The sequence below is a fragment of the Zingiber officinale genome, chromosome 1B, assembly GCF_018446385.1.
Source record: "Zingiber officinale cultivar Zhangliang chromosome 1B, Zo_v1.1, whole genome shotgun sequence".
In the NCBI taxonomy this organism is placed as follows: domain Eukaryota; kingdom Viridiplantae; phylum Streptophyta; class Magnoliopsida; order Zingiberales; family Zingiberaceae; genus Zingiber; species Zingiber officinale.
The window spans coordinates 54,195,697-54,267,785 of NC_055986.1; the positions used below are offsets into that span (position 1 = coordinate 54,195,697).

At 39.3% G+C, this 72,089-nt stretch overlaps 1 long non-coding RNA gene across 1 annotated transcript; it reads right to left on the reverse strand.

The window, feature by feature from the left end:
* Positions 1–41,149: 41,149 nt before the first annotated feature.
* LOC121967301 lies at positions 41,150–42,756 on the reverse strand. Its single transcript, XR_006107703.1, has 3 exons — positions 42,214–42,756; positions 42,001–42,128; positions 41,150–41,209 (listed from the first exon to the last, which is right to left on the reverse strand). It is a non-coding gene; the product is annotated as an uncharacterized LOC121967301 (long non-coding RNA).
* Between the last annotated feature and the right edge of the window lie 29,333 nt (positions 42,757–72,089).

Consider the following 72,089-nt stretch of genomic DNA (forward strand, 5'->3'; position numbering starts at 1 on the left):
TACACTCTGAGTGTATTGAGCAAGACCATTTAAAGTAGTTTTCTTTTTATACTGACTGCATAAAAGAACAAGACCTTTGTTATTATGGAAGTGTGTGCTCTTAATCCTGATATAATAACAAGCGCATATATTTAGTATTTATTTCTTTAATTTATCAGTGGGTGAGATTTAGTTCGATAAATCAATAGGTTCGATAAGTTGGAAAATAATATTATTTATAGTGTGTGTTGTTGATTATAGAAGGAAACTGTGTCCTACAATCTAGGTTGATGATGTCCTCATGAGGAGCTCATAAGGATTGTTATGTAAATCCTACAGGTGGACTTAGTCTGACATGACAATGAAGTTGAGTGGTACTACTCTTGGAGCTAGATATTAATTGAGTTATCAGTAACTCATTTAATTAGTGGGCATTCTATATCTTAAACATAGGGAGACTAACACACTCATGATAAGAAGGAGCACATATAGTAATATGGGATTGGTGCGGTAGTGCAATAATAACTCTTTAGTGGAATGAGATATTATTGATGAACTCGAGTTGGGTGTTCAGGGCGAACACCGGAAGCTCAAGTTCATCAGGAGACCAAAACCAATTCCTCCTCTCGGTCCCTGTCATAGCCTCTTATTTATAAAGTTTTATACCAACCTAAACCCAACTTCTTACCCACCTTAAGGTGGCCGGCCAAGCCTAGCTTAGAGCCCAAGCTAGGGTCGGCCAAACTAAGGAGATATGGGTTCAAGTGGTGGCCGACTCTAGCTTGGAGCCCAAGCTTAGGTGGTCAGCCACAATAAAATAAAAGGGATTTTAATTTTAAAATCTTTCTTTATGTGGAATCCATGATTTAAAAGAAAGTTTTAAAATTAGATTTTACCTTTTATAGTTTCTACAAAGGATTAAGAGAAATGTTTGATATCTTTCCTTATTTATAGATTGAAAGGAAGATTTTAATTTTGGAGAAAACTTTCCTTATTGTAATCATCCACATGTTTTAATAGAGAGATTTTAATTTATAAAAGTTTCCTTTTATAACCAACCATGAAGGAAATTTTTAAAAGAAAATTTTTTATTTTAAAATTTCTGGAAACAAATTAGGAAGTTTTAATTTTGTGTTTAAAACTTTCCTTGTTTGGAGGACTTGTAGGGGCCGACCATTAAAAGAATAAAAGGAAATTTTTAATTAAAATTTTCTTTTATTGGTAAGGAAAATAAGGAAGTTTTAATTATGTTTAAACTTTCCTTATTTGCCAAGACCAAGGAATATAAAAGAGAGGGTAAAGGTGCCTCACCTCACAACAATACATCTATTATTCCTCTCTTCTAATTCCTTGGTGGCCGACCCTCTCCTCTCTTCTTTCTCTCTTCTCCTTTTGTTGAGGCCGGCAGCACTTGGAGGGTTTGTTTCATCTTGGTGGCCGGTTGCTTGTGGAGAAGAAGAAGAGAAAGAAAGCTTCCCTTGAAGAAGAGCTGGTGGCTGAAACTTGCAAGGAGAAGAAGGAGGCTTGGGTGGATTCTCGTCTCGATAGATCGTCGCCCACACGATGTCCGAGATAAGAAAAGGAATATGATAGAAGATCGTGAGGTCTATAAACTACAAAAGGTATAACTAGTTATTAGTTTCCACATCATAACTAGTTTATACTTTTGTTTAGATCTTGAAATACCAAACACAAGAGGCTAATGATTCTAGGCTATCGAATTTATGTTTCGATTTTGTGTTTCTTTTGTTTTTTGATCTCGTGATTCGATTGTTCTTAATGGTTAAACCTAGGGTTACTATAAGGAGATTAAATATTGAATTTTGTTGAAAGACTTTGTCTAGGAAGTGGTGGATGATCCCATACCCAAGAAGGCTTAGTGCCTCGCCATGTTTAACCTAGAAGCCGATCTCTGAAATAAATATTTAATCAAATTTGTAACATAGGTGGATTTGGATTAATAATGTTAAGCATCGTTTGCGATCCAAGTCTAAACCTCTAAGAACAGATAAGTTGAATTTGGAATCAATAATGTTAAGTTTTGTTTGCGATTCCAAATTTAATTTCTAAATAACACAATAAGTTGTTAGGAAAGGTTCAGGACTTGTACAAAATTTTTGTACAGGGGAACCGGTACGATATTCCGAGTAGCAACCAACAACTCCCGCTTGTTTCTTGTAAGAGAAACTCTTTCTCTAGGAATGTGGCATGTCTTGAAACAAATATTTTTTGTTCCAAGGGATTACAAAATTGGTAACTCTTTGTTTTCTTAGGGTAATCAACAAATAGATACTTATTAGACTTAGCATCTAGCTTGTCTAACACAGTCCTTTTCACATAAATAGGACAACACCATTTCTTCAAATAAGATAGATGAGGTTTCTTACTAGCCCATATTTCATATGGAGTAGCAGCGATTGTCTTAAATGAGACTCGATTGAATAAGTAAACAGTTGTCTCGAGTGCATAACCCCAAAATGATTTGGAAAGACTTGCATGATTCATCATTGACCTAATAATTTCCAACAAAGTTTAGTTTCACCTTTCAGATACAGTATTGTGTTATGGGGTATAAAGCAGAGTCCATTGAGACACTATTCCATTATCCCTTAGTTAATCTAGAAACTATTGGCTTAAGTATTCACCACCTGGATCGAATTAAAGTATCTTAATGCTTTTACCAAGTTATTTCTCTAATTCATTTTATGAATTCTTTGAACTTGTCAAAGGCTTCAGACTTGTGTTTCATAAGATACACATAACCAAATCGTGAATGATCATCGATAAAGATGTTGGTTAGTCCTAGGAAAACGTACCGGTTCCACTGTACAAAATTTTTTTTTACAAGTGTCGAACCTTTCCTTAAATAACCTATTGTGTTCTTTAGAAGTTAAATTAGGAATCGCAGACGGAACTTAACATCATTGATTCCAAATTTAACTTATCTGTTCTTAATGGTTTAGATTTGAATCGCAAGCGGAACTTAACACTATTGATTCAAATCCACCTATATTATTAATTCCATTAAATATTAATTTCCAAAATTGGCTTCCAGGACTGCATGGCGAGGCACATGGCCTTCTTGGATATGGGAGTAACCACCACCACCTAGACAAAGCCTTTTAAGGAAAGCTAATATTTAATTTCTTAAATAACTCTAGGTTAACCAAAAAGAACAATCGAATCACAAATTCGAAAACAAAGAAAACATAAATTTAAAAAACTAATTTGAAATACTAGATCTAATGCCTCTTGTGTTTGAAATTCTTACAAAAAGAAATAACTAGCATGATGCGGAAAACAATCGCTAATTATACCTTCTCTTTGTAAACTAATGACCTCGAGATCTTCTGCCGTATTCCTCGCCTCGCCTTGGACGTCGTGTGGGCGATGATCCTCCAAGATAAACACCACCCAGAGAGCTTTGTTCTTCCTCCTCTAAAATCCGGCCACCACCACCAATTTAGGAACCAAAGAGATCAAGGGAAAGGGAAAGGGAGAGATCCGGCCATCATGAGAGAGCACAAGCAAGAGACTAGAATTAGATGCCTTCTTCTTCTTCTTCTTCTTCTCCTTCTCCTCCTTCTTGTATTCGGCCACTTAAAAGAACCACAAGCAACATGTGGCCGACCCTAGCATGATAAAGAGCTAGGGGCTGACCCTAAGGAGGAGACTAGAGAGAAGTGAGAAAAAGAATTCATTAACCCATGAAGCCTCTCCTCCCCTTCTTTTATAATACTTGCCCAAGGCAAATAAGGAAAAACTTTTTACAAAAATTAAAATCTTCCTCATGTTTTTTCCTTTTTCCTTTTCTTTCCTCTTGATTGAATCAATCACCAATCATAGATTAGTTTTAATTTGATTGGATGATGATTTAATCCTGTTGGCCGGCCCCTTGCTTGGGCACCAAGCAAGGGTGGCCGACCCCTACAAGGAAGGAAATATAATTTTTTTTTATAAAATTTTACAAGAAGAAATCCTCTTATAAAATTTTATAAGCTCTCTTTCAATTTCGTAAAGTAGATGTTAAAAAAGGAAAGTTTTAAAAATTAAAACCATGTTTTAAAATTTAAAACTTCTCTTCTAAAAATTTCCTTTTTTAACATGGTGATAGAAAATTTAAATTTTAAAACTTCTCTTCCTTTTTTTCCTAAACCATGAGGATGGTTAAAAAAGGAAAGTTTTAAAACTTTTAAACTTTCTTTTAAAACATGTGGCCTAATTTAAATAAGAAAAGTTTTTAAATTTTAAAACTCACTTTTAAAACTAGTAGTTTTATACAAAGAGAAGATTTTAAAAATTCAAAACACCCCTCCTTGTTTGAATTAATGTGGCCGGTCCCCTCTTGCTTGGGCACCAAGCAAGGGGCTGACCCCTTAAGAGGATAATGTGGCCGGCCCTTGCTTGGTCACCAAGCATTGGACCGGCCCCCTTCTTGGACACCAAGATGACTTATATTTGGATGGACTTGAGGCTTTAATGAGGCTACGACAGGGACCTAGAGGAAAAATTGGTTTTGGCCTTCCGATGAGCTTGAGTATCCCGTGTTCGCCCCGAACACACAACTCAAGTTCATCGATAATAACTCATTCCGCTAGAGAGTTATTATCGCACTACCGCACCAATCCTAAATTACATTATGGGCTCCTTCTTATCATGAGTGTGTTAGTCTCCCTGTGTTTAAGATAATGAATGTCCACTAATTAAGTAAGTTACTGACAACTCACTTAATTAATATCTAACTCCAAGAGTAGTACCACTCAACTTTATTGTCATGTCGGACTAAGTCCACCTGTAGGGTTTAACATGACAATCCTTATGAGCTCCTCTTGGGGACAATCTCAACCTAGATAACTAGGACACAGATTCCTTCTATAATCAATAACACACACTATAAGTAATATCATTTCCCAACTTATCGGGCTTATTGACTTATCGAGTTAAATCTCACCCATTGATAAATCAAAGAAATAAATACTAAATATATGTGTTTGTTACTATATTAGGATTAAGAGCACATACTTCCATAATAACTAAGGTCTAATTATTTTATAAAGTCAGTACAAAAAGAACTTACCTAAAATGGTCCTACTTAATACACTTGGAGTGTATCAGTGTAATTTATTAGTTAAGATAAACTAATACTTAATTACACTACGACTACTTCAACAGTTTGTTCCTTTCCATCTTAGTCACGAGCAACTGTTTATAATTTATAAAGAACCGACAACATGATCTTCTGTGTGTGACACCACACACCATGTTGTCTACTATATAAATTAATTGAACAAATTACATTTAACAAATAAATGTATATATTGACCACTGTGATTCTTTATTTCTAAATAAATGTTTATACAAAAGCTAAACTTTTAGTATACACTCTAACAAAAGATAATAAAGTACCTATAACCTCCTAGTGCTTGAGTTGACATTGGTCCACATACATCGGTATGTATGTGTCCAAGTAACTCTTTGACTAGTTCACCCTTTCTAGTAAAAGGTAACTTTGTCATATTGCCTTTTAAACATAAATCACATCTATCAAATGAATCTAATTTAAATGATGTTTTTAGAATTGTAAGTTTGTGCAATTCTAACATGTGTTTCTTGTTTAAATGACGAAGGCGACAATGCCACAAGTAGGAGGTTATTTGATCATCTTTTTGAGCATGTTTTTTGCTCATTTCGAAATTGAATATGTCACCAGATATATCTAACATATAGATGTCATTGCATAAAATTTCTATACCGTAAAGAATACTATTCAAAGTTATATAACAACAATTGTTACTAAAAGTCAAATGAAAACATTTTCTATTTAAATAAGAAATAGAAACAATGTTCTTTATTAATGCTAGAATGAAATAATAATTATTCAATTCTAAGACAAGTTCACTAGGAAACTTCAACAAATATATTTAGATGGAGATAGCTACAACCTTTGCTCCATTGCCAACTCACAGGTTTGTTTCTCCCTTAACGAGTCTTCGCTTATTGGTTAGCCCCTGTATTACATATATGTGTGCCACACCTGGTATTCAATATCCAAGTGTCCGAGAAAATAGCATGATAATCAATAATAAAAATATTTGAAGCAGATGGTGTTGGGATGTATACTATAAGCCTAGCTTTTGTATGAACATCTGTTTTGAAATGAGAATCACTTTGGTCAAATGTTTATATATATATATATATATATTTGTCCATTTAATTTATATTGTAGATAACATGATGTGTGGTGCCACACAGAAGATCATGTTATCGGTTCCTTATAAATTATAAATAGTAGCTCACAACCAAGATAGATTGGGACAAATCATTGGAACGGTTGTAGTGTAATTTGGTATTAGTCTATCTTGACTATAAAATTACACTAGTACACTATGTGTGTATTGAGCAGGACCACTAGTGTAACTTAGTTATTTAAGATGAAGATTTTATCATGCACACACACACATCACAGCAAATAAAAGCAATAAATATGAAAAAATAATTTTCCAACTATTATGACTTTTTTCCATCACTGTCCTCCGTGTGCTGCCAACCCTAGCTGCTACCATCTTTAGCCACCACCATGGGGTCTAGTTGTCGCATCTATCCTGCTTCTTTTTCTGCTGCACCTCTGGTCGTCAAATAGTACAACGCCTCACAAGGATACTATCCGCAACAAAAAATAAAATTTTACATATATCGATCCTATATTCCACAAAGGAATGTACATAGAGTCTAGATCGAACAATAATGTAAAATCCTAAAACTAATACAGCTCTTGCTGTATTTAATACATATAATCATGCACACACATAAAATGCCCTCGACATGTCCGAGGGTCCAATCACACACAATCACAATAGGCCATAATAGTTAGAGCCTACAACCACAGAGTTAATCTATTTGCACATCCTACTATTATCCTGCCTAATTATGTATAACATGTGCATAATTAAACTAAAACCAAATACACAGAGGTTAAAATCTATCTCTGATACCAATTATTGGTTGCTACTAGGAATACCATCCTAGTTCCCTTGTACAAAAATTTGTATAAGCATAGAACTATCCTAGCTACCTATGTGCTCTACTAAAGTTAAATTTGGATTGCAAACGATGCTTAACATTATTAATCCAAATTTCACCTTTAGAAGTTAAACTTGGATTGAGAACGAAACTTAACATTCTTACTCCAAGTTCAACCGATGAGATCTTCCTAAGTTAAACCATATTTCAGAAGTTATCAAATATCTATTTCTAAGATCGTCTTCCAGGTTAAACATGGCGAGGCACTAGGCCTTCTTGGGTATGGGATCATCCACCACTTCCTAGACAAAGCCTCACAGAGAAATTAGATATTTAACTTCTTACAGTAAACTAGGTTTAACTATAGAGACCTCAATAGAAGCACAATATCGAAACATGAAATTGAAACGAAAATCAATAACAAAAACGATAACTAAAACCAATAACCTCTTGTGTTTAGTTTTACAAGATCTATACAAAAATGATGCACTAGTTATGATGCGGAAACTTATAACTAGTTATACCTTTCATAGCTTATAGACCTCTTGATCTTCTATTGTATTCCTCTACTTCTCTTAGATGTCGTGTAGGCGACGATCTTCCAAGAGGAAATCCACCCTAGCCTTCTCCTTCCTTCCAAGTTTCGGCCACCAACTTTCTCCAAGAGATGATGAAGTTCGGCCACCAACCAAGCTCCAAGGGATGCTAGGAAAAATGCCACCTTCTTCTCCAAGCATGAACCGACCACCAATCCAACCTTCAAGTCTTGATGTCGCCAGCCACAAAGATGAAGAGAAGAGGAAGAGCAAAGGGCCAACCACCACCAAGGAAGAGAGGAGAGGAATAGAAGATGTGTTATTGGGTGAGGCACTCCCTCCTCCTTTTTTATATTCCTTGGTCTTGTCAAAAAAAAAAGGAAAGTTCTGTAATAAAAGTAAAACTTCCTTTTTCTCCTATGACATGGCCGGCCATATGCTTATTCTCCAAGCAAGGAAAGATTTTAAACAAAATTAAAATCTCTCTTTTAAAAATCCCTTTTGTGGATAGTTATAAAAGGAGTGTTTTATAAATTAAAATCTCTCTCTTTTAAATCCTTTTATGGATATATATAAAAGATAAGATTTAAAATAAAACATGGTTACAAAAGGAAAGTTTTATCAAAAATTAAAATCTTTCTTTCACATTATAGATAACTACAAATAAGGAAAGATTTCAAATCTCTCTTTTATTCCTTTGTAGATATTTATAAAAGGAAAGATTTTAAAATTTAAAACTCTCTTTTAAAACCAACATAAAAGGAAAGTTTTTAACAAAATAAAAACTCCCTTTTATTTCCTTTTATGACTGATATGGGTTAGGTTTCATGGGTCCTCGATAAGGAAGGGAAAAGGAGATAACCAAACGGAGAAGATAGGTCAATATCGGCCGGGATATACTTCCGAGTAAGAAGGCCAATACCGGCCGAGATATGCCTCCAAGGAGGAAGACCTATATCGATCAGCATAGGCCTCAAAGGAAGCAGGCCAATATCGGCTGGGATATACTTCCGAGTGATTAGATCGGTGTCGACCGAGATATACCTCAAAGGAAGCAGGCCAATATCGGTCGAGATATACTACCAAGCGGGTAGACTAATATCAATCGAAACATACCTTTAAGAAGGAAGGTAAATACCGACCGGTTTGCCTAATATCTTGAAATAATATTTGATAAAACATGGCCCAGGGCTAGCTAGAATAATAAACATAAAGGAGCCCGGACAAGCATTACACCAGAAGCCTCATGAGAGGTAATAATAATTGATTAAACCTAGCTAGGCCCAGTTTCGACTGATACGAGGAACATTGGTACATTAAGTCATTTATGATATAGCAAAGACAGGAGGGGCAAGTAGGAACGATAGAAACACTTTAAAGGACCTGTGAAACAGGATAGAAGTAAGTATTTTAAATAAAATAGTTAATGAAGATATTGGCAGTATATGATTGTATAACAGGTGTTATATATACTTTGGTAGGAAATGTGTTTTCAGACTATTTTACAAGTACTAGACGACAAAGAAGGTACATCTGGGGTACAAAAAAGATTCCTTAAAAGTCATTTACCACAAGTACACAACTTACGTCATCTCATAACAAACGCTAACAAACCGGGGTCCACTTCATGACTACGGAGGTTATATGAAGAGGTATAAAAAGGGGAATCCTCTCCGTTGGCTATGTAAGTTTACATCATTGTGCACATTCATAACCCTAATTGCTTAACTACTGTTCATCTTCTTCCTCCTTCTTCCACATCAAGAGAGATCACTGACTTGAGCGTTGGAGGGCCTAGCCAGGGATTCCCACCCAGTCTTAGGTCACTGACGGTAGTGTTGGTTGGTCTCTTGTGCGCAGGAAGCCTTGGGAGTTCCGAATCCGGTGTTCTTCGATCGGATCTCTTCATCACCATTGGTATCTTGCATCGAGAGGATATTCTGGGGGCTTCATCTTCTTGGATCCGCTTTGGGTTTCTCGGATCGGCGTTCCATAGGCATTATTCTCCATCAGCAGTGGGTTTTTTTCTCCCGGATCTCCGTCTTGTCAAGCTTCTAAGACAGGATCAAATTTGGCGTCGTCTGTGGGAACTTCACCTGAATCTGAGACTACAAGATGGAAGAGGCCGGAAAATCAAACCTACTCACCATTAGTCGTGAGGATCTGGATTTCCTCATCAATTCTCACGTACAAAAAGCCTTACAACAACAACAACAACAACAACTTCAAGCTCACACTGGAGCTACTCTACCAACAGCTCATAATCCAGCGATTTCAACTACTGAGCATCGGAAAGGAAAAGAGCAGGAAGAGGAGGAACATGCGTATTTTCCGCCAGTTGTCGTTTCTCCGACAAGACGTCCACGAGCCTTTCTTCACACTCCCATGGAGCAGGGGGGTCGAAGGCCCGTGTTTCAGGAATCCTCTGGCGAAGCACCAGATAGATTAAAGCGTAAGATCAAAATGGTAACTAGTGATAGCTCACCAGAAAAAGTCATCTCTCCATTCTCTCAGAGTGTACTGGATGATCCGCTTCCTAAGCGATATCAAAATCTTCAAATCGGCGAGTACACTGGAACAACAGATCCAGAAGATCATCTATTGAAATTTGAGAATGTAGCATTATTACAACAATTTTCTGATGGGGTGAAATGTCGAATGTTTCTTACTACCCTCGGAGGAGCTGCACAACGCTAGTTTAAAAGACTACCAGAGAAGTCTATTCGAAAATTCAAAGACTTTAAGAAAGTTTTTCTACACCATTTTTCCAGCAACAAGAGGTATTATAAGACTCCTTGGAGTCTATTTTCAATTAAGCAAGCATCCAAAGAGTCCATCCAAGCTTACATCAAAAGGTTCAATCAGGTAGCTATTGATGTACCTAATGCTACCATTGAAATATTAGTAAGCGCTTTCTCTCATGGTTTAAATGATAATGATTTCTTTAAATATTTAGTGAGAAATCCTCCTATTAATTTTGATTCCTTGATTGAGCGTGCTACTGAATTCATTAATGTGGAAGAAGCTCAAGCTGCCCGTTGGAAGGAGGGCGTTACCTCTTCTCATATCCAGGTTAAGGAGAAAGCTCCTGCCCCTATTCCTCCACCAAGAGGGCCTAGAGTGACTCATTCACCTCACCGTCAACCAGAATATCGTCCACAAGCAGTACAACATGTTGAGATACAACCAGAGGCACCAAGAAGATGGTGCACTTATCATAAAACTAGCAGTCATCATACTGAAGACTGTTTTGTTTTAATAAATAAACGGGCTAATAGGGAGCATTATCAGAGGAAAAATTATTATCAGTAGCAGTACCCCAGGCAACAAAGCCCACTCAAATTGGAATATCGCCCGGTCGAGCCTCGGCAGGATGCATTGCCGACCCCTGCCGGTACAAGCCAAGTGTCAGAAAAGGCTCCTTCTGAAGCTATGACGACTCGACAGGAAGAAAACAAGAGTAATGCCGCTCGGGGCAATATCAATATGATTGCAGGTGGACCCACTGATGGGGATTCTAATAGGGCCAGGAAAGCACATGCTCGAAGACTAGAAATTCATGCCGTGGGGTGTAGCATGGAACGAGAGGCCGGTCCCGAGATAAGTTTTGGGCCTAGAGATCTCGAGGGGGTAGAAATACCCCATGATGATGCCTTAATTATCAAAGTCGTGATAGCCAACTACACCATTTCTCATACCTTCATAGATACGGGCAGTTCTGTCAATATTATATTCAAGAAGGCTTTCGATCAACTACAGTTTGACCCGAGTGAACTTCAACAGATGGTCACTCCTCTATATGGATTCACAGGCAACGAAGTACAACCACTGGGTCAAATAAAGTTGGCCATATCTCTAGGAGAGGAGTCTCTGATGAGAACAAGGAGATCTTATTTCATGGTGGTAGTCACCCATCCTCTTATAATGTGATACTGGGTCGACCTGCCTTAAAACGAGTTTAGGGCGGTCGTTTCTACTTTTTCCCAGAAAATTAAATTTCCTATTGATGACCAAGTCGGGGAGGTGCGAGGTGATCAGAAGACAACCCGAAAATGTTATGTAGAAATAGTTCGGGCTGAAGCTAACACTGCCCGAAAGATTCAAAGAATGGAAGTCAATGCCATTCAGGAGAAGCAGCCTGTTCTGGTTTATGAAGAAAAGGAAGAAGTTCAGATCCAGACCGGTCGACCTGAAGCTACTACATATATTGCGGCTGATCTTGATCCCACTCTGAAAGCCGAACTGGTACAATGCCTGAAGAGGAATAATGATGTATTTGCCTGGACGCCCAAAGAAGTCTTGGGTGTTTCTCCTGCAGTCATGGAGCATTCCTTACATGTCTTCCCAGATGCTCGCCCGGTCATGCAAAGAAAGAGGAATTTTAGCAAGGAACAGAACCAAATCATTAAAGAAGAAATAACTAAACTTATGGAGGCTGGTTACATCAGGGAGGTACAATTCCCTAGCTGGTTAGCTAATGTGGTGTTAGTCTCTAAGCCTGGAAACAAATGATGAGTATGCATTGATTTTCGGGATCTCAACAAGGTTTGCCCAAAAGATTATTATCCATTACCCATGATCGATCAATTAGTAGATTCCATTGCTGGATGCGAGTACATCTCTATGTTAAACGCTTATCAAGGCTATCATCAGGTTCCCTTAGCTAAAGAAGATCAAGAAAAGGTCAGTTTTATAACATCTGAAGGTACTTATTGTTATAATGTTATGCCCTTCGGACTAAAAAACGCAGGAGCAACTTATCAAAGGCTTATGAATAAGGTCTTCCAGAAGAAGATTGGTAGAAATATGGAAGTATATGTTGATGATATCTTAATTAAGTCTCTTCAAGCTGCTGATCTGTGCAGAGATGCAGAGGAGACCTGCAAGACATTGAGACAATATGGGCTCAAGTTAAATCCGAGCAAATGTTTATTCGCAGCGAAAGGGGGAAAATTCCTGGGGTATATGGTGTCCGAGCGTGGAATAGAGGCCAACTCGAGCAAAGTCAAGGCACTTCAGAACATGGAGCCTTCGCGCAACATGAGAGAAGCTCAAAGACTGACTGGCCGGATTACAGTCCTGTCTAGGTTCATTTCCAGGTCGGCCGATCGTAGCTTCCATTTCTTTAAAATACTCAGGAAGGCAAACAAATTTCAATGGAACGAGGAATGTGATAAGGCTTTCCAAGAGTTAAAAGATTATTTGTCTACTCTTCCTGTATTAGCTAAGCCTATAGTAGGAGAGACCCTCTGGGTATATTTTTCGGCTAATGAAAACGTTGTAGGCTCTGTATTAGTTAGACAAGAAGGAAAGGAACAACAATCTATATATTTCTCTAGCCATTTATTAAAAGGAGCTGAGTGTAGATATATTACACTAGAAAAATTGGCTTATACACTAGTATTAACTGCTCGGAGGTTGCGCCCATATTTCTTAGCACATGAAATTATTGTATTAACCAACAGTACTCTCGGACGGGTGTTACTCAACCTAGAGACATCAGGTCGGCTGATCAAATGGACAACTGAACTTGGTGAATATGAGATACAATATCAACCTCGCTCAGCCATCAAGGCACAAGCTCTAGCAGATTTCATTATGGAAGTTCAAGGCCCTGAGGAAGAAAACATCTAGAAAGTTTATGTGGATGGCTCCTCAACTAGACAGGGCAGCGGAATTGGTGTTCTTCTTATATCTCCAAGGGAAGACAGACTTCAACTCTCTATCAGATTGAATTACAGAGCTACTAACAATGAAGCAGAATATGAAGCCTTAATAGCTGGATTGCAAGCCGCTCGGCATATAGGAGCAGCTCGAGTCCTCATTTATTCTGATTCTCAATTAGCAGCCCAACAACTATCAGGTAATTTTGAAATTAATAATGACAGGCTCAATTTATATGCTAAGGCATTCGATAAGTTGAAGTCCCAGTTTCAAGAAGTAAATATACAAAAAGTTCCTCGATCTGAGAATCAGGTAGCAGATGAATTGACTAAGCTGGCCTCTGCTATAGCACCATAGAGTCTAGATCGGCCAGTAGAACAAACTCTGTTAATATCTTATATCAAAAGACAAGCTGACGCAGAAATTCAAGGCGACTAGAGAGCTCAAATCATATTGTATCTACAGCAAGGTATTCTTCCAAGTAATACAGAACAAGCAAGGGTATTTAAGAAGAGAGCTGCTCAGTACACTATGGTAGGAGAACAGTTATATAAAAGAGCTTTTTCTAGACCTCTGCTCAAGTGTATTAGCATAGAAGATATACAATTTATTTTACAGGAAGTTCATCAAGGTTCATGTGGTAGTCATATAGGAGGGAGATCCTTGGCCCATAAAATCTTATTAGCAGGATATTTCTGGCCTACTCTACACGAGGATGCCAACAAGTTGGTAAGAACTTGTATGTCTTGCTAGAAACATTAAAATATTTCGCATCATCCTACACAGTTGTTGAAAACCTCTATAGTCTCATGTCCCTTCGATCAATGGGGCATGGACATAGTAGGCCCATTTCCTATGGCGACTGCACAAAGAAAGTTTTTATTGGTAGCAGTGGATTATTTTTCCGAATGGGTAGAAGCAGAACCACTTGCCCGGATTACTGAAGATGCAGTTATTAAATTTCTATGGAAAAATATCATATGCAGATTTGACATTCCTCATAAATTAGTCTCTGATAATATAAGGCAATTTCAAGGGGATAGAATTTTAGTTTGGTGCAAAAGTTATGGTATTATTCAGGCCTTCACCTCTGTAGCTTATCCGCAAAGTAATGGTCAAGCGAAAGTAACCAATAGAGAAATTATAAGGGGTTTAAAAACCAAACTGGATCATGTCGGAGGTAGCTGGGTAGATGAATTACCCAGCGTTCTTTGGGCATATCGTACTACACCTCGAGAAGCTACAGGAATCACTCCCTTTCAATTAGTTTATGGGGGAGAAGCAATAATTCCCATTGAGGTGGGGGTAGAATCTGACAGAAGGTAGTTATATGATGCAGACAATGAGGGTCGACGACTCATGGAGCTGGACTTGATAGAGGAAATTAGAGATAAAGCAGCTACTCATCTCGTATCATACCGACAAGGAATGAGACAAAATTATAACAAAAGGGTCATCCTCAGATTTTTTCAAGTAGGAGATTAAGTATGGAAGCGTATTAAATCTATCGGGGATGTGAGTAAGTTGGCACCACAATGGGGAGGACCCTACAAAGTGGTGGAAAAGCTCGCATCAGGTTCATATTATCTCCAAGATACTGAAGGAAGAATTCTGGAATGTCCCTGGAGTGAAAATCATTTACAACCTTACCGGACTTAACAGGATCACACCACTTAAGAATATGTCAAAAGGAACAAATCATAATTATCTGAAGTAAGTTCCCGATGAGAAGGAGACAAGTATTCTTATAGTTCATGTACTCCATTTCTTTCAATAAATGCAATGCAAGACAAATATCACCACAGAAATAAATGCGGTTCATACAGATTGACAAGTATAGCCAGAACTTTTATAATCTCTTGTCGAGCAATCAACAGTGGGGAATCCTAAAGACCTATTCAGCTCCCCTCAGAAAAATCCAGAAATTTTAAAACCATCATAAGGTCAGTACAATCATACTTCTGCGTAGAACATAGTCGATCGGGAAATCTTATGAAGTAATTCGGACGGGTCTTCATGGGAGGAAACGGAGACTTTAAACTATCACAGAACATAGTCGATCGGGAAATCTCATGAAGTAACTCAGACGGGTCTTCATGGGAGAAACTGGAGACTCTAAACTATCGCAGAACATAGTCGATCGGGAAATCTCATGAAGTAACTCGGACGTGTCTTCATGGGAGGAACTGGAGACTCTAAACTATCAGAGAACATAGTCGATCGGAAAATCTCATGAAGTAACTCAGACGGGTCTTCATGGGAGGAACCGGAGACTTTAAACTATCACAGAACATAGTCGATCGGGAAATCTCATGAAGTAACTCGGACGGGTCTTCATGGGAGGAACCGGAGACTCTAAACTATCGCAGAACATAGTCGATCGGGAAATCTCATAAAGTAACTCGAACGGGTCTTCATGGGAGGAACCGGAGACTCTAAACTATCAGAGAACATAGTCGATCGGGAAATCTCATGAAGTAACTCGGACGGGTCTTCATGGGAGGAACCGGAGACTCTAAACTATCACAGAACATAGTCGATCGGGAAATCTCATGATGTAACTCGGACGGGTCTTCATGGGAGGAATCGGAGACTTAAAACTATCAGAGAACATAGTCGATCGGGAATTCTCATGAAGTAGCTTGGACGGGTCTTCATGGGAGGAACCGGAGACTTTAAACTATCAGAGAACATAGTCGATCGGGAAATCTCATGAAATAACTCGGACGGGTCTTCATGGGAGGAACCGGAGATTTTAAACTATCAGAGAACATAGCCGATCGGGAATTCTCATGAAGTAGCTCGGACGGGTCTTCATGGGAGGAACCGAAGACTTTAAACTATCGCAGAACATAGTCGATCGGGAAATCTCATGAAGTAGCTCGGACGGGTCTTCATGGGAGGAACCGAAGACTCTAAACTATCGCAAAACATAGTCAATCAGGAAATCTCATGAAGTAACTCGGACGGATCTTCATGAGAGGAACCGAAGACTCTAAACTATCTTAGAACATAGTCGATCGGGAAATCTCATGAAGTAACTCGGACGGGTCTTCATGGGAGGAACCGAAGACTCTAAACTATCGCAGAATATAGTCGATCAGGAAATCTCATGAAGTAACTCGGACGGGTCTTCATGGGAGGAACCGAAGACTCTAAACTATCAGAGTACATAGTCGATCGTGAAATCTCATGAAGTAACTCGGACAGGTTTTCATGGGAGGAACCGGAGACTCTAGACTATCAGAGAACATAGTCGATCGGGAAATCTCATGAAGTAACTCGGACGGGTCTTCATTGGAGGAACCGGAGAATTTAAACTATCACAGAACATAGTCGATCGGGAAATCTCATGAAGTAGCTCGGACGGGTCTTCATGGGAGGAACCGGTGACTTTAAACTATCACAGAACATAGTCGATCGGGAAATCTCATGAAGTAACTTGGACGGGTCTTCATGGGAGGAACCGGAGACTTTAAACTATCAGAGAACATAGTCAATCGGGAAATCTCATGAAGTAACTCGGACGGGTCTTCATGGGAGGAACCGAAGACTTTAAATTATCGCAGAACATAGTCGATCTGGAAATCTCATGAAGTAGCTCGGACGGGTCTTCATGGGAGAACCGGAGACTCTAAACTATCGCAGAACATAGTCGATCGAGAAATCTCATGAAGTAACTCGGACGGGTCTTCATGAGAGGAACCGGAGACTTTTAACTATTAGAGAACATAGTCAATCGGGAATTCTCATGAAGTAGCTCGGACGGGTTTTCATGGGAGGAACCGGAGACTTTAAACTATCACAGAACATAATCGATCGGGAAATCTCATGAAGTAACTCGAACGGGTCTTCATGGGAGGAACCAGAGACTTTAAACTATCAAAAAACATAGTCGATCAGGAATTCTCATGAAGTAGCTCGGATGGGTCTTCATGGGAGGAACCGAAGACTCTAAACTATCGCAAAACATAGTCAATCAGGAAATCTCATGAAGTAACTCGGACGGATCTTCATGAGAGGAACCGAAGACTCTAAACTATCTTAGAACATAGTCGATCGGGAAATCTCATGAAGTAACTCGGACGGGTCTTCATGGGAGGAACCGAAGACTCTAAACTATCAGAGAACATAGTCGATCGGGAAATCTCAAGAAGTAACTCGGACGGGTCTTCATGGGAGGAACCGGAGACTTTAAACTATCACAGAACATAGTCGATCGGGAAATCTCATGAAGTAACTCGGACGGGTCTTCATGGGAGGAACCGGAGACTTTAACTATCACAGAACATACTCGATCGAGAAATCTCATGAAGTAACCTGGACGGGTCTTCATGGGAGGAATCAGAGACTTTAAACTATCAGAGAACATAGTCGATCGGGAATTCTCATGAAGTAGCTCGGACGGGTCTTCATGAGGGGAATCGGAGACTTTAAGCAATCGCAGGTCATAGTCGATTGGGGAATCTCATGAAGGAACTCGAACGGGTCTTCATGGGAGGAACCAAATACTTTAAACTATCACGGAACTTAGTCTTCATGGGCATAGTAAATGCGAAGTTACATGGATTTATTCACAAAATCAGTTGACATTTTACACTGGGTCAGAAGCCAGGGTTCAAGAAGGATTCTATGCATATGACACATTTTCTATCTGGAAGCCCATTCACATGGAAATATTTATTTAAAATCGCTTGGAGTATTATACTCAGCTCGGAACTCAGGAGTCTTATACAATTTATTATCTAAAATCACTCAGGATTATTCATTCTTTTGAAATATGGAGCACACTAGATATTATCTGCAAAAAGATTCATTAAGACAAGATTTAACTTCAAGAGGTAAGCAAGGAGTTCTTGAATAAAACTTCTACTCAATACTCGGAAGCATTCCAAAAGAGGCATTCTCAAACTAACACAAGGGAGAAACAGGTAAGTATCAAAAATTTCCTATATATCGCAATCCCTTAATTACCAAGCTTTTGGTAATAGTTCTTTTCATTACTAGTTTTTCCATTACAAGTCTTTTTATGGACAATCTTTTTAGATACATAGATATGATTAATTAAAAGGACTTTTTAAATCTGGGGGCAGTTCTTCATTAAGTCTGCGACGACTTATGAAAGAGGAGGGAGACTCCTTAAGTAGATAACCACCCTCTTTCAATTGTCGAAAAACTCTCGATACTGAATGATTTAAAGCACCCACTATCCGACGGACAAATTCTTGGGCAAACGCCGAAGACTTTAGATAAGCCAGACGCCACTCTTCCCATCGACTCTTCTCTTGCTCCTTATAGCTTTGAAAATCAGCTTGCAGTTTTGTGTTTTGATCTTTTAAAGCATCCTTTTCCAATTTAAGCTGTTCCAATTCCTTCTGGAGCAGTGACAACTCAACATCTTGAGCTTTCCTTTGCTCTCGTTCCTATAGGATAGTGAAATCATGAGAGGCTAGGTCTTGAGCTTGTTCAGAAAGACAGACATTATGAAGCTTTTCTACTTTTTCTAAAATAAGACTTTTATGAGAAGCATCTAAGAGAGCTTTCTCCTTTAAAGTAATTTCCAGTCGGAGACCAGAATGTAATCGATCCACCTGTAATTCCAGAGTTCTCCTTGCAAGCTCTTTGTCTTTCAGTAATTATTGTGATTCCTCTAATTCCTATCTCAATGCCCCTAATTGTTGATCTTGCAAAGTCACTTTCTCTTGTAACTGAGCCAGGTCATTATTAGAAGGACATAAAGTAGCCTTCAATGTCTCTAGTTGAGCTTTTAACTTATTGTTCTCCTGGTCCTGAGCCATAAGTAGCTGGTCGATGTGCAGACTCGAGGCAAGGAACTAAACAGAATGATGATACAGTTAAAGATAAGGATACGAAGTTGACAACATATAACCAAGAATACTTATAGCTACTGCTTGACGACTATGGTGGTCGGCTCGATGTGGAAGACTAAGGCCCCTTAGTTGTTCTTGGCCCTGTAGCCAAGATTCGGCCAATAGGCCTTGTAGTTGTAAAGAACCATAGATAAGTGGATCAGAGGACTATCCCAATTGAGAGGGCAGACCCATAGCCTGTTTAAATAAAGGTCGGGGAATGGAGGAAGAAGGAGGTAGGGAAGAAGAAGATGCAATGGAAGGAAAAGAAATAGTATAATCAAAAGAAGCAGAAGAAGAACTAGATGGAATAGAAGGTGGCAATGCAAGGGATGCTGACCCAGTCGTGGAAACGCGAATAGTTGAGGGCCTGGCGCTTGGAGAAGATCTCCGGCAAGGTGTCTGTTTTGCCCGGGGCCCAGAAGCCAAAGGAGGCAAGGCCAATGCAAGAGGCGCAGAAGACACAGAAGGGATAATGACCATCTCAGAAGCAGAAGCAGAAGCAAAAGGAGCTAAAATAATAGCACAAGAAGAGGAGATGAGCAGACCAGGTCTCATCATCCTAAGAGAAGGATTAGAGATAATGTGGGTAGGAGTTATCGGTGCCTTACCTCTCTCAAGAGAAATGGGTGCCGGGACAAGAGGAGCTTGCACAAAAGTACCAAAGAAATCACTAAAGGGGGCATCCTCGGTAAGCTTTGGCTTTTTGACTAAGGGAATAAAAGGCTCTTCTTCTTCCTCTTCCATGGCTGCGACAACCTCTGCCCATTGTTCTTCTTCGGATAGCAAGCCCAAGGTGGAGGAATTAGGATTAGCCCGGCAAGCTCGCAACCATTCTTCTCCAAGATTATTAACAAAGGACTTAGTCATAGCAGGATTCTTGTACATAAAAGCGGGAAGAAGAGCATCAGCTGAAACACAGGAATTAAACACCATTATAAAAGATATATACTAATCAGTAAATGCGGAGTGAAATGTTTATACATACCAAAAGAGCCATCCAAGGGAGTATCAATATTGTCTATCCCAAAAGGAAACATTAAACCCTCCACAATTAGATGCGGCAAGCTGAATTTTGCTCCCTTCAGTTTAGATAAGGCAAAGGCAACAGAGGGATCGTTAAGGAGATTATGGTTGCTAGGAAGCGGAGGTAGATTGTATATCCATTGAATGGAAAATGGAGGAGGAGAAGGGAGACACATATAGAAAAATTTGTGATACCATTCCCCCTGAGGAGGAATTTAGTTGAATAAAATGGCCTTGGGACGAGATTGGAATTTGAAAACACCAACATCTACTCGACGAGGAACAAAGAAGTGATGAAAAAGACGAGGAGATAAGGGAAAATCTAACAGTTTAGATATCCCGACAAAACCCATAAGGATAGAAAAGGATTGAGGGACAAACTGATTGAGTGGAATATTAAAATAAAGGCTAACGTTAGAGAAAAAAGGGTGAAGAGGAAATCGAAAACCTTGTAGGACTTGGTCTCAGAAGATAGATACCACACCCTAAAGGAGGAAGATGTGGACTATCCTGAGGAGCAGGACGGGCTATATAAACAGGAAAACCATAGGTCGCCTTTAAATCCACTTCTTCTATCTCTATAAGGTCGGAAACACATGAGAGAAACCACGCAGGAGGGGAAGTTGCCATAGTGAAACAGTAGAAGGAAGAGGAATCAAGGGAGATGAAGAGAGAAGTGGGAAAGCGGAAGAGAACTTCTTAAAACCCTTGTTTTCCTTTCGGTCCTGTGCTAAAACCCCCAAATAGAGATAGCAGAAGAAAACAAGAAAAGAAAAAGCACTCGGAATTCCAATCGTCATAAGTGGGTGATAACATTAAAGGATAAAATCAAACCCTAAAAGAGGGGAATGAATCCCAAGAAAGAGAAGTGAAGTTAAGTAATCTTCCTCGAAAAATGTGTAAAGTTTCCCTAGATACAATTCTTAAGAAAGTTTGACGGATATAAAGAAAAATTGGTCAAGTGTTATAAGTTCAGATTATTTGTTTAATAAAATCAGGCAAAAGTTGGGTACAAGGTATTAGTTAATAGACAGGACTTGGTTAAAGGATATCGGACGAGATTCATAAATATGAATCGGGCGGTCATAATAGATCGGCCGAGATAAATGCCATTCAAATATGTCGACCAAAGGCTTATCATGATTAGTCAAATGACATACACTATGATAAAATTTTATGAAATTTGGTTAATACATAAGATGACATACGTAGATACGAGCGTAAATCAATCAAGTAGAACAAATTGGTCGATATTGAGAATATCACAATAGGACTGTACTAGAGCGAACGAGACACAATTAATCTATAAAATATCATATGGTATTTGTCAGCATTGATATATACCGCCCGGTCATGATGAAACAGTCTAAATAGATAAACATAATAATATGTTGGGTGAGGTTTTATGATGACCAGCCAAGCGACATTTAACATATTTAAACAAAACAAGCGATCGTCATAAGGAGGAGTAAATTTAACAATAAAAAGGGATAATCAACTTTACATGAGTTCGCTAGATTGTCATCACAAAGTTTTGGTCCCCATTTACAAGGATTCGAATTTAAATAAGAAAAGAAAGTCATACTAAGGTCAGCTGAGGAAATAGATCAGGAGACTTGTCCTCAATAAGTTTGCAACGATTCAGGAAGTGAGGAGGAGGATCGCGAGATAAGTAGTTTTCCTCTCGCAATTGCTGAATCGCCCCTTTAGCTCCCGCAGTAAAGGCCACTAAGATTGACTTCACGATCGGCCTATTGAATTCAAGAGATTCAATCATGATGGTGGCCCGTTCCTTGTAACGAGTATCTTCGTTCGCCTTGTAGACCACCAGAGCCGTTTGGGAAGTCTTCAGTTCATTTTCTTTGACAGAAACTTCGGTTTTGACTGAATCAAGGAAGGTGTTCAAGGAAGTTATTTCATATTCCTTCACCTGCAGGACTTTGAGTTTTTCAGCCAATTCTGCTTCATAATCAGCCTTTAGTTCGTCAATTTGGGAAGTTAATTCCTGGTTAAGATCTGTAGCTGATTGGAATTGTGCTTGAAGATTTCAATCTGAGCTTCAAGTTGTTTCTTAGCAGTAGTGGAAAATGTTAGCTAGAGCCCTAGAGCCAATCATTTGATGATTGTATTTTGGACTTGTTGTATCATATTCTATATAAATAAAGGCATTTGGTTTTTGGTTATTATACTTACTTGTATTGGTGCCAAATAAACTAAGTATAATAACGTCCTTGAGTAGACGGTTCTCACCTATATCAATCGGTTAGTTGAACCGATAGTGAGATGATATAGGGGACACTACTCTTAATCATTCCTAGTCAAGTATTAACATTCAGGGACAATGTTAATGCAATAAGACTAGCATGTAGGTCAACTCGATGACTTGATCTCACAAGTCATAGATATAGAGATATCAAATTAGCACATGGGTATACATTGGAGAATGTATACTGAATGACATCAATATTCTTGATAGAGTGAGACCACGAAGTGCATGGCCATGCCCAAATGAGTCAATATGAGATATTGAGCTCATTTGATTTAGTGAGTCTACTTGGAGTTCAAGATTTAGATTGATTAGAGGATGACATGGTCTATGCCTCACATTGATCAATCTAGATGTCTAGGATAGAAGGACACTTGTCATATATTGTGAGGAGTTACAATTAGTAGTCACAAGGTGATGTTGGATCTCAACATTCTTGTAACTTGGGTAGTAATGATGTGTTGCTAGATACCGCTCATTGCTTATGCTTCTAAATGGGTTTAGGAGCATTGTCAACATTACAAGAACCTATAGGGTCACACACAAAGGGCAATTAGATGGAGATTAGGTTCATTTGATGAACCTAAAGGATTAGGTTCATTTGATGAACCAAATTGGATTAAGAGTAATCCAAGGTAGGCTAATTGAGTTGGACTCAATTTGGTTCATGTGTTAAGTGAGTCTAATTTGGACTTAGACTCATTTAATTAATTTAATTCAATGAATAGAGATTCATTAAATTAAAATTGACTTGAACCAATGGTTAGATTAGATCTACCAAGGGAGAGAAGTGGTCAAGTTTGACTTGACATAAGTAGGAAGATGAAGAGTCAAGTTTTGACTTGACTTTGACTTGACCAATGCCACATCATCAAGGCTTCTTCATTTGGTCAAGTTTGACTTGACCAAATGCCACCTCATGGGAGTTACCATGAGTGGTGACTCTTGATATTCCATGGGAGTTACAAGCCAAAAATGTGGCCAGCCACTTTTATTCATGAAAAGGAGTTCCATTTTTCATGTGTAACTCCATCTTCTTCTTCCTTGGTTCTCTTCTCTCCCTCTCCTCCTCCACTACTGATCTCTAAGGTTGCTAGCACATTCTTAGAGGTTTTTCTCCATCTCTTGCTTGTGTGGATACACATAGAGAAGTGTCTACTTTGACACTTTCGAGATCCGGCGAACCGAGGACGAGCGGGATACGCAAAGGGCTTCGCTTCAAAGGTATAACCCTTTTTCATGTAGATCTAGTAGTAGATCTCGGTAGAAACTCATATTCGTAGTTTTCAAAATTTTCTTTGCACGGATCCGTTGGCTTTGGGGCTTTCGGGGTTTCCGCGACGCGAAAACGTGATTTTCGCGGCCCGAAAAACCCAACAGTGGTATCAGAGCCACGTGCGAAGCTTGTACGAGTTTTGTTTTTGTTTTTACGACAAAAATTCAGTTCTGTAATATTCTGTAATTTTATGGTTTTTAGAGTTTTTATGGGTATTTTTCTCGTAGAAGCGAAGCACAAGTGTTTCGGCACTTGTAGGCTTCGACTACCGAGAAGAATTTTTCAAAACGGCAAAGTTTCGCTCCAAAAATTTTTGGGACAGCGGGCTAAGGCGCTCTTGGATCGCTTAGGAGCAACTCGCGATGGTTAGATCGCGGGTAGGGGTACTGCCCCTAACCCTGCAAGGGGATTTGCTCCGCGATTGCTCCCGAAATCGCTAATCGGGACCGCCGGGAAAAATTTACTCATAAAATCTGTAAAATTATAAAAAAAATTACAAAAAATTATAGAAATATATAATTTTGAATTATATATTAATTTTGTGATAGTCATGGCCCAAACGACCCAAATTGGATTTGGAAATGTGTTGTAATTCATAATACGGCCTGCGTGCCTTTATGTGATGTGCGTGCTGTATTTATTTTATTTTTATTTTATTTTCACGGCCTGCGCGTTGTGCCTTTCTCTTATATTCTGGTTGTAAATTAGATTTAGACTCTAATGTAACTCGAGTTTCAAAATTGTAATGTAAATTTTGAGGCGGTGGAAGGTCCACGCGAGACGGAGTTACGAGGAGGGCGCGAGCAACACGAGGTGGTCAAAGGAAGGAGCTTGAGAAGCTGTTAACCTTAGGTTGACCATCCGATCTTCTCATTGGCTTGAGAAGATCGTAGTAGGGCCATGACATAATCACAAAATTATTTAATTAATTGCTTATATGTATGTGATGCATATTTAATTAAGTAGTTAATTAGTGCCTAGCGATTAGATTAGATCTAAATCGTGTACAAGATGCACCCTTACGATTAGATTAGATCTACATCGTGTACAAGATGCACTCTATCGATTAGATTAGATCTATATCGTGTATATGATACAACATCGACGTTTAGATTAGATCTAAATCACGTCAACTCTAATGCCTACCGTGCCGTGATACCTACCACTACCTCGATCGCATACTGTTGTTGAATCTGCCAAAGCAGAGCAACACATACTATCTTGGTAGGGTACGGAGGGACAATCTTGGTCTCGCCTATCAACGCATGGGTGAGTACAACTCAATTAGATTGAGTAACTAGTTAACTCGGTTGGATCGAGTACAACTATAGGCATTCTTCCAACGGTTGGAAAGGTAGGACAAAATCACGTTTATATTAATTCTCGAACGTATTAGCCAAAACTAACTCGAGTTTTAATATAAATGCGGATTTTGATCCTATAAACAAGAGTTGCATAGAGATGTAATTGGTAATCGTTACCTACCGATCATACTAAGTCTTGGGCGTATTAGCCAAAGCTAACTCAAGGGTTAGTATGATGTGGATCTTGTCCCACATGAATTATAGAATTCAGTGGGAGCATCATTTAGTTAAAGGCCTAATTAAATGATTAAGAATATGATATTTATTTCTGTATTTATTTCTGTTGTAGAATTGTCATGACGTCGAACACGAACATCTTCTCTCTGCGTTCTGTCCTTAAGAAGGACAAGCTCAACGGAGCAAATTTCCTGGACTGGTATAGGAATCTGAGAATAGTTCTCACTCAGGAACGTAAACTGTACGTTCTGGAGCAACCCATTCCGAAGGCTCCTCTTGCCACTGCCACGCGAACAGACCGTGATGCTTACAAGAAGCATTAAGATGATGCATTAGATGTGTCCTGTTTTATGCTCGCGACCATGAACTCTGAGCTTCAGAAGCAACATGAGTTGATGGGCGCTTACGATATGGTTGAACATCTTTGTCACCTATATCAAGGACAAGCAAGGCACTGGAAGAGGAACTCCAAAGAATACCTGGAAGATCTTAAGAAGAAGAGAAATAAGATTTCTACTTCAGGTATACATGTTATAGAAGTCAACCTGTCTATTTCTTCGTCGTGGGTAATAGATACCGGATGTGCTTCGCACATTTGTACTAATGTACAAGGGCTGAGGAAAAGTAGAGCATTGACGAAAGGTGAGATAGACCTACGAGTAGGCAATGGAGCACGGGTTGCTGCTATTGCTGTAGGAACTTACCATCTATCTCTTCCCTCTGGGCTTGTACTAGAATTAGATGATTGTTGTTATGTGCCTTCTTTGACTAAGAACATAATTTCAGTTTCTTGTTTGGACAAGAAAGGATTTTCGTTTATAATAAAGAACAAATGTTGTTCCGTCTATTTAAACGATATGTTCTATTGTAGTGCACCTCTGATAAACGGACTCTATATTCTAGACCTTGAGAGCCCTATCTATAACGTAAATACCAAGAGGTTCAAGTCAAATGACATGAACCAAACCTACCTCTGGCACTGTCGCTTAGGTCATATAAATGACAAGCGCTTATCCCAGCTCTATAAGGATGGTTTGCTGGACTCATTTGATTTTGAATCATATGAGATATGCGAGTCATGCCTACGAGGCAAGATGACCAAGACTCCCTTTAGTGGGCATAGCGAGAGAGCGACTGATTTGTTAGGACTTATACATAGTGATGTATGTGGCCCTTTCAATGTTGCTGCTAGAGGCGGTTATAGATACTTCATCACATTTACTGATGATTTCAGTAGATATGGTTATGTGTACTTGATGACACATAAGTCTGAATCCTTTGAAAAGTTCAAAGAATTCAAGAATGAAGTACAAAATCAGCTTGACAAGAGTATTAAGATACTTCTATCAGATCGAGGTGGAGAATACCTTAGCCATGAGTTCCGTGACTACATAGCTGAGTGTGGGATTTTATCCCAACTCACTCCTCCTAGAACACCACAGTGGAATGGTGTATTCGAAAGGAGGAATCGTACCTTATTAGATATGGTACGATCTATGATGACTCACACAGATCTTCCGACATATCTATGGGGATATGCTCTAGACACGGCAGCTTTCATTCTCAACCGAGTTCCATCCAAGGCCGTGATAAAGACACCATATAGGATATGGACTGGGAGAAATGCCCAGGTGTCTTTCATGAGGATTTGGGGTTGTGAGGCTTACGTTCGACGTCAAGTCTCAGACAAGTTAGGACCCAAATCCGACAAGTGCTACTTTATTGGATATCCCAAGGAAACTAAGAGATATTACTTCTATATTCCTAGTCAACACAAGGTAGTTGTGGCAAAGACTGGGGTCTTTCTAGAAAGGGACTTTGTTTCTAGAAAGACTAGTGGGAGCACGTTCGATCTTGAAGAAGTTCAAGTTGCGAACAATAGCACTGATGCCTCGATGGAAGTCGAACTGGAACCATAAAGTGTTGTGGATGATGTTGTTCCACAAGGAGTTGAGGAACAACAACCAGTTCAAGTAGACATACCTCTTCGCAGGTCTGATAGGGTACGTCGTCAGCCTGAGAGATACTCATTTCTCTTGTCTGACCATGATGATGTTGTGCTCATAGAGGATGAGCCCACCACCTATCAGGAAGCTGTGATGAGACCAGATTCCGAGAAATGGCTAGAGGCCATGAGATCCGAAATGGAATCCATGTACACCAACCAAGTATGGACTTTGGTTGATCCACCTGAAGGGGTAAAACCCATTGGGTGTAAGTGGGTCTTTAAGAGAAAGACTGACATGGATGGGCTTATCTATAAGGGTCTCTTGGTAGCTAAAGGTTTCAAGCAGATTCATGGTATTGACTATGATGAAACTTTTTCTCCAGTAGCGATGTTTAAGTCCATTCGGATCATGCTTGCTATTGCAGCCTACCATGACTATGAGATATGGCAGATGGATGTCAAAATCGCGTTTCTGAATGGAAACCTACTCGAGGATGTGTACATGACACAACCTGAGGGTTTTTTTAGATCCACAGCATACTAGCAGAGTATGCAAGCTGCATAGGTCCATTTATGGACTAAAGCAAGCTTCTCGGAGCTGGAATCTTCGATTCGATGATGCAATCAAACAGTTTGGTTTCATCAAGAATGAAGATGAGCCTTGTGTCTACAAGAAGGTTGTAGAGAAGACAGTTGTCTTCCTCATATTGTATGTGGATGACATACTGCTCATTGGGAAAGACATCCCTTTGCTACTGTCTGTCAAGACTTGGCTAGGGACATGTTTCTCGATGAAGGACTTAGGTGAAGCATCCCGCATTCTAGGGATACAGATCTATAGAGATAGATCTAAGAGATTGCTTGGCCTAAGTCAGAGTACATACATTGATAAGGTACTCCTTCGGTTTGCCATGCAGAACTCCAAGAAGGGATTTCTGCCGATGTCACATGGCGTGAGTCTTTCGAAGACTCAAGGTCCCTCTTCTAGAGAGGAGAGAGACCGCATGGATCAGATCCCTTATGCCTCAGCCATAGGATCGATCATGTACGCCATGCTATGTACTCGACCTGATGTCTCGTATGCTTTGAGCATGACGAGCAGATACCAGTCAGATCCAGGTGAAAGTCACTGGATAGCGGTCAAGAATATTCTTAAGTACTTAAGAAGAACTAAAAAATAATTCTTGATATATGTATAACACCCACTAAGCTTTTAAGATAAGCATATGAATGTAGGATTTTTGCCTTAGAAAAATAATAAGAAGTGGGTTAAAGCAAAAAAGAAATAAAATGAAACAACAAGAAGAGGAGGTCAATGATTGAACCTTGAACCTCTTATATTATAATTCATAGGATTAATTAGTAGAAACCAATTGGGATAGAGAGAAGATATTGATAGCAAAGGAGGGAAACTCATGATAAGGGTGAGAGTAAAAGTTAGCCAAAAGAAAACAAGAAAAGAGCAAGGCAACTTGCCTTCCTTCTTTCTCTCCCTCTTTCTTTCTTCATTTTGCCGAAAATTTAAGAGGGAATTAAAGGGATTCATTCCCCCTTATTTCATCATGAATGATGAGAATAAATTAGAAAATAAAATAAATAAAAGAAAAATAGAAAATGGGTTAAGGGAGAAGGAAAGCAAAAATCAATTTTTCTACCTCTTCCCCCTTAACATAAAAGGGAGCAAGAAAAGAGAAGGTTATTTTTCTCTCATTTCCTCATCCTCCCTCTCCCTCACCGAACACCACTTCCCTCTCCTCCATCTTCGGCCCCAAGCCAAGGTTTTCTCCTAAGAAAGCCTAAGATACAAGGAGGACTTAGCAAGGGAATCAAGGGAAAGGAACTAGAAGAAGAGACCTCTTCTTCCATCACCACACTTTAGAACCACAAGCGAAAAAGATGTAAGCTTCCCCTCACCTGTGGTACAAGTCTTTTTATGTGATTTTCGGATTTTATGAGGATTAGAAAACCTAGAAAAGAATTTAAGAAAATTCGGCCAAAGAAGAGCTTTCAAATCTAGGAAGGTTTAAACAAGACCTCATTTCATGATATTTTTCTATGCTATGTAGGAAGGTTTTTCCTTCATGTTTTTATACCTATATGATGCTTGATCAGAGGAGTACCTAACCCTAGGATTTCGGCCAAAAATATTTTCAAAAGGTTAGAGAAATCATTGTTTAACCAAACTAGTACAAGATTTCCCCCATGAACTACTAAGGGTCTTTTATTGGTTTTCTTGCTTGAAAGTTACTTGGAATCAAAAGAAATCCACTCATATGTTTCGGCCAAGAAAAAGGGCTTAGGGTTAGGAAGACCTTTAAATTTAAGTAACCATGTTTGTATGATAGAATATAGAGTTCTCTTAAAGAATTTCATGTTGAATATTGCTAGAAATTCATGAACTCTTATTTTAGATTTTCGGCCATGATAAGATGGATAGCTTAGAAAAGCTTAAACAAAATTTTAACATGCTCAAGACCTCTGTAATATTATGATATGGAAGTTGTTTGATGCTCTTATGCTTAATTAAAGTATAGAAAAATTTAGTTACATGATATATGACATGTAAGATCACAAGGGTCCTAGCTTGTTTATGAACCAACTTTGTATATGATGTTCTTAGTAATTTTTACCATGAAACTTACTTAGGTTTTCCATGCTTTTGGCCACTTAAAACCTAGTTTAGGGATTGGTAGGTTTCGGCCATGAGGAAAAATAAAAGAAAAAGGGAAAGAAACCTAGGAAGTGTAAGACACAATTCACATGTATGTTTATTATGCTTGTCTTTATATATGCTATGAAACTTGTATGACTTCTTATGCTTTTAGGCTATTTGAAGCAAGTTTATACACTGATGAGTCTCGGCCAAGTAGGGTTTAAAAGACCTAGAAGCCTTAGAATTGAAACCAATGGTGTTAAAAATGCTTCTTATGGAAATATGATAATATGTTGATTGTGTCACATGCTTGTATAATTTTTTCATGACCTAAATGGACCATTGTATGTTTCGGCCATGAATGGATAGATGCCCTAGAAACCCTAGAACCAAAATTAAATATGCTTATGTCACTCTACATGAAATATGATAAGTAGAAAACCAAAGTTCTCATGCTATATGTTATTTAGTGACCTAAATGAGGCTAGGGTAAGTTTCGGCCATACCTATTGTGTGATGTTTTATTATGAATTTATACATGATGTTAGTTCAAGTTCACATGCTTGTATACTTGTTTTTAGCCCTAAGGAATACTTGTTAAAAGTTTGGCCATGACATATGTTAAGGGCTTGAAGAACTTAGTAACTAGCTCAAATGTGCTTACTATGTTACTTGGAAAAAAATGCTATAAATATGGTTTAAGGTTTCCATGCTTTCATGACATTTGAGACCTTATTTCACACCTGATAGGGTTCGGCCACATGAGTTTAGGGACTTGGAGAACTTAGAAACCAAGTTAATCATGCTTATAATGCTTCCTATGAAATTGATGTAATGATAATTTAGGTTCCACATGCTTGGAGGTTGTTTTTACCTAAATTTTGATCTAAGGGGGTTCGGCCATGATAAGAACCCAAGAGATTAGGAAGCTTAGAACCCAAGTTAACTATGTTACCATGTTCCTTATGTTAGTATAATCACATGATACACCCTTATGCTTAAACAGGTATGCTTGTGATTTATACTTTCCATGATATGTTATGTGCTTAGAATATGCATGCTTTCATGATATGTTATGTGGATAGAAATATGCATGCTTTGATGATATGCTATGTGCTTAAAATATGTATGCTTTCATGATATGGTATGTGGATAGAAATATGCATGCTTTGATGATATGCTATGTGCTTAAAATATGCATGCTTTCATGATATGCTATGTGGATAGAAATATGCATGCTTTGATGATATGCTATGTGCCTAAAATATGCATGCTCTTATGATATGCTATGTGGTGAAAATATGCATACTTTTATGACATGATGTATGTCTAAGTGATGCATACTTTTTTTTTTTATGATATGATGTATGCCTAAGTGATGCATACTTTTTATGACATGATGTATGCGTAAGTGATGCATACCTTTTATGATATGATGTATGCCTAAGTGATGCATACTTTTATGACATAATGTATGCCTAAGTGATGCATACTTCTATGATATGCTATGTGACTAAATGATGCATTTTTATACATGCTACTTTACTTTGTAAGGCTTGTACCAAGGGTGGACTCCTAATCAGTCCCTAGGCCTTGGCTGTGTTATCCGGGCTAGTAAAAATAAAGGGATGGGCTCCTTAGTACGCCCCTAGGCCTTGCTGTGTGATCCAGGCTAGTAAGGGATGGGCTCCTTAGTACGCCCCTAGGTCTATGGCTGTGTGATCCTGACCTAGTTCCTAGTATGATTCAAGACTTGCTACCTTGGATATACTTAGGACGCGCGCATCTATGTTATCTATGTATGGTACAAGCCAGGGCCCTGAATATGCTGATAATATGTTCAAGTATATATGTAAGAAGAAATGATTTTAAAGATCATGAGACATACACATGTTTTTCGGATACATGTTTTCAAAATCATATTGCATATACCTTATGATCATGTTGTGATGATGCTATGATTTATGATATGCCATGATTAGATATGATTATGTTATGTTTCATGCTATGCTTGATATGCCATTCTACCTTATGATGATGCTATGATATGCCATGATTAGATATGAGTATGTTATGTTTCATGCTATGCTTGATATGCCATGCTACCTTATGATGATGCTATGATATGTCATGATTAGATATGATTATGTTATGTATCATGCTATGCTTAAAGAGTATGATATGTTATGCCATGACTAGTTGAGATCATGTTATGTTGAGATATTCTTTGATCATGTGATGATTTTCGGTTTTAGTGAGTAGGAAAGGAACTTACTGAGCCATGAGTGCTCATAGCTTACTTTCCTTGTACCACAGATAAAGGAAAAAGCTGGATGTGCTAAAGGAGCAGCAGGAGAGTCAAGGAGATGTGTGTGGCGGTGGCTAGGCAACCAAATAAGAACCTGCTTTAAGAACTTTTAAGAATTACGCCTTGGTTTCATAAATTGTAGTACTAAATGGGTGACTTGATGTTATGTTTCTATTTATCTTGTTATCATGTTATGGAAACCATATTAGTGTAGTTCGGATATGAAAACAAAAGAAAAGTTTTATTAATCTAAGAAAAATTATTTTAAGTCTTCCGCTGTAATATGTACGTAGAGTATCGTAGCCCCGTCCCTTAGGGTTAGCAGGGAGGGCGGGCGTTACAATATGGAGGCGATGATGAGCTAGCTGTAAAGGGTTATAGTGATGCTAGCTTCCAGACCGACCAGGATGACTATAGATCGCAGTCAGGGTTCGTATTTTACATTAATGGTGGTGCTGTCAGCTGGAAGAGTTCGAAGCAGGATACAGTAGCTGATTCTACAATAGAAGCCGAGTACATTGCTGCATCAGAGGCAGCAAATGAGGCAGTTTGGATCCGCAAGTTCATCACTGAACTTGGGGTGGTTTCTAGCATTGCTGACCCCATTGAGCTCTATTGTGACAACAATGGAGCTATAGCATAGGCGAAGGAACCTCGCTCACACCAGCGGACCAAAAACATACTACGATGCTTCCATCTCATTCGAGAGATTATCGAGAGAGGAGATGTGAAGATTTGCAGAGTACCCACAGAGGCTAACATCGCAGATCCCTTGACCAAGGCTTTGGCACAGAGGAAGCATGATGGTCACACTAGGTCATTGGGGCTTAGAGCCTACACTGATTGGCACTAGTGCTAGTGGGAGATTGTTAGCTAGTGCCCTAGAGCCAATCATTTGATGATTGTATTTTGGACTTGTTGTATCATATTCTATATAAATAAAGACATTTAGTTTTTGGTTATTATACTTACTTGTATTGGTGCCAAATAAACTAAGTATAATAACGTCCTTGAGTAGACGGTTCTCACCTATATCAATCGGTTAGTTGAACCGATAGTGAGATGATACAGGGAACACTACTCTTAATCATTCCTAGTCGAGTATTAACATTCAAGGACAATGTTAATGCAATAAGACTAGCATGTAGGTCAACTCGATGACTTGATCTCACAAGTCATGGATATAGAGATATCAAGTTGACACATGGGTATACATTGGAGAATGTATATTGAATGACCCGCCATGAGAAAGTATCATGGATCGTTATATGAGTGTCATATACTTTATCATGTGGCTATTAGTATGACTATTAGTCCTTAGACCTGAAGTCACCATGGATCCCTACGTAAGGAATTATGTACTTTAGTTTCATCAAACGTCACCCGTAACTGGGTGGACTATAAAGGCGATTACTGGGTATGTAACGAATTATGCAGAGGGATGTGAGTGATGTAGATGGGATCTATCCCTCCTATATGACGGGAGAGACATCAATATTCTTGATAGAGTGAGAACACGAAGTGCATGGTCATGCCCAAATGAGTCAATATGAGATATTGAGCTCATTTGATTTAGTGAGTCTACTTGGAGTTCAAGATTTAGATTGATTAGAGGATGACACGGTCTATGCCTCACATTGATCAATCTAGATGTCTAGGATAGAAGGACACTTGTCATATATTGTGAGGAGTCACAATTAGTAGTCACAAGGTGATGTTGGATCTCAACATTCTTGTAACTTGGGTAGTAATGATGTGTTGCTAGATACCGCTCATTGCTTATGCTTCTAAATGAGTTTAGGATCATTGTCAACGTTACAAGAACCTATAGGGTCACACACAAAGGGCAATTAGATGGAGATTAGGTTCATTTAATGAACCTAAAGGATTAGGTTCATTTGATGAACCAAATTGGATTAAGAGTAATCCAAGGTAGGCTAATTGAGTTGGACTCAATTTGGTTCATGTGTTAAGTGAGTCTAATTTGGACTTAGACTCATTTAATTAATTTAATTCAATGAATAGAGATTCATTAAATCAAAATTGACTTGAACCAATGGTTAGATTAGATCAACCAAGGGAGAGAAGTGGCCAAGTTTGACTTGACATAAGTAGGAAGATGAAGAGTCAAGTTTTGACTTGACTTTGACTTGACCAATGCCACATCATCAAGGCTTCTTTATTTGGTCAAGTTTGACTTGACCAAATGCCACCTCATGGGAGTTACCATGAGTGGTGACTCTTGATATTCCATGGGAGTTACAAGCCAAAAATGTGGCCGACCACTTTTATTCATGAAAAGGAGTTTCATTTTTCATGTGTAACTCCATCTTCTTCTTCCTTGGTTCTCTTCTCTCCCTCTCCTCCTCCACTACTGATCTCTAAAGTTGCTAGCACATCCTTAGAGGTTTTTCTCCATCTCTTGCTTGTGTGGATACACATATAGAAGTGTCTACTTTGACACTTTCGAGATCCGACGAACCGAGGACGAGCGGGATACGCGAAGGGCTTCGCTTCAAAGGTATAACCCTTTTTCATGTAGATCTAGGAGTAGATCTCGGTAGAAACTCGTATTCGTAGTTTTTAAAATTTTCTTTGCACGGATCCGTTGGCTTTGGGGCTTTCGGGGTTTCCGCGACGCGAAAACGCGATTTTCGCGGCCCGAAAAACCCAACAGAAAATGCGGCAGAAGATAACTAAGTAACTTGCTGTCTCAGCTTATCATTCTCATATCTCAGCTTCTTGTTCTCGTTGTATAAATTGTGCATCAGCCGAGATAAGCCCATGTTTTCTATCCATCGCTAGAAATATAATGAGGGGCCATGAGATAATCTCTAAGAAATAGAAAGTAGACGTTAGTAAACATATCTGATTCTCATTATGGGAGAAACGATCAATTGTTTCGGGATTAGTGAGTTCTTCAAAAATAGGACGAACTACGTCCCAAGAGCTGGCGAAAGAACCTCCTAGCAATATGGGGGGACAGGAATAGTAGAAGAACCAGCAGAGAAGGAGGAAGTAGGAATAGATGGAGGAGCAAAGACTAAATAAGAAGAAGGTGAGGAGGGTAAAGATCCGGATGCTGGAATAGACAATGGAAAGGTAAAAGAGACATAGCCAGAAGCATTGGTATTGGAGAAAGGTGAGGCAGGAAAACTAAGGGAAGGGTAAAGGTCAGCCAGCGTAGGCTCATCAGAAGGAAGGTCAGCAGGAACAAAACCTTCTGAAACCAGTTCGTCAGCAGGAAGGATAAGCCTCCTTTTTGACGGAGGAACTCTGGTAAGTTTGTGCCCCGGACGCTTACCGGTAGCAATTTCAACTATCGATTTACTGGGGCTACCAGGAGACGTGAGTTCAATGATAGGAAGAGGGGCGAATGATGAGGTAGCAGTAGCCACTAGAGAAGCAACAGCGGGTAAAGAAACAGCAGGGATTTCTGCGGGAAGACCTTCAAGAGCCTCAAGAACTCCCGAAGAGCTGGGTACCTCAGCTAAAGGAGTCGGCTCTTCGATTGAAGGTGGCGGAGTAATAGCAGCCAAAAGTTCTTTTTCTTTGGCGCGAATTGCATCCTCCTCCAGACGCAGTTCTTCATCAATCAAAGCGTCATAAAAGCTCTCCACTACATAGAAAAGAAAAATAGTTTAGTTAGTTAAAATCAACAAGAAAGAAACAGGGTTTTACCTAAAGAGCCTTGTGTATCAGGTTTGACGGGGCTTAGGCCGAACAAGAATAGAAGATCGACTCTTAGCCACTTGGGAATAGAAAGTCGGCAATTTAACAACTTTTCACAATAAGTAGGAAAAGAAGGATGGAGATGGAACTCTCTGATATCAGGCAAAGAGGGTAAGGAGGATTTCCAAGCATAAGACCAAGGAATGAGTCCGGGAAACTTTATGAAGAAGAAGCGGGATTTCTAAGCTTTAAGAGACGAGGACATATCCTCAAAAAGAACCATTTTAGTTCATGACTGGAACAAGAAAACACCAGGTTCCGAACACTTGGGGTAAGAAAACATGAAGAAATTTTGAGGAGTAGGAGGAATATCTAGCAAACGAAACAGCATGTAAGCACCACATAGATAACGAAAGGCGTTAGGGGCAAGCTGTTGCAAAGGAATATCAAAATACTGGCTTATTTCGATCAGGAAAAGAGGAATGGGAAAACTTAAATCTCCTATCAACTGATCCTTGAAAAAAGTCACGCAATTAACGGGGGGACGATGAGGACGATCATCCGGTTTCGGGATTATAATGCCATATTCCCGGGGAATTTCATATTGACGACGGATGGTAAACCTAGCCCTTTTATCAAAGGAAGAAGACATTTAGACATACCAAGGGGCAATTGCTTCCTCAGCCATAGACAAGAATAGAGGCTAGCAAAACAACAGATTACTTACTGAAAGCAAGAAAGGAGATCATCGAGAAACGGTGAGCATGAGGTTTGGTCAAAAATTGTAGCAAGAAAAGAGTGATAAGGTAAGAAAAGAAGGGACAAAGTTAAAAGGAAGACAAAGGGTTTAGGGTTTGAAAAACACACAGCCGTCGTCAGATCAAAACGTTTTATCTTAGCAAACGCTGAGGATCACAGGAAAAGGCAAAAGCTTACGTGATGTAGCAGAGAGAGAGTGTAACACCCACTAAGCTTTTAAGATAAGCATATGAATGTAGGATTTTGCCTTAGAAAAATAAAAGGAAGTGGGTTGAAGCAAAAAGAAATAAAATGAAATAAAAAGAAGAGGAGGTCAAGGATTGAACCTTGAACCTCTTATAATATAATTTATAGAATTAATTAGTAGAAACCAATTGGGATAGAGAGAAGATATTGATAGTAAAGGAGGGAAACTCATGATAAGGGTGAGAGTAAAAGTTAGCCAAAAGAAAACAAGAAAAGAGCAAGAGAAAGGCAACTTGCCTTCCTTCCTTCTCTCCCTCTTTCTCTCTTCTCTTGCCGAAAATAAAAGAGGCTAATTAAGGGGATTCATTCCCCCTTATTTCACCATGAATGATGAGGATAAATAAATAAATAAAAATAAAAAATAAAATAGAAAAAAAAGGCTAAGGGAGATGGAAAGCAAAAACTAATTTTGCTACTTCTTCCTCCTTAACATAAAAGGGAGCAAGTAAAGAGAAGAATTCTAATTTTTCTCTCATTCTCCCCTCTCCATCACCGAGAACCCCAGCCCCCTCTCCTCCATCTTCGGCCCCAAGCCAAGGTTTTCTCCTAAGAAAGCCTAAGATACAAGGAGGACTTAGCAAGAGGAACAAGGGAAGGGAACTAGAAGAAGAGGCTACTTCTTCCATCACCATACCTTAGATCCACAAGCGAAAAGGATGTAAGCTTCCCCTCACCTGTGGTACAAGGCGTTTTATGTACTTTTCGGATTTTATGAGGATTATAAAACCTAGAATAGAATTTAAGAAAAATTCGGCCAAAGAAGAGTTTTCAAATCTAGGAAGGTTTAAACAAGTCCTCATTTCATGATATTTTTTCTATGCTATGTAGGAAGGTTTTCCTTCATGTTTTTATACCTATATGATGCTTGGTCAGAGGAGTACCTAACCCTAGAATTTCGGCCAAAAATATTTTAAAGAGGTTAGGAAAATCATTGTTTAACCAAACTAGTACAAGATTCCCTCCATGAATTACTAAGGGTCTTTTGTTGGTTTTTCTTGCTTAAAAGTTACTTGGAACCAAAAGAAATCCACTCATATGTTTCGGCCAAGAAAAGAGCTTAGGGTTAGGAAGACCTTTAAATTTAAGTAACCATGTTTATATGATAGAATATAGAGTTCTCTTAAAGAATTGCATGTTGAATATTGCTAGAAATTCATGAACTCTTCATTAAGATTTTCGGCCATTATAAGATGGATAGCTTAGAAAAGCTTAAACAAAATTTTAACATGCTCAAGACCTCTGTGATATTAAGATATGAAAGTGGTTTAATGCTCTCATGCTTAATTAGGGTATAGAGAATTTAGTTACATGATATATGACATGTAAGGTCACAAGGGTCCTAGCTTGTTTATGAACCAAATTTGTATATGATGTTCTTAGTAATTTTTTCCATGAAACTTACTTAGGTTTTTCCATGCTTTAGGCCACTTAAAACCTAGTTTAGAGAATGGTAGGTTTCGGCCATGAGGAAAAATAAAAGAAAAAGGAAAGAAACCTAGGAAGCCTAAGACACAATGCACATGTATGTTTATTATGCTTGTCTTTATACATGCTATGAAACTTGTATGACTTCCTATGCTTTTAGGCTATTTGAAGCAAAGTTAACCACTGATGGGTCTCAGCCAAGTAGGGTTTAAATGACCTAGAGGCCTTAGAATTGAAACCAATTGTGTTAAAAATGCTTCTTATGGAAATATGATAATGTGTTGATTGTGTCACATGCTTGTATAATTTTTCCATGACCTAAATGGACCATTGTAGGTCTCGTCCATGAAGGGATAGATGCCCTAGAAACCCTAGAACAAAATTTAAATATGCTCATGTCACTCTACATGAAATATGATAAGTAGAAAGCCAAAGTTCTCATGCTATATGTTGCTTAATGACCTAAAATGAGGCTAGGGTAAGTTTCGGCCATACCCTTTGTATGATACCTTATTATGAATTTATACATGATGTTAGTTCAAGTTCACATGCTTGTATGCTTTCTTTTAGCCCTAATGAATACTTGTTAAATTTCGGCCATGACATATGTTAAGGGCTTGAAGAGCTTAGGAACTAGCTCAAATATGCTTACTATGTTACTTGGAAAAAAATGCTATAAATATGGTTTAAGGTTTCCATGCTTTCATGACATTTGGGACCTTGTTTCACACCTGATAGGGTTCAGCCACATGAAGTTTAGGGACTTGGAGAACTTAGAAACCAAGTTAATCATGCTTATAATGCTTCCTATGAAATTGATGTGATGATAATTTAGGTTCCACATGCTTGGAGGTTGTTTTTACCTAAATTGAGATCTAAAGGGGGTTCGGCCATGATAAGAACCCAAGGGATTAGGAAGCTTAGAACCCAAGCTAACTATGTTACCATGTTTCTTATGATAGTATAATCACATGATACACCCTTATGCTTAAACATGTATGCTTGTGATTTATACTTTCCATGATATGATATGTGCTTAGAAATATGCATGCTTAGATGATATGCTATGTGCTTAAAATATTCATGCTTTCATGATATGCTATGTGGATAGAAATATGCATGCTTTGATGATATGCTATGTGCTTAAAATATGCATGCTTTCATGATATGCTATGTGGATAGAAATATGCATGCTTTGATGATATGCTATGTGCTTAAAATATGCATGCTTTTATGATATACTATGTGGATAGAAATATGCATGCTCTCATGATATGCTATGTGGTGAAAATATGCATGTTTTTATGACATGATGTATGCCTAAGTGATGCATACTTTTTATGACATGATGTATGCCTAAGTGATGCATACTTTTTATGACATGATGTATGCCTAAGTGATGCATACTATTTATGATATGATGTATGCCTAAGTGATGCATACTTTTATGACATAATGTATGCCTAAGTGATGCATACTTCTATGATATGCTATGTGACTAAATGATGCATTTTTATACATGCTACTTTACTTTGTAAGGCTTGTACCAAGGGTGGGCTCCTAATCAGTCCCTAGGCCTTTGGCTGTGTGATCTAGGCTAGTAAAAACAAAGGGATGGGCTCCTTAGTACGCCCTAGGTCTATGGCTGTGTGATCCGAACCTAATTCCTAGTATGATTCAAGACTTGCTACCTTGGATATACTTAGGATGCGCGCATATCTACGTGATTTATCTATGTGTGGTACAAGACGGGGCCCTGATTATGTTGATATTATGTTCAAGTATATATGTAAGAAAAAATGGTTTTAAAGATCATGAGACATACACATGTTTTTCGGATACATGTTTTCAAAATCATATTGCATATACCTTATGATCATGTTGTGATGATGCTATGATTTATGATATGCCATGATTAGATATGATTATGTTATGTTTCATGCTTTGCTTTAAGAGCTTGATATGCCATGCCACCTACTGTAACACCCACTAAGCTTGTAAGATAAATATATGAATGTGGGATTTTGCCTTAGAAAAATAATAGGAAGTGAGTTGAAGCAAAAAGGAATAAAATGAAATAAAAAGAAGTGAAGGTTAAGGATTGAACCTTGAACCTCTTATACTATAATTTATAGAATTAGTTAGTAGAAACCAATTGGGATAGAGAGAAGATATTGATAGCAAGGAAAGTGAATGCATGATAAAGATAGGAGTAAAGATCTAAGAAGAGAAAGCAAGAAAAGAGCAAGAGAAAGCACTACAAGAAAACAGGGCTTTAGAGACGAAAAAATCTGTCTCTGAAAATCATTTTTCCGTCTCTAAAGAAAGTTTGAGACGGAATATTCCGTCTCAAAAATCCGTTAGTGAAAGCCCCGTAGCTAATTTTGAAACGGAAATATTCTGTCTCTAATTTTTGAAACGGATGAAAAAACTGTTTATAAATCTATTTCAAGTTAACAAAATAAAATTAATTTCAAATGTAAATTCTGTCTCTAATTTTGTTTTAAATTTGTTATTAATCTTGTTTATAAATCTGTTTACAATTCTATTTATAAATCCGTATATAATTTTATTTTTAAATTTATCACTAAATATTATTATATTACATTTTTATATTTTTCATCAATATATTTAAATAATTCTTCATTTCAAATAAATTAAAATTATTAAAAAGAAATAACTTCTAATTCCAAATGTATTATACAATTAATATTAAAATAAATAAATATTTACATTATCCAAACAAATTTGACCAATAATCAAACTATAAAGATCAAATTTTCCTAGATATAAATGATTTGTATATTCCATTTCTTGAATCATTTCCGAATCATCTCCTTGAGATTTTCTTCCCTCTATAATAAGTTTTTTTTTCTCTTTCAATAATTTGTTCCTCTATCCTCGAGCTAATAACATGCATGCCTTCATTTTCTTCTTTTGCCCTCCCTGTCTTCGAATTCCATGAGATAAATTGCTTCTCTTGTACAGATTAATGAACCAACCAATTTTGTTGAGAAAATCTAACAAATCAAAATATGAAACAAGTCTTACAATATCAAAATTTTTAATACAAATAAATTAAAATTATACAAAAGTCATAATCAATATCAATGATCACCCACTAATTAGTCCATAGTTGTCAATGCTAAAGAATTAACAAGTCATGAAGACTCTTTTGGCTCTGAAACAATAGGCATCACAAAACCATAAAAATTAGGTCAGTGTGAACAAATACTTAAGTAGGATTTTCTTCAAATTTGAATCTTAAACTTAGAATCTCTAAGTACATATAACAAAATCAAATACAAGATAATAGAAAATTTTGGATTCTAAGACTAAGATTTGAAATAGCAAAGCAACTATGAAATCAAACCTAATGAATAAAATACAATTGCAGAAAATAATAGTCAACATGAAGTAATTAACGAAACTAAGCATGGAACAAAACTTAGAGCATTAAAGAAACCTAATCTAACTTAACCTAATTGAATTTAAATGAAGACATAAAACTTAACAATTGAAAGAGCAATACAAAGCAAGAGTTAAGTAAACTAAGATGCATCAGATTGAACCTAACTATTGAAAGAGACATTTCACCGAACGTGAAATGAACACATGACATGCAAAAATTAGAACCTAACTACGGAACATTTTATCAAACAAGTTGGGTGCATGAAACAATTAAAGCCAAGTGCGTGCATTCTAATTAAGGGAGATCAAGTTTGATATAAGCATTCAATAAGAAACATAACACACATCCAACTTGATAAAAGAAACAACCTAATAAATCTGATCAGGTTCAGATTACTACCCTTATCAGCAGTTTGTGGCTCTTCCGACGATGGTAAATCTGTCCAACAACCCTCACTGCCTCAGAATTCACCGATACACGACAGTGGCACAAATCCAAGCACAAATGGGGTCACCGCAGCAATGGATCTGCAATCCAGAAGATGCCAATCCGTTGATAAGTTGTGACGGCTGTCAAACAGGGAAGAGGAATAGAGATGACAACATCTCATACCTCCTTGTGGTTGACCGGATGGCCATGGCACAATTGAAGGGGGCAACGCGTGGTAACCCCTCGCAACTGCTGATACGCGGAAGAACAACCCTACTCTCCTGTGTACTCAGCTCTCCGACAGTGACAGATGGAAGAGGAAGAAGTGGCAGCCGGTGAAAGAGATGGCGGCGACGCTAGCAGCCCAAAATTGCAGGTACTGTGGTCGGATGCGATGACGCCGGCTGCATCTAGGGCAGAGACTCAAGGGGAAAAGTAGAAGAGGATCGGGCTGCCTGATAACCCAGAGAGCTTGGTGTTGGTGAGGCTCGCGGAGAGAAGGACTGCTGCCGGCGGTGCTCTCGTGACAATCGGCGTGGTGAGGACCTCCGCGACGAGGAGACGACGACAGAGGAGGGAAGATGACGCGGAAGAAGAGAAAGGGGCGCCGGTTGGAGAAGATGAGGAGAAGAAGAAGAGCAGAGAGTAAACGACGTGAGAGAGGAGGAAGAATCGGGGCGGCGACGAGATAAGGTGAGGAAGGATTCGACGATTAGGGTGGAATAGGGCACGGTGAGGAATTATAACCATTAATTAAATTAGATAACTAGGTTTATTTTAATTAAAACTTAAGTAATTTCTTTTATCAACTCCTACTTAAATTAGGTATTCCTAATAATTTTTTCTCAAGTCTGCAAATGTATCCCCTCCAATTACACAGCTCCGAAAAATTCTTAAAAAATATCTAAAAATTCCGTTAAGATTAATTCCCAATTAAACCTTATTATTTAATTATTATTATTATTTTTTTATTGCCATATTTTACAATAAAAGTGCACAATTATTAGTAAAAATCAATAAAAATAATAAGAATTCAGGGACTGTAGGGTGGACGACCTCACGGTCGCATGAGGGGGCTAATTGAAAAGGTCACGAACCTTGCGGCCTTGAGAAGCAACTGTAGACAACCTTAAGTGGTTGTGATCGCCCTCACAACTACGGTCGACCTCGCACCTGCGAGCAACCTTTGCAGCCGTATAAGATAGCCACCAAGCACGAGAAAAATAAAATCAGAGGCGGGGGAAAAAGAATTTGTACCTGCTCTGATAAAGCCAAAGACAAAGCCAAAGCCAAATTAGGACGAGGAGAAAGGGTTAGAAAACCTAATTCATATTTATTTTTCTTTATAAAAAGTTATATATAATTTCATATTAAATTTGGTTTAAATTCTTTCTTAAAGTTTTTTCATATATTATATTTTATCAAAGTGAATATATTTACAATTTCATGTCTCTGATTTATGTAAATATAAAACAAATTCTATTTTCGTTTAAAAATATTTAAACGATCACAAATTCCATTTATAATCCATATTTATTTTTTTAATACAATTTATACATAGCTTCGTATCAAAAATTGTTTTAAATTTATTTTCAAATATTATATTTCATTAAAGTTAAACAAATTAATTATTATGTAACAAATCTGTATCTGATTTATATAAATTTGAAATAGATTTTATTTTCGTTTTAACTTTAAATTAATTTATAAACGAAATTTGTCACAGAAATTATACAGTCTTCTGTTTATAATTCATATTTATTTTTGTTTATAAAAATTTATATGTTCGTTTCAAATTTGTTTTAAATTCTATCTTAATTTTTTTTAAATATATAATTTACTAAAATGAAACGGATTAATAATTCTTCCTCTCCCTCACCGAAACCATCAGTCCCCTCTCCTCCATCTTCGGCCCCAAAACCAAGGTTTTTCCCCTAAGAAAGCCTAAGATACAAGGAGGACTTAGCAAGGGAATCAAGGGAAAGGAACTAGAAGAAGAGGCTACTTCTTCCATCACCATACCTTAGATCCACAAGCGAAAAGGATGTAAGCTTCCCCTCACCTGTGGTACAAGGCTTTTTATGTGATTTTCGGATTTTATGAGGATTAGAAAACCTAGGAAAGAATTTTAGAAAATTCGGCTAAAGAAAGAGTTTTCAAATCTAGGAAGGTTTAAACAAGTCTTTATTTTATGATATGTTTTCTTTGCTATGTAGGAAGGATTTTCTTCATATTTTTATACCTAATTGATGCTTGATCAGAGGAGTGCCTAACCCTAGAATTTCGGCCAAAAATATTTTAAGGAGGTTAGGGAAAACATGGTGTAACCAAACTAGTACAAGATTCCCTCCATGAACTACTAAGGGTCTTTTATTGGTTTTCTTGCTTGAAAGTTACTTGGAACCAAAAGAAATCCATTTATATGTTTCGGCCAAGAAAAAGGGCTTAGGGTTAGGAAGACCTTTAAATTTAAGTAACCATGTTTGTATGATAGAATATAGAGTTCTCTTAAAGAATTGCATGTTGAACATTGTTAGAAATTCATGAACTCTTATTTTAGATTTTCGGCCATGATAAGATGGATAGTTTAGAAAAGCTTGAACAAAATTCTAATATGCTCAAGACCTCTGTGATATCATGATATGAAAGTTGTTTAATGCTCTCATGTTTAATTGGAGTATAGAAAATTTGTTACATGATATATGACATGTAAGATCACAAGGGTCCTAGCTTGTTTATGAACCCACTTTGTATATGATGTTCTTAGTAATTTTTTCCATGAAACTTACTTAGGTTTTCCATGCTTTAGGACACTTAAAACCTAGTTTAAAGATTGGTAGGTTTCGGCCATGAGGAAAAATAAAAGAAAAAGGGAAAGAAACCTAGGAAGCCTAAGACACAATTCACATGTATGTTTATTATGCTTGTCTTTATACATGCTATGAAACTTGTATGATTTCTTATGCTTTTAGGCTATTTGAAGCAAGTTTATATACTGTTGAGTTTTGGCCAAGTAGGGTTTAAAAGACCTAGAGGCCTTAGAAATGAAACCAAAGGTGTTAAAAATGCTTCTTATGGAAAGATGATAATGTGTTGATTGTGTCACATGCTTGTACAATTTTTCCATGACCTAAATGGACCATTGTATGTTTCGGCCATGAAGGGATAGAGGCCCTAGAAACCCTAGAACAAAAATTAAATATTCTTATGTCACTCTACATGAAATATGATAAGTAGAAAGACAAAGTTCCTATGCTATATGCTGTTTAATGACCTAATTGAGGCTAGGGTAAGTTTCGGCCATACATATTGTATAATGTCTTGTTATGAATTTATACATGATGTTAGTTCAATTTCACATGATTGTATATTTGTTTTTATCCCTAATGAACACTTGTTAAAAGTTTGACCATGACATATGTTAAGGGCTTGAAGGACTTAGGAACTAGCTCAATATGCTTACTATGTTACTTGGAAAAAAATGCTATAAATGTGGCTTAAGGTTTCCATGCTTTCATGACATTTGGGACCTTGTTTCACACCTGATAGGGTTCGGCCACATGAAGTTTAGGGACTTGGAGAACTTAGAAACCAAGTAAATCATACTTATAATGCTTCCTATGAAATTTATGTAATGATAATTTAGGTTCCACATGCTTGGAGGTTGTTTTTACCTAAATTGAGATCTAAGGGGTTCGGCCATGATAAGAACCCAAGAGATTAGGAAACTTAGAACCCAAGCTAACTATGTTACCATATTTCTTATGATAGTATAATTACATGATACACCCTTATGCTTAAACATGTATGCTTGTGATTTCTACTTTCCATGATATGATATGTGCTTAGAAATATGCATGCTTTGATGATATGTTATGTGCTTAAAATATGCATGTTTTTATGATATGATACGTGTTTAGAAATATGCATGCTTTGATGATATGTTATGTGCTTAGAATATGCATGCTTGATGATATGCTATATGCTTAGAATATGCATGTTTTTATGATATGATATGTGTTTAGAAATATGCATGCTTTGATGATATGTTATGTGCTTAGAATATGCATGCTTGATGATATGCTATATGCTTAGAATATGCATGCTTTTTATGATATGCTATGTGGAAGGAAATATGCATACTTTGATGATATGCTATATGCTTAAAATATGTATGCTTTTATGATATGCATGTTAATATGATGTATGCCTAAGTGATGCATACTTTTATATGATGTATGCCTAAGTGATGCATACTTTTATGACATGATGTATGCCTAAGTGATGCATACTTTTATATGATGTATGCCTAAGTGATGCATACTTTTATGACATGATGTATGCCTAAGTGATGCATACTTTTATATGATGTATGCCTAAGTGATGCATGCTTGTATGATGTATGATATGTATAAGTATGACATGTATTTTACTTTGAATGGCTTGTACCAAAAGGGTGGGCTCCTTATGCGCCCCTAGGTCGAATTACGGGCCTAGTAAGGTGGGCTCCTTACGTGCCCCTAGGTCGAGCTACGGGCCTAGTTTCCTAGTAGGATCAAGACTAGCTACCTTGGATCTACTTAGGATGCGCGCATTATGTATGTATGTGATACTAAGCCGGGGCCCTGAATATGTTGATATTACGTTCAAGTATATATGTAAGAAGAAATGGTTTTAAAAATCATGAGACATACACATGTTTTTTCGGATACATGTTTTCAAAATCATATTGCATATACCTTATGATCATGTTGTGATGATGCTATGATCTATGATATGCCATGATTAGATATGATTATGTTATGTTTCATGCTATGCTTAATATGCCATGCTACCTTATGATGATGCTATGATATGCCATGATTAGATATGATTATGTTATGTATCATGCTATGCTTTAAGAGATGATATGCCATGACTAGTTATGATTTTTGTTATGTTGCATGATATGCTTAAAGAATATGATATGTTATGCCATGACTAGTTGAGATCATGTTATGTTGAGATATTCTTTGATCATGTGATGATTTTCGGTTTTAGTGAGTAGGAAAGGAACTTACTGAGCCATGAGTGCTCACAGCTTACTTTCCTTGTACCGCAGATAAAGGAAAAAGCTGGATGTGCTAAAGGAGCAGCAGGAGAGGCAAGGAGATGTGTGTGGCTATGGCTAGGAAACCAAATAAGAACCTGCTTTAAGAACTTTTAAGAATTACGCTTTGGTTTCATAAATTGTAGTACTAAATGGGTGACTTGATGTTATGTTTCTATTTATCTTGTTATCATGTTATGGAAACCATATTAGTGTAGTTCGGATATGCAAACAAAAGAAAAGTTTTATTAATCTAAGAAAAATTATTTTAAGTCTTCCGCTGTAATATGTACGTAGAGTATCGTAGCCCCGTCCCTTAGGGTTAGCAGGGAGGGCGGGCGTTACACCTTATGATGATACTATGATATGCCATGATTAGATATGATTACGTTATGTTTCATGCTATGCTTTAAGAGATGATATGCCATGACTAGTTATGATTTTGTTATGTTGCATGATATGCTTAAAGAGTATGATATGTTATGCCATGACTAGTTGAGATCATGTTATGTTGAGATATTCTTTGATCATGTGATGATTTTCGGTTTTAGTGAGTAGGAAAGGAACTTACTGAGCCATGAGTGCTCATAGCTTACTTTCCTTGTACCACAGATAAAGGAAAAAGCTGGATGAGCTAAAGGAGCAGCAGGAGAGGCAAGGAGATGTGTGTGGCGGTGGCTAGGCAACCAAATAAGAACCTGCTTTAAGAACTTTTAAGAATTACGCTTTGGTTTCGTAAATTGTAGTACTATATGGGTAACTTGATGTTATGTTTCTATTTATCTTGTTATCATGTTATGGAAACCATATTAGTGTAGTTCGGATTGGAAAATAAAAGACAAGTTTTATTAAACTAATAAAAAGCAAATTTTTATTATTTCAAGTCTTCCGCTGTAATATGTACATAGAGTATCGTAGCCCCGTCCCTTAGGGTTAGCAGGGAGGGCGGGCGTTACAGAGAGAGCATGTGTCACATAATCATAAAAAAAAACATTTATGCTAGATGTGACAGATCGGATCACGCTGGGGTTGGTAACATCTCGTTATACGTTTTCAACTTTCTCTTACCAGAGAAAGAGCCAATCATCAACCAGGAAGTTTTGAAAGGAGACGTAGTTAACTATGCATAATAAAGGGGAGACGGACTGAGTTTGAATAAGCCTAGGCTAAGGACAAGAAAATGTAAGGAGAACGATTTAGGCACATAACGGATTTTAAATTAATGTCATTATTGTTGGTGCAACTTTAGGTCAAGGTTGACCTGGTTGACCCGACTCGAGTTGACCTGACTCGAGTTGTATTTTGATGTTTGACGAGAATAGAAAAATTGTATTTTGATGTTTGACGAGAATAGAAAAGTTGTATCTTGATGTTTGACAAGAATACAAACTTGGGAGATTGTGGGTGCAACCTTTGGTCAAGGTTGACCTGGTTGACCCGACTTGAGTTGACCTGATTCGGGTAAAGTCCAAGTATGGAGACTTGGCACGGAAAAGTCCAAGCAGGGAGCTTGGCACGGGAAAAGTCCAAGTATGGAGACTTGGCACGGAAAAGTCCAAGCAGGGAGCTTGGCACGGGAAAAGTCCAAGTATGGAGACTTGGCACGGAAAAGTCCAAACGGGGAGCTTGGCACGGGAAAAGTCCAAAGTATGGAAGCTTGGCATGGGAAGTCGGAGAGGGATCGGCAGCTCATTCTCCGGACCAGGTTAGAGAGGGTTCGGGAGCTCGTTCTCTGGACCAGACGAAGTCGGAGAGGGCTCGGCAGCTCGTTCTCCGAACTAGGTCAGAGAGGGCTCGGGAGCTCGTTCTCTGGACCAGATGAGGAAGTCGGAGAGGGCTTGGTAGCTCGTTCTCCGGACTAGGTCAGAGAGGGCTCGGTAGCTCGTTCTCTGGACCGGACGAAGTCGGAGAGGGCTCGGTAGCTCGTTCTCCGGACTAGGTCAGAGAGGGCTCGGGAGCTCGTTCTCTGGACCGGAGGAAGTCGGAGAGGGCTCGGTAGCTCGTTCTCCGGACTAGGTCGGAGAGGGCTCGGGAGCTCGTTCTCTGGATCGGATGAAGTCGGAGAGGGCTCGGTAGCTCGTTCTCCGGACTAAGTCAGAGAGGGCTCGGTAGCTCGTTCTCTGGACCGAACGTGGAAGTCGGAGAGGGCTCGGTAGCTCGTTCTCCGAAATAGGTCAGAGAGGGCTCGGTAGCTCGTTCTCTAGACCGGGAAGGCTTTAGGGTTTAGGGCTGGGAAGCTCTAAGGCATTGGATCGGTCTGGTGACCGATCAGTAACCAAACAGAATATTTCTGTGGGTTAACTGATCGGTCTGTAGACCGATCAGGAAGCGATGGACTTCAGAGAGCGATAGGAGGGGATCGGTCTGTGGACCGATCCACCTATAGCCTGATCGGTCCACAGACCGATCAGGCTTCGAAGCCAACTCTCACAGAGAGTTGGTGGATCGGTCTGGGGACCGATCAGCCTAGGGCCTGATCGGTCCACAGACCGATCAGGAGACTGCCAGATCGATCAGGTTGGAGCCTGATCGATCCAGGCTTAGCCGTTGTGACTCAACGGCTAGATTTCTGGATTCTTCTTTGTCTTCTTCCAGGTGCAGGATATAAGGCCGCTACAATAGATGAAGAAAAAAAAATGCTTGCTGACTACGGTTCTTTCTCCTGCGATCTGAGCTTTGTTGAGCTCTCCACTGCTGAAGCTTCGTGTGAGCTTCCATCGGCTGGTTTTCTAGCTGCTGTTGTTGGATCCGTGAAGTTGCTGCTTCATCAACGGACTCCAGTAAACAACATGAAGACAAGCAAACTTGGTAGGGTGTTTTTACATTCATATTGTCCATTGTTTCTTGCTCTATTCTTTGTACTCCATTATTGCTGTTGCAAAAGGAATTGTGGTGAGGTTTCTCCACCCAGAGGGAGTTCTTATTAGCCGGTTTTCCAGGGTCTCATCCACCGACGGATTGATAGGATTCGTCCACCTTACGGACACGCCGAGGAGTAGGAGTATCATCTCCGAACCTCGTTACATCATCGTGTTTGAGGTTTGATCTTCTCCACTTTCATTTTTACATTGTATTTCCGCTGCGCTAACCTAAATTGTAGGAAGAAATGATAATTTGAGGTCGGCTATTCACACCCCCCCTCTCTAGCAGCTATCCGAAGGTCCTAACAAGTGGTATCAGAGCAAGGTTGCTCTTCGACGGATTAACACCCGGGGGAGCACAAGCTAGAGAATGGATCGACTTGGAGAAGACATCACGATTCCATCCTTCTACGATCGCGACGACTTCGCGTATTGGAAGGTAAGATTGAAGTATTTTCTTATGACTAACCTAGTAAATTGGAATTGTGTACGAGTAGGTTTTACTCCTCCGGTGGATAAAAAGGGATAACCTCTCGAGAAGAAGATGTGGATGAAGGAACAAATCCACCAATCCACAATCAACGACGAGGTAACGAAAATCCTTGAATTTTCATTACCTAATGATATCTTGTGTAAGATAGATGGATACAACGATGCCAAGGAGTTGTGGAACAACTTGTCTAAGTTCCATGAGGAGAGCTCCAATTCAAGTCATGAAGAGGAGTCAAGTGAGCCAAGTAGCTCACATCATGGAGGTATGGAATTAGAAGTTGAGGGCTACTCAACATCTAAGGAAGAAGAGGAGGAGAGTTCTTCATCAAGATTGGTGCAAGAAGAAGAAGTCTCTACCTCCGGAAGGGATGAAGAAGAGAGTTTATGTTCATCCTCAACCCTAGGTAAGTCAAGCAACTTAATTTCAAGTAAATTACATATAATGTGCTTTGAGTGTAGGGAATATGGGCATTACAAGAGTAAATGTCCAAAGAGGATTAGGAAGACTCCACCGGCACCAAAAGTCAAGGAAGCCGGAGTCCCGATAAGCAAGGGCAAGGAGCACGTGGTGTGCTTCCAATGCAAGCAAAGGGGACATTATAGGAGCCAATGTCCGAGGGGGAGGCAACCTCACAAGGACAAGAGACCAAGCACATCTATGGGGGGAGCTAAGGCAAACCCTAAGGTATCTTTTAAGGCACATTATTGCAATTCTAATAAGAAACATGCTAGTAGCTTTATTGCAATTGCCAATGATGATAAGCATGATAACCATAGAAACCGATACATGTGCTTAGGTGCCAAACATGTTAGTCTAGGTAAGGATGATACTAGAAATGCCAACCCTAGAATTAACTCATCTAAGGTTAAGGAAAACCTAGATAGGAATCCCAAAACAACAAGACATATGCCTAGGAATACCTCAAAGAAAAATGGAAAATTAAAGCTTGAGGTATTAGAGAAGGAAAATCAAGTCTTGAGGTCAAGACTTGACACTTTAGAAAAGGCCCTTAAGAATTTGGAAAAGCCAACTCTAGGGTCTAAGGGTCAAAAATCAAAGCCCAAGGACATGAGAGGTTTGGGTCACAAACCTAAGTCTCAAGTGGTCAAGCCCACTTATCATAATGTTCCATTCGATTATGGAACAAGATCTAGGGCTAGGAAGACCATCACCAAGGTCACAAGGGGAGTCACCCCTAGAGTTGATCTTGATGAGTCCCAAATGACCAAGGCTTTAAAGCCTAGGAGGGTCATTAGGAGGGTTGCTAGGGAAGTCATCCCTAGTGAATATTTAGTGAACCCAATGAGCTCAAATAGGTATTGGGTTCCTAGGAGCGTGATTCCTTCACGCTAGATGGTTTAGGGTGTGCCAACCTTAATTGGATAGGTAGTTAACCTACTCATGGCAAAAGGTGACATTTTAGGAATATTCAAGGTGTAATCAAGCCTTGAAAATGAAATTAAGAAGTATTCCTAAGGTTATTAGGATGTGCCAACCACAATTGAGGAGTTTTCTAAGATCAGTCTAATTGGCACATAGTGGTCTAAAAGTCTTTAGTATATGATTTTAGGTCTATTACACTTAGGAATATAGAATTTATGGTAAAATGATCAAAACTATCAAAAATGGCAACTAAGGCTAGAAATAGGTATTTTCTATACCTTTATATGTTATTTGCCATACATTGTTTGTCATATGTCATGTCATGACATCATATTTATTTTATCATTTGAAATGTCATGATAATGCTTAGGTTAGTTATATGTCATGCCTTATTTAAGTTTCATACTTGATGACATGACATCATGACATTGACACATGTTTCCACTTATGATATTATTTTATGACATGTCATCATCTCTTGCATTTATGATCAATTAATTTGATTTAAGGATAAAAACATAATTTGATATGGAGATCAAATTGTTGTTTAGAAAATGCATGAGAACTTAGCTTAAGATGACCTAAACCCATATCTCACATCAAAATTGACTTGGATGTGTTTGATACACCTTAGATGTGTGTGAGATATTAGGATTATGAGTTAGGATCAAGGTGCATAGTTCTTGTACCTAGATGAGCCTAATTCGTAATTGAGGATCATAGGGAAAACTTGTGTACAAGTCATGTACATTCAGCCCTAAGATTGTGGTCCTAAATTGAATGGTTTAAAATCATTTCAAAATTGATTTGAAAAACCTTGATGAAGCTTTTCTAGTGATAGCATTCATCATTGAGCAAGTTGATACAAAGATGGATTAACCTTGAGCTATTTCAAAGTCTTTCGAACTTTGTATCAAGATTTGAAAATGGAAGTTATTTTCATAGAAAACTATTTTTCCATGATAATATATGTTATGAGGAATGTATCCTCAAAATTATACAATTTTTGGAATTTTCTGTGAATTTTTAGGGGTTTCTGAATTTCTGGAGAAAAATCAGAAATTCCTATCAGAGCTTTGTGGACCGATCAGAGGGGATGCTGATCGGTCCAGGGAGTTCTGGATCGGTCACTGGACCGATCCAGGGAAGTGTGGATCGGTCTGGTGATCGATCCAGTAAAGGGCTGAGCGTGCCAAAATACTGATTTTCGACTGATTGTCTGAAATTTCAGCTGGAAGTTGGTATTTTAGATTTCTATAGGATTGAAACTCTCCAAGACATTGTTGGTGCAATGGTCAAGGGGGAGTTGACCTTTAGGGGGAGTTTTACCTATTTGTCAAGCAGGAGTTGACTTTTAGGGGGAGTTTTTACTCGTCAAGATGAGTGATATGGGATTATCACTAAGTTGATTATTGTCTTTAGTCTCAAGGGGGAAATTAAGGGTTTCAATGAAAGGTATGAGACTTTCATTAGGAAGAAACTCTTAACCTTGATTCACTCTTTTTGATGTGTGTCAAAAAGGGGGAGAATGTTTAGAAAATGTTCAAGGAAGAATATTGTAGTTTGGGGAGAATGTTCAAGGAAGAACATTGGAGAACTATTGGAAAACCTAAGTTAGGTTATCGGGTTAACCTAACTTGATTATGGTTTTTGTCAAACATCAAAAAGGGGGAGATTGTTGGTGCAACCTTAGGTCAAGGTTGACCTGGTTGACCCGACTCGAGTTAACCTGACTCGAGTTGTATTTTGATGTTTGACGAGAATAGAAAAGTTGTATTTTGATATTTGACGAGAATAGAAAAGTTGTATCTTGATGTTTGACAAGAATATAAACTTGGGAGATTGTGGGTGCAACCTTTGGTCAAGGTTGACCTGGTTGACCCGACTTGAGTTGACCTGATTCGGGTAAAGTCCAAGTATGGAGACTTGGCATGGAAAAGTCCAAGCAGGGAGCTTGGCACGGGAAAAGTCCAAGTATGGAGACTTGACACGGAAAAGTCCAAGTAGGGAGCTTTGTTAGGACCAAAAGTAGCTAGAGGGGGGTGAATAGCTCGTCACGTTCGCTCGGTGCGCTTCGTTGCTTGGCGTTGCTTGTTTCTTCTTGGATGTGCAGCGGAAAATACAGAAACAAACACAAAACGCTAACACTAGGATTTTACTTGGTATCCACCACGAGGTGACTAATCAAGGATCCCTCCACTATGAATAACACTCCTTTATGGTAACTACAAAGGAGAAGCCCTACAACACTCTCAATACAAGAAGAAGGAAATACAAGTTAAGCAAAAGCTTACAAGATGTGCTAAAAACCCTAACTTCTTCCTCTTGCAATAGATCCGCCTCTTGACTTGAAAGCCTCCAGAACCTTCAAGCTGGCGATCACGCAGGAGGCGGAATGAATGAAGTGCTCGTGAAGAGATTGCGAAGACCACGCGCTGCGCTTTAAACCCCGCGGTCGGATCGATCGATTCGAATGTTCGATCGGGACTGATCGATCCACGATCGATCGAAGCGCTGGATCGATCCACGGATCGATCGGGGAGGCTTTCGATCGATGATCGATCGAGGACCCCCGATCGATCCACGGATCGATCCGACCATTTCAATCGATCAATGATCGATTCGACAGCTCCGATCGATCCACGGATCGATCCGACCATTTCAATCGATCCTTCAAACCAACATCCGATCAACCTTGACCTGTTGGTACATCATGCCTCGCATCTGGTCACTCCCTTGACCTGCTCCCCACCAAGTGTCCGGTCAATCCCTTTGACCCACTTGGACTTTTACTCGTCGTGCCAAGTATCCGGTCACTCCATTGACCTACTTGGACTTCCACCAGATGTCTGGTTGGTAAGTATCCAGATGGGTCAAGGTTGACCAGACATCTGGTGGAAGTCCAAGTAGGTCAATGGAGTGACCGGATACTTGGCACGACGAGTAAAAGTCCAAATGGGTCAAAGGGATTGACCGGACACTTGGTGGGGAGTCCTGGCAGGTCAAGGGAGTGACCAGATGCGAGGCATGATGTACCAACAGGTCAAGGTTGACCGGATGTTGGTTAGGGAGGTTTGGGACTTGGTTTTGGGCAAAATCCGGTCGGATCGATCCGTGGATCGATCAGCAGCTAGCTGGGAAGATCGATCCGAATTCTGCTCAGATGAAGCTCGGATCGATCCGTGGATCGATCCAGAGGTCCCGATCGATCACCGATCGATCGACGATGTCGCCGCGAGCAGCGCCGGATCGATCCGGATCGATCTAGGCGCGCTTCGAGCACGAGGCTCGATCGATCCGTGATCGATCCAGCCTCCCGATCGATTCGAACATTCAATCGATCGATCCGACCGCCGGGTTTAAAGCCGCAGCGAGCGTGGTCTTCGGTAATCTCTTCACGAGCACTTCTCGATTCATTCCAGCTCCTCCACAGCTCTCTACAAGCACCAGTTCTTGAAGGTTCTGGAGGCTTTCCAAGTCAAGAGGCGGATCTATTGCAAGAGGAAGAAGTTAGGGTTAGGTTTTACTGCACATCTTGTAAGCTTTTGCTTAACTTGTCCTTTTTCTTCTTGTATTGAGAGTGTTGTAGGGCTTCTCCGCCTGTAGTTACCATAAAGGAGTGTTATTCATAGTGGAGGGTGTGTGAGTGTGATCCTTGGATTAGTCACCTCTGTGAGGTGGATACCAAGTAAAATCCTAGTGTTAGCGTTTGTGTTTGTTTCTGTATTCCGCCGCACATCCAAGAAGAAACAAGCAACGCCAAGCAACGAGCGAACGTGACGAGCTATTCACCCCTCTAGCTACTTTTGGTCCCAACAAGCTTGGCACGGAAAAGTCCAAGTATGGAGACTTCGGAAAAGTCCAAGCAGGAGCTTGGCACGGAAAAGTCCAAAGTATGGAAGCTTGGCATGGGAAGTCGGAGAGGGCTCGGCTGCTCGACCAGGTCCGAGAGGGCTCGGGAGCTCGTTCTCGGACCGCACAGTCGGAGAGGGCTCGCAACTCGTTCTCCGAACTAGGTCGAGAGGGCCTGGGAGCTCGTTCTCGGACCGATGAGGAAGTCGGAGAGGGCTCGTTCTCCGGACTAGGTCAGAGAGGGCTCGGTAGCTCGTTCTCTAGACCGGACGAAGTCAGAGAGGGCTCGGTAGCTCGTTCTCCGGACTAGGTCAGAGAGGGCTCGGGAGCTCATTCTCTGGACCGGACGAAGTCGGAGAGGGCTCGGTAGCTCGTTCTCCGGACTAGGTCAGAGAGGGCTCGGGAGCTCGTTCTCTGGACCGGAGTAAATCGAAGAGGGCTCGGTAGCTCGTTCTCCGGACTAGGTCGGAGAGGGCTCGGGAGCTCGTTCTCCGGAACGGATGAAGTCGGAGAGGGCTCGGTAGCTCGTTCTATGGACTAAGTCAGAGAGGGCTCGGTAGCTCGTTCTCCGGACTAGGTCAGAGAGGGCTCGGTAGCTCGTTCTCTAGACTGGGAAGGCTTTAGGGTTTAGGGCTGGGAAGCTCTAAGGCATTGGATCGGTCTGGTTACCGATCCAGTGATACTCTGATTGTCTGGATCGGTCTGGTGACCGATCAGTAACCAAACAGAATGTTTCTGTGGGTTAACTGATCGGTCTGTAGACCGATCAGGAAGCGATGGACTTCATAGAGCAATAGGAGGGGATCGGTCTGTGGACCGATCCACCTATAGCCTGATAGGTCCATAGACCGATCAGGCTTCGAAGCCAACTCTCACAGAGAGTTGGTGGATCGGTCTGGGGACCGATCAGCCTAGGGCCTGATCGGTCCACAGACCGATCAGGAGACTCCCAGATCGATCAGGTTGGAGCCTGATCGGTCCAGGCTTAGCCGTTGTGACTCAATGGCTAGATTTCTGGATTCTTCTTTGTCTTCTTCCCGGTGCAGGATATAAGGCCGCTACAGTAGAAGAAGAAAAAAAAAACGCTTGCTGACTACGGTTCTTGCTCCTGCGATCTGAGCTTTGTTGAGCTCTCCACTGCTGAAGCTTCGTGTGAGCTTCCATCGGCTGGTTTTCTAGCTGCTGTTGTTGGATCCGTGAAGTTGCTGCTTCATCAACGGACTTCAGTAAACAACGAGAAGACAAGTAAACTTGGTAGGATGTTTTTACATTCATATTGTCCATTGTTTCTTGCTCTATTCTTTGTACTCTATTATTGCTGTTGCAAAAGGAATTATGGTGGGGTTTCTCCACCCAGAAGGAGTTCTTATTAGCCGGTTTTCCGGGGTCTCATCCACCGACGGATTGATAGGATTCGTCCACCTTACGGACACGCCGAGGAGTAGGAGTATCATCTCCGAACCTCGTTACATCATCGTGTTTGAGGTTTGATCTTCTCCACTTTCATTTTTACATTGTATTTCCGCTGCGCTAACCTAAATTGTAGGAAGAAACGATAATTTGAGGTCGGCTATTCACACCCCCCCTCTCTAGCCGCTATCCGAAGGTCCTAACAATTATAAGGTGCAAACTAGCATTAATCAAGATAATTTTATTGATATCGGCCGACATAACTTTGGCTATGCTAAACAAGTATAATATCAGTTTAAATAACATTGTTTGTGATCAACGGGCCAATACTGGTTGGTATAATGTCAGTTACAATAGATAAATATAACATCGACCAAGACAGTCTTGTTTATGATAGATAAGCTAATATCGGTTGGTATAACATTAGCTATAATATAGAAATATTCCACCGGTTAAGATAGCCTCGACCATGATAAAGGACACATAGGATATACGAAGGGGTAATGAGCACAACATTACATTTATTCTTATAAATCAGAAGGATTCAATAGAGTCACTTAATTCAATACAAAAGATTATTTTTACACTTAGAATCTGGTCAAGTACATAATATTACATTTCCCCTCAGAACATTAAACCTCAAACAGATAACAAAAATTACAAACATAAGCTCTTGAGATGCTTAGAAAATTTTAGTCCCACTGTAGTCAAACTTACCATGGAGCAGAAGTGGAAACATTTTACCTAGCGCAGAGGAAGCTCGTCCGAGCTTGTCAAGGCACAGAAGTGGCAATATTTTGCCCGGGATGAAGAAAATTATGAAGCAGAAAGATTCAAGGGAAAGGGGAAGGGGATGGATCTATTCAGGCCATGGTGCAAAGGTGACTGAAAGACCCTCTCCACTCCTCAAGCCTTGGAGTTCTGCAACTAGAGCCACCAAGTTTAGCCCATCGGTAACATGTGTTGTGCCCTTCTCGCGACATCCATGGACTATTTAGTTGGCCCTCCATGAGTAACGAAAACCTCTTTGAAGTTTTTTGAGCCTTCAGAACATTGGCACCTTTGGATGAAAATTCTAGACTTTGAGAAACTTCATCTCTTGAGACAGTTCCTCGAACCCTAGAGTTAGCCGAAGCAAAAACTTGAATAAACTCACATATAGATCTCGCCTTGTCCAACAAAAGTCGCCCCCAAAGAGGGGGATCCAAGGTCATACACTTAGCAGGAAAGATCAGTAGGGAAGGAAAAGAACTGAGGTAGGCGATGAATGAAGAGAATGATGCAGCCCTATTTAAAGGACTAGGGGACCCACGGAATCACTATACTAAGGTTCACGGGATCACTGTACACAAAGCTGCAAGATAGCTGTACATAAAATTTGTAAGGTTACTTCAATATCTGTGGCAGAGTCACGGGTAGGAAAAAATAAAATCAGACTTGTGTCTAGTCAGTCGTCTACACCTCCTTCGACTAGACTTGAAGGGAAGGCTAGTGATATGGGTTAGGTTTCATGGGTCCTCGATAAGGAAGGGAAAAGGAGATAACCAAATGGAGAAGATAGGTCAATATCGGCCGGGATATACTTCCGAGTAAGAAGGCCAATACCGACCGAGATATGCCTCCAAGGAGGAAGACCTATATCGATCAGCATAGGCCTCAAAGGAAGCAGGCCAATATCGGTCGGGATATACTTCCGAGTGATTAGATCGGTGTCGACCGAGATATACCTCAAAGGAAGCAGGCCAATATCGGCCGGGATATACTACCAAGCGGGTAGACTAATATCAATCGAAACATACCTTTAAGAAGGAAGGTCAATACCGACCGGTTTGCCTAATATCTTGAAATAATATTTGATAAAACATGGCCCAGGGCTAGCTAGAATAATAAACATAAAGGAGCCCGGACAAACATTGCCCCAAAAGCCTCATGAGAGGTAATAATAATTGATTAAACCTAGCTAGGCCCAGTTCCGACTGATACGAGGATCATTGGTACATTAAGCCATTTATGATATAGCAAAGACAGGAGGGGCAAGTAGGAATGATGGAAACACTTTAAAGGACCTGTGAAATAGGATAGAAGTAAATATTTTAAATAAAATAGTTAATGAAGATATTGACAGTATATGATTGTATAACAGGTGTTATATATACTTTGGCAGGAAATGTGTTTTCAGACTATTTTACAGGTACTAGACAACAAAGAAGGTACATCTGGGGTACAAAAAAGATTCCTTAAAAGTCATTTACCACAAGTTCACAGCTTACGTCATCTCATAACAAATGCTAACAAACTGGGGTCCACTTCATGACTACGGAGGTTATATGAAGTGGTATAAAAAGGGGAATCCTCTCCGTTGCCTAGGTAAGTTCACATCATTGCGCACATTCATAACCCTAATTGCTTAACTACTGTTCATCTTCTTCCTCCTTCTTCCACATCAAGAGAGATCACTGACTTGAGCGTCGGAGGGCCTAGCCAGGGATTCCCACCCCGGTCTTAGGTCACTGACGGTAGTGTTGGTTGGTCTCTTGTGCGCAGGAAGCCTTGGGAGTTCTGAATCTGGTGTTCTTCGATCGGATCTCTTCATCGCCATTGGTGTCTTGCATCGAGAGGACATTCTAGGGGCTTCATCTTCTTAGATCCTCTTTGGGTTTCTCGGATCGGCGTTCCATAGGCATTATTCTCCATCAGCAGTGGGTTTTTTTCTCCCGGATCTCCGTCTTGTCAAGCTTCTCAGACAGGATCAATGACCGATCTAAAAAAGGAAAGTTTAATATTAAAATCATCCCTTTAAATCCTTTTTATGGATCTCTATAAAAGGAAAGCTTTTACAAAATAAAACTTTCGTCTCTTCATGATGTGGCTGGCCACTTGCTTGGGCACCAAGCAAGGCTTGGCCGGCCCTAGATTGGGCTCCAAGCTTAGCTTGGCCGACCCCTTGCTTGGTCTCCAAGCAAGGCTTGGCCGACCCTAACTTGGCCCTTAAGAAGCTAGGCTTTGGGTGGATATAAGGCTTTATATAAGAGGCTACAATAGGGACCTAGAGGAGGAATTGGTTTTGGTCTCTCGATGAGCTTGAGCTTCCCGTGTTCGCCCCGAACACCCAACTCAAGTTCATCGATAATAACTCATACCACTAAAGAGTTATTATTGCACTACCACACCAATCCCATATTACTATATGGGTTCATTCTTATCATGAGTGTGTTAGTCTCCCTGTGTTTAAGATATTGAATGCCCATTAATTAAATGAGTTACTGACAACTCACTTAATTAATATCTAGCTCCAAGAGTAGTACCACTCAACCATATCATCATGTCGGACTAAGTCCACCTGCAGGGTTTACATGACAATCCTTATGAGCTCCTCAAGGGGACATCATCAACCTAGATTACTAGGACACAGTTTCATTTTATAATCAATAACACACCATATAAATAATATCATTTCTCAACTTATCGGACCTATTGATTTAACGAGCTAAATCGCACCATTTGATAAATTAAAGAAATAAATATTAAGTATATGTGCTTGTTATTATATCATGATTAAGAGTACACACTTCCATAATAATAGAGGTATTGTTCTTTTATATAGTCAGTATAAAAAGATACATCTCAAATGGTCCTGCTCAATACACTAATAGTGTACTAGTGTAATTTGTTAGTCAAGATAAACTAATATCTAATTACACTACAACCACTCCAATGGTTTATCCCATTCCATCTTGGTTGTGAGCAACTGTTTATAATTTATAAGGAACTAATAACATGAACTTCTGTGTGTCTCCTCACACCATGTTATCTACAATATAAATTAAACGGGCAACTACACTTAGCATAAATATAGACATTTGACCAATGTGATTCTTATTTCTAAATAAACGTTTATATAAAAAGCTAGCCTTTTAGTATACATTCCAACACACCCCTCCCTTTCCTCCTCACCTAGGGCCGGCGCCCCACCCCTCCTCTTTGCTTAGGGTCGGCGCCCCTCCCCTTCTCCCTTGCTAAGAGCCGGCGGCCCCTCTCCTTGCTAGGGTCGGCGACCCCCTCCTTGCTAAGGTCGGCACCCCCCTCTTCTACTCCTTGGTGGGCGGCGACTTCGAGAAGAGGAAGAAGAGGAAGAATAGGAAGAAGAAGAGAAGGTGCCCCATCCTAAGAGCTCATTTGTAGCTGGTGGTTTGGAAACCGAGAAGAGAAGGAGGGTGGTGTTGTCTTGGTAGATCATCGTCGACACGACATCCAAGAAGAGGAGAGGGATACGACAGAAGATCAAGAGGTCTTTAGTTACAAAGAAAAGGTACAACTAGTTCTTTAATTCCGCTGTGTAATTAGTTACTTTTCTTTGTATCGTTTTTGGAATACCAACACAAGAGGCCAACGATCTTGTACTTCGATCAAGGTGTACTTTGATCATTCAAGAACTTGCTTGATTGATCAAACACATGTTTGATCGAACATGCGGGTTGCTAGGAAAAGTTCTGCTCTTGTACAATTTTTTTGTACAGGAAAATTGAAACAGAACGAAATTCCAGCGCCTTCAAGTGGTATCAGAGCGAGTTTTCTGGTTCTGTGTGATTAGTTTTTGGTTAAATTATGCACTGCTCGTATATAAATTTAGGCCGGATAATAGTAGGATGTGCAAGATAGATTAACTCTGTGGTTGCAGGCATCCTAAGTCCAACTATTATGGCTTTGTGTGTTTGTATATGATTTGGACCCTCGGGCATGTCGAGGTTGTTTGTGTGTGCATGATTGTAATAATTGAATACGGTCGATTGCCGTATTATTTTTTTACATTTTGTTCGATCTAGATTACATGTAAATTCCTTTTTGGAATATAGGATCAATAAATGTAATTTTTTTTTTGCGGCTTGTATCCTTGCTATGCGTGGTGCTATTTTGAGGACTGGAGCCGCGGCGGAGAAGGAAACGAGATATATGCGACGACAGCGATCCATTGGCGGCATATTGGAGGATAGCGTTGGATGATGCCATAATAGTTAGAAATTTTATTTTCATATTTATTGCCTTTATATGCTGTTTTATGTGCCTTGATGTGTGTGTTGTGATGTGCGTGCTGTGATGTGTGTGCATGTTAAAATTCCTCAATTTAAATAACTAAGTAGGAGAGAGATTATTTAAATAAATTCCACGGTCTCCATTACTGGTTTATAAGTGATGCATTCAAACTTCCGCGTTGGCTTTAAGTGCCTTCCTCCATATCGGATGAGTTTGTTTGCGGGTCACTTGATCAAACTTCCTCTATGGATGATTATAGGAAATTATTTAGGTTTATGTGATCTTCTCCATCTGAAGGGGCACAATCCTAATTAATGTACTAAGTATCAAGTAATGGTATATACTTAGACACATTTAATAGTATCCTCCCCATCGGAGTCACTGTTATTATTTGTGTGACCGAAGATGAACCAACTATTAATTTTATTTGTAATAAAGTTAGGTTGACAAGATAATAAAATTAATGGGTAAAACCTCCTCTTACAAATGTTTGAATTAGTATACGTCCACACTATCATGACATACGAAATTCACGATGTTTTGAGGTGTTGGTGAATTTAAATTATATTGTTTGAGTAATCAATATTATTTTAAATTCTAAAGTTTTGACCAAATATTTTATTTTGTGATTCTCAGGATTTCAAAATGGTTTTTAATCCTCTTGTTGTTATTTTAAAAGAAAACAAACTTACTGGTCCAAATTATATTGATTGGAAACGAAACTTGGATATTATTTTAACTGCTGAAGAATACAAGTTCATACTTCTTGAGGTCTGTCCTAGCATTCCTGATAAGGATTCTAGTGAAGAGGAGATAGAGAGATATAGGAAATAGGTCAAGGCAGATAAGATAGCGCGGTGTTACATTTTGGCTTCTATGTCAAATGTCACTGCCTATGACATGATGCTCAATCTCAAGGAATTCTTCGGACACCAGAATCGGGCTGCCAGGCAGGAGGCCATGAGAAACTTTATAACGACCACTATGATTGAGGGGACACCCGTGAGGGATCATATCCTCAAGATGATGACTCATTTGAATGAGATGGAAGTCCTTGGAGTTGAAATCGATGGGGAAACTCAGGTCGATATCATTCTCCAAATGCTGCCCAAAAATTTTGAGCAGTTCTGCTTGAATTACAACATGAACAAAAAAGGGTTTATTCGTTCACAGAACTTCTGACAGAACTTCAAGCGGCAGAAGGGCTATTTCGTCAAAGTTGTCAACTTCACATTGCTGAAAATGTTTCTGCCTCTAAGATGAAAGGCTGAAACAAGAAGAAGAAACAAGTTGGTTCAGTAAAGAAAGTGATTCGACCTCAAGGGATTGGGCCGCAGGCAGGTGTGAAGAAGCCGAAAGGCAAGTGCTTCACATGCAAGCAGTCTGGATATTGGAAGGTGGACTGTCCTCGAAGAAAAAAGAATAATAAAGTATATCTAATTCATTAGTTGTTGAAACATATTTAGCAGTGTTATCTACCGGTACATGGTGTGTAGATAAGGGAGCCACTGATCATGTCTGTAAATCATTGCAAGGGTTCCAAGAAACCCAACGACTACATGAAGGGGAGATCACCGTCTACATGGGCAATGCTACGAGAGTGGTGGCTGTTGCAATGGGAGATGTTTATTTGTCTTTTGATAGGAATAAAACTTTGATTTTGAAATTTTTTTTTTACGTACCATGTTTTAGAAAGAACTTGATTTCAGTTTCTAAATTATTTATGGATGGATATTTTGTTTCTTTTGATGACAAAGTGGTTGTTAAGAAAAATAGAGTGGTTATATATTCTGGTGCGTTGGTTGGCAATTTGTATACTCTTAATCCAATAACTTCTATGATGCAACAAATGGAAATTAATAACACATCTTCTAATTTTAATAAGAGAAAGCTACATTCGGAAATGAATCAAACATATCTTTGGCATCTAAGGTTGGGTCATATTAACTTGAGTAGGATTCAAAGGTTAATAGCAGATGGACCTTTGGGTTCATTGGTAGTGGAAAACTTTCCGACTTGCGAGTCTTGCTTGGAAGGAAAAATGACCAAAAGACCGTTTAGGGCAAAGGGGTATAGAGCAAAGAAGTGTTGGAATTGGTTCATTCTAATTTGTGTGGGTTTATGACTATCCAGATAAGAGGTGGTTTTGAATATTTTGTCTATTTTATAGACTACTATTCGAGATATGGGTACATTTACTTGATGCACCGCAAGTCTGAGTGCTTTAATAAGTTCAAAGAGTACAAGGCTGATGTGGAGAAACGTCATGGTAAAAGTATCAAGACACTACGGTTTGATCGTGGTGGAGAGTACCTCTTAGGAGAGTTTAGGAGTTACTTATCAGATGCCAGGATTCAATCCTAATTATTTGCACCTGGTACACCCTAACAGAATGGTGTGGCGGAATGAAGGAATAGGACTCTTATGGAAATGGTTAGATCAATGATGAGTTATTCAAAATTACCAAATTCATTTTGGGGATATGCTCTGGAAACGACGGCGTATATTCTAAACTTGGTAACTTCTAAGTCAGTACCCTCTACTCCCACAGAATTATAGAATGGGCATAAGCCTAGTTTGAAACATATTCAGATTTGAGGTAGTCCAGCACACGTGCTGAAGGGAGACGCTGATAAGTTAGAATCACATACAGAAGTTCGCTTGTTCATGGGATATCCTAGAGGAACGAAAGGTGGTTTGTTTTATAGTTTTAAAGATAAGAAGGTCATTGTTAGCACCAATGTCCAATTTTTAGAAGAGGACTATGTAATGAATCACAAGCCCATGAGTAAAATTGTTCTTGAGGAAATAAGAGAGGACACTTCTACTTTAGTACCAACGGTACAAGATGAGATACCACAAATAATTGCAACACGTGTCATGAATGATGCACAATTACAGGTAGTGCCTCGTCATAGTGGGAGGGTTGTTCGGCAACCTGATAGATTCATGTTTTTGGGAGAGTCTTCAAACTTGATCCCTGGTGAACATGAAGCTGATCCTTAGACATATGATGAAGCACTCTAAGATAAAAATGCAGTATCTTGGCAAAGTGCAATGAAATCTGAAATATAATCTATGCATTCTAATCAGGTCTGGAAGCTTGTAGATCCACCAAATGGTGTGAAAGCCATTGGATGTAAATGAGTCTACAAAATGAAAAGAGGAACAGACGGGAAGGTGGAAACCTTTAAAGTGAGGCTTGTTGCGAATGGGTATATTCAGAAAGAGAGAATCAATTATGAGGAAACTTTTTTACCAGTAGTCATGCTTAAGTCTAGTCGGATTCTTTTATTTATTGCTGGTCATATGGATTATGAGGTTTGGCAAATGGATGTCAAGACATCTTTCCTTAATAGAAGTCTTGAAGAAAACATCTATATGAAGCTACCAGAGGGATTCATTGTGAAGGGTAAAGAGCATCTTGTATGTAAGCTCAATCAGTCCATATATGGATTGAAGCAAGCTTCGAGATCTTGGAACATCCAGTTTGATTAAGTGATCCAGTCTTATGGATTCATTCAGTGTCCAGATGAGTCTTGTGTATACAAGAAAAGTGACAGAAACCTGGTGGTATTTCTTGTACTATACGTAAATGACATTTTGCTCATTGGCAACAATGTCAAAGTGTTGTCAGACGTAAGGGTATAGACGTCCAAGCAGTTTGATATGAAGGACTTTGGAGAATGTGAGCATATTCTTGGGATCAAAGTAATAAGGGATCGCAAGAAAAGGATGTTGTACTTATCTCAAGCTTCATACATTGATACTATCCTAGCTCGTTTTATCATGCAAAACTCTAAGAAAGATTTTCTACCATTTTAGCATGGAGTACATTTATCTAAAGATATGTGTCCTAAGACATCAAAGGAGATAGAGGAGATGAAGGCAGTTCCTAATGATTCGGTTGTAGGAAGCCTAATGTATGTGATGCTATGTACGAGACCGGATATCTATTTTACCGTAGGCATGATTAGCAAATATCAAAGTAACCCAGGACTGAGACATTGGACTGCCGTAAAGCATATATTAAAGTACCTGAAAAGGACTAGAGATTATATGCTGGTTTACCAGGTAGATGATTTGCTCCCTGTGGGTTACACTGATTCGGATTTATAATCAGATAGGGACAGAAGTAAATCAATCTCAGGGTATGTGTTTACTTTGGGAGGTGGAGCATTAGCATGGAGGAGTGTTAACTAGAAATACATTTCAGACTCCACCATGGAAGCTAAGTATTCGGCAGCCTCTGAGGCAGCCAAAGAAGCTGCATGGCTCAGAAATATCTTGATGGACTTAGATGTGATTCTTGGTTTGCCCAAAGTTATCACAATTTATTGTGACAACAGTGGTGCAATTGCAAACTCAAAGGAACCACGAGCCCATAAGGTAAGTAAACACATTGAGCGCAAGTACCACCTGATACGAGACATTGTAAAACGAGGAGAGGTTATTGTTGCCAAGATGACATCAACAGATAACCTGGCAGATCCTTTCACTAAGGCCCTTCTATCGAGAGCTTTTGATAGTTATGTTGAGGGGATGAGAATCAGATGTATGACAGCATTTATGACAGCATAGTCTTTTAGTATAAGTGGGAGATTGTTGGGATGTATACTATAAGTCTAGCTTTTGTATGAACATCTGTTTTGAAATGTTTTTGAAATGAAAATTACTTTTGTCAAATGTTTGCATTTTATATTTATATATATGTCAATGCAGTTGTCCATTTAATTTATATTGTAGATAACATGGTGTGTGGTGCCACACTGAAGATAATGTTATCGGTTCCTTATAAATTATAAATAGTAGCTCACATAATAGTGTAGCGGAACGAAGGAATATGACTCTTATAGAAATGGTTTGATCAATGATGAGTTATTCAGAATTACCAAATTCATTTTGGGGATATGCTCTGGAAACAACAGCGTACATTCTTAACTTGGTACCTTTTAAGTCAGTACTCTCTACTCCCACAGAATTGTGGAATGGGCGTAAGCCTAGTCTAAGACACATTCAGATTTGGGGTAGTCCAGCACATGTGCTGAAAGGAGATGCTGATAAGTTGGAATCACGCACAGAAGTTTGCTTGTTTGTGGGTTATCCTAAAGGAACGAAAGGTGGTTTGTTTTATAGTCCTAAAGATAAGATGGTCATTGTTAGCACCAATGCCCGTTTTTAGAAGAAGACTATGTAATGAACCACAAACCCATGCGTAAAATTGTTCTTGAGGAAATATGAGAGAACACGTCTAATTTAGTACCAATAGTACAAGATGAGATACCACAAGAAACTGTAACACGTGTCACAAATGATGCACAATTATAGGTAGTGCCTTGTCGTAGTGGCAGGGTTGTTCGGCAACCTGATAGATTCATGTTTTTGGAAAAGTCTTTGGAATCGATCCATGGTGAATATGAACCTGATCCCTGGACATATGGTGAAGCACTCTAAGATAAAGAAGGAGAACCGGAAGGTAAGGAGAAATACCACTGGACGAAGAAGGAGCAGGTCGACTACGTGGAAAACGGCAAAACAGAGTACCATCTACTAACCGCTCTTCCACCACAAGAAGTCAACCAGATCGTCCACTATGACTCTGTGAAAGAACTTTGGGAGAAGTTCCTTGAGCTACATGATGGAACTGTTGGAACTTTCGGACTGCAAAAACCGCTTTTTGCGTTGCGAAAACCCCGAAGTTCCATGCCACCGGATCCGTACGAAGATTAAAATTTTTGTGTACATGTTTTCTAATCCTAGATCTACACTAGATCTACATGGTAGAGAAGTTATACCTTTAAAGCGAAGCCCTTCGCAAATCCCGCTCGTTCAAATGTTGTCGGATCTCGAGTGTGTTTAAGTGTACACACCTCTAGTAGTATCCACACGAACAAGAAGTGATTCTCAAACCACTCTAGAAGGAGAAGAGAGCACCACAAGTGTCCTAGCACTCCCAAGGGCTCTTGGATGGGATTGGAAGAAGAAAGGAGAGAAAAAGAAGAAGAAGATTCTCATACACTTCTCTAAACTCTCTACTTACCCTTTCTTCTTGGATTAAACTCACTCACCTTCACCCTTCATGTTTGGAACTCTCGGCCAAGAGGAGAATGAGAACAAGAAGTAGCTAAGGAGGAAGAAGACAACAACCAATAATCACAATTCAATGCCAATGAATCCCATATTCATTTGGCCGGCCATTCATGGAATGCCAAGGGTCTTTGGCTCTTGGCATTCCATGCCTCTAGCTCTCCCTTGAGTCAACCTTCACCAAGTGGCATTTCATCAAGTCAAACTTGATGTTTCAACTTCTAATTTGGTCAAGTCAAAATTGACCACTTCTCTTCCTTGTTGAGTTAAATCCAACCTTAGATTCAAGTCAATTTCAATTTAATGAATCTCACTTCTTTAATATAAATTGACTGAATGAATCAACTCTAAATTAGACTCATTCAACAATTGAATCTAATTGAGTCTAACTCAATAAGTCTAATTTGGATTACTCTTAATCCAATTTTGGTTCATCATATGAACCTCATCCAATTGGTTCACCATATGAACCTAATCTCCATCCACTTGTTCTTTGTGTGTGACCCAATAGGTTCTTGTAACGTTGGCAATGTTTCTAAATCTTATTTAGAAACATAAACAATGAGCGGCATTTAGCAATACATCATTGTTACCCAAGTTACAAGAATGTTGAGATCCAACATCACCTTGTGACTACTAATTGTGACCCTTCACAATATATGATAATGTCCTTCTATCCTTGACATCTAAATTGATCAATGTGAGGCATAGACGGGGTCATCCTCTGATCAATCTAAATCTTGAACTCCAAGTAGACTCACTCTAATCAAATGAGCTCAATATCTCATATTGACTTATTTGGGCATGACCATGCACTTAGTGGTCTCACTCTTTCAAGAATAACGATGTCGATCCTATTATATAGGAGGGGTAGATCCCATCTACATCACTCACATCCCTCCGCATAATTTGTTGCATACCCAGTAATCGCCTTTATAGTCCATCCAGTTACGGGTGACGTTTAACGAAACCAAAGTATGCAACTCCTTATGTAGGGAACCATGGTGACTTCAGGTCCAAGGACTAATAGTCATACTAATAGCCACATGAGAAAGTATATGACACTCATATAACGATCCATGATACTTTCTCATGGCGGGTCATTCAGTATACATTCTCCAATGCATACCCATGTGTCAACTTGATATCTCTATATCCATGACTTGTGAGATCAAGTCATCGAGTTGACTTACATGCTAGTCTCATCGCACTAATACTTGACTAGGAATGATTAAGAGTAGTGTTCTCTATATCATCTCACTATCGATTCAACTAATCGATTGATATAGATAAGAACCTTCTACTCAAGGACGTTATTATACTTAGTTATTTGGCACCAATACAAGTAAGTATAATAACCAAAACAAATTCCTTTATATACATAGGAATATGATACAATGAGTCAATACAACAATCATCATATGATTGGCTCTAGGGCTCTTACTAACAATCTCCCACTAGCACTAGTGCCAATCAGTGTTGGCTCTAAGGCCCAATGACCTAGTGTGACCATCGTGCTTTCTCTGTGCTAAATCCTTGGTCAAGGGATCAGCGATGTTAGCCTCTGTGGGTACTCTGCAAATCTTCACATCTTTTCTATTGATGATCTCTCGAATGAGATGGAAGCGTCGTAGAATGTGTTTGGTCCGCTAGTGTGAGCGAGGTTCCTTAGTCTGTGCAATTGCTCCATTGTTGTCACAATAGAGCTCTATCTGATTGACTATGCTAGGAACCACCCCAAGCTCAGTAATGAACTTGCCGATCCAAACTGCCTAGCTCCTTTGCTGCTTCTGATGCAGCAATATACTCAGCCTCTGTTGTAGAATCAGTAACTGTGTCATGCTTCGAACTCTTCCAGCTCACAGCACCATGTCACGCTCCGCAAGTGTATGGAAATGTCGCAAGTAATATAAAAGATTATCGTATCCACAGGGACTGGAATAAGCACCAGAAATGTCTCAATGCGAATTAGCTAAACAACTATCCAATCTTTTCAAATGCAAAGTGAAGGTAAACAAATCTAATATTATAGATCTACAAACAAGAGTTTAGTGTTTTGGGTTATGATAAGGGAGATTCTAGGAGTTTCGGTTTCTTTGTAAGATTTCTTGATTGTAAATGGTTCACCAATTCTTATCCCTCTATTGCCAAGCACTTGTAGAAAGTTGCCGGTTCTCTCTTGCAACAGACAACCGGCTAAGGACTGAGAAATGTATGTAAATATGATCAATTAGACGTGAACCTACGTTGTCCTTACACAGAAGCGCACCTATTACTATGCCTTCCTCGGATATCAACATAGAAGCCCACAACTTATTAATCTATCAAGATACAAGAAACTAATCACAAAATCCATCCTACTCTCTTGAATGTTCCTATTTCCTCTTCAAGATTATCTCTCAAACGTCCTTACATGGGCTTGCACCTGTCACGTGGATCCCTCGGACGATCGAGTGAGAGTTTATCTTTACAAAGTCCACAAGAAATCCAAACAATCAATCAAGAATGAGAATTAAGCACAAACCACCATTAATCATTCAAGATCTAATTGATACAAGCAAGACAATGTCATTGAAACAAGAAAATGGCAAATCCATAAGAGATTACATCAATCCATCATACAAATACTCCCTTAATCCTAGAATACAAGATCTACTCCATGAATTGAGGAAGAATATCCGAAGAAATGAAGATTACAAGCATTTCTTAAATCCCCAATCCAAGAAACCAAGAAAAGGGAAAAAGAGAAAACTTATCTACGAAGAAGCCTCGTCTTCGGATCCAATCCTCGCTCCGGAGTCAAAATCGTCAAGAACTCCCTTAGAATCGCCCAGAAATCCTCCCAAGAATGGGAGGAAACCACCAAATCTTGCCTTCTCCTAAAGGGGGAGAGATCCCCTTTCAATTCATGAAGGAGGGTTTAAATAGAGGAGGGAATCGGGCGCCACACGGCCCCGTGACACGGCCGTGTGAGATTCACACGGCCATGTCCAGTTCCTTCTCTGCCAAAGCTGCAGTGTGACTCACACAAGGACCCTTCGCTCTCGAATGCCACACGGCAGTGGTGCACACCACACCGCTTTGAAACCTACTGCTGTAGATCCACACGGCCATGTAAGGCTTCTGCTATAGTTGGCTTCAAATCTTGACACGGCTGTGTGAGGTTCACACGGCCATGTCATCTTCCTCTTCTGTTGGTGCCAAACTCCACACGGCCCGAGCTCCATACCAGTGCAGGGCCGTGTGAGATACACGGCCTGGTGCTTTCTCCCTTTGTTTCCTCCAAGGCTTGCCCAAAGATATAGATTCTTCACCAAATCGACTCCTGTGTACAAAAAATGCACAAAAAGCAAATCTCCAAACCAAAAGAGTAAATATGCTAATAGGAAAGCTGGAAGTGTAAAAATGCATAGATCAAGCATGCTCAAAGTATGTAAATGTGCGTAAAAACATGCATAAAAGAGTATATAATCTACGCACATCACACCCCCAGATTTAAACCTTTGCTTGTCCTCAAGCAAAATGCCGCAGTCTAAATTCATATGTTCTACAACACATTCATAAAACCTAGTGCACTTTCCTAACTCTATCAAAAAGTTTCATTAACAAGCATGATCATAGAAACAAGTAAAGTATGGTTCAAGCATAAGAATCTTGTGCACAGTGTAAAAGTAACTCAACACCCTTCAAGTTTCAATCCATGTCCTAGTCAAGTCGTCATCAAATTTGAATTCCTAGTGTTTCCAGTGAAAGACAAGTAACCAGTGATAGGCACTTACTCACCATTCACTTGGTTCATATTTCTCAACTAACCCAACGTCTCAAAGGTGTGCTCAATCTCAAGGGAAGCTAA